Source organism: Malus sylvestris, chromosome 9 (genome assembly GCF_916048215.2).
Source record: "Malus sylvestris chromosome 9, drMalSylv7.2, whole genome shotgun sequence".
NCBI classification, from domain to species: Eukaryota; Viridiplantae; Streptophyta; class Magnoliopsida; order Rosales; family Rosaceae; genus Malus; species Malus sylvestris.
In genome coordinates, this window is record NC_062268.1 from 17,627,999 (window position 1) to 17,696,119 (window position 68,121).

The window sequence follows — 68,121 nt, forward strand, 5'->3', positions numbered from 1 at the left end:
CGTTTACTTCAGAGATCCTTCCTGAAATATTTTTCAAATATAAAAGTTCAGTAACTTCCCCTGAATTAGTGAATTAGGCAGGATCATTTTGTACAGAATAACAAAGCAAATAGAGAGTCAACTTTCATAGATTTCATCGTAAATGTGAAATACTTATACAAATAAAATACAAATCAAAATGTGGGAGAGATAAAAAAGATGCAAGGTCGTTTATCCGCTTCGTTAGTCAAACATGGGTTAGTTCATAGATCTTTGGGCTTCGACTACCAATGAATATAAACTTCACAAATAAAACCTGAGGATTGGTATTCAATTGCTATCATTTTATATGTTTACAATTATCTACATTCCCAATGTGCTTATGATGTAGCACCAGGTGGACAGAGTTGAGACTAAAAGGAATGTATAAACAATGCTTCCATGGATTCTATCGTGGTTTACAATTATAGCTTCCACACTTGTTTATTTAGGATCGTCTCCCGGATAAATAAAGAACAAGAGTCAAAGAAAAGGCAGTGATTCAAATCAATATTTATCTAGTACCCCATCTAAAAATTACAAAAAGAAAATAAAAATGAAAAGTAAGAGGTAACAGGTATGCATAAAAGTATTTGCCCCAGGGAGAATCCTAGAATTCTGTCTTTTCTGGGTTTAAAAAAGTGTGGATTTTCAAGAAAGGAAATCCTAGGTCTGTCCTGTAAAGGTACTCAAATTGGATCAGTAATCGATTTCTAGGTTTCGTCGTCAACCTAATTGGTTACTTCCAATTACGTAAATCAATAGTTCAAACCGCACTCAAAGGTAGGGCATTTTCCATTTTTATAGGAACTTTTGTACCATAAACAATGATATCTCCAATTATAGCCCCTCTGGGATGTAAAATATATCTTTTCTCACCATCGAGTGTATGAGACAAATGTATGCATTTCGATTAGGGTCGTATTCTATAGTTATGATTCTACCATATATGTCTCTTTCATTATGTTGAAAATTGATTTTACGGTATAGACGCTTATGACCTCCCCCTCTATGCCATGCGGTAGTGATTCCTCCAGCATTACGACCTTTACCAAAGGCTTATATAAAGTATGAAATAAATATGAAATCTAGTACAAAAAATTAATATTTTTTAGGAATTTAAGGCGGAAATGGACGTATTTTTTCTTTTAATAAATATCTATTTTGTACATTTCAATTTGAATTAGGAATTCCGCGTACAAGTGGTAAGTCATTAACTACATATACACATCAGGTCATATAAATGTATTACCATTATGTATTACAAATTACAATAAAATTACAATAACAAATACAAAAAGAGGAGTTTTTAAAATGCGAGATCTGAAAACATATCTCTCTGTGGCATCGGTAGTAAGTACTCTATGGCTCAGGTCTTTAAGCAGGTTTATTGATAGAGATTAGTCGTTTTTTTCCAGATGCATTGATATGCTCCTTTTTTTTTTTTTTTCATTCTAGCTATTGATATGGGAAGAGGGAAGAAGATAGAGATGCAATCAAATATCTGTGACTAATCCCTATCCATCTCTTTTTTTTTTTCTTTGGTTTTTTTTTTCACTTATTCTTTCAAAAAAAAAAAACTAAACAAAAAGCGGTTTCACCCTCAGTGAAAAAAACCTGTCTGTATTTTCTTTTGTGTGTTGCACTATGTTTGGATGAAGAAATTTAAAATTATCAAAAAATTTTAAAATAATAGAAATTGAATTGACGGGATTTTATTTTCTAGAATGTGTGAATTTTCTTGTTTGGTTAGCCTAAAAGAACAATGGAATTGAATACGAAATTTGTTATTTTTAAGCTCTTAATCATAGAAATTGGGAAATGACATTTATGTATATGAAATTTAAACTTGGGAATTGGAGGCCCCAAATTCCAAGTTTTTTATTGCACACAAAAATTCTAAATTTCTGTATTTATGAATTCAAACAAGAAAATCTGTACGTATCAATTTACAAATTATTACTTTTATTCAAATTACAAGTTTATTTTCGTCGTCAAACATAGCGTTACTGTCGTACCATACAACCTCTCGTCTCCTCTTCTCACTCAAGAATCAGATCGAACGACTATCCAGACCCGTTGATCTCACTCTCTGCGTCCTCCTCTTCGACAATTCCCGCGACCCTTTGCAGAAAGGTTCCAGCTTTGGTGAAGAATAACTGCTCAAAGACCCCACTTCGAAACTGCAACTTGAAACTTGAAACTTTTCGAGTTCATCCTTTTGATCCTCTGCTCTCACGGTACTCCACGACTTTTTTGTTCTGGATTCTGGTTTTGTTTAAAATTGAGAATTAAGGGTGGGTATTGTTGAATTTTGAGAAATGAGTTTTGGGATGTTTGGAAATGGAATTCTGTTACATTTTTGGTTTGTGGGGTTCCTTGATTCTTATCTGAGAAATTCAAAGTTCATGTTTTTTGTACGTAATTTTGGATTTGTCTGTGTTTTCAGCGTAATTGAATGATTAGTTTCATTTTTTTTTAAAGTAATTTTGGATTTCTGGTGTATGGCTGTGTTTTCGGCGTAATTGAATGATTAGTTACTTTATTTGGGGTTGATAGAGTTTCTAAGGATAACTGAGAAGATGATGTTGTGAATTGGTGCTTTGGTTCTTGTTGTTTTGGCTTCTAGGAAGTCAGAACTCTTATCTAGTATGCTTTTTTAGGCTCAGTGTACCGGAGTTTTTCGTTTCTTTAGGGGGCAATGAATCCTAACTATGAAGTCTCGAGGGTTTCATAATACCACGTGCACTGGATTTTATGTGCCTTTGTACACTCTTATATTGGTTATAATATAGTTAGGATAAGTGAAAAATATAAATAGAAGATTTCATGCTATATGTTCATTCATACCTTATGATACATAAACCTCAACTAGGCTACTAGTGTTGTAAGGTTTGATACGTTCTAGGTTCTGAATGAATGGAGTTTGTTAGATTTTTCTGATTTTTTGGTTATATTATTATAGTGAAATTATTTAGTTTTCTAATTGGTTCATTTAGACAATTGTAAAAGGAGTTAATGAATCTCCCCATGACAAACGGATGCTGCAGGATTTTGGGTTTCGGTTAAGTCTGTCATGCTGAATGTTGCTACCAGGAGGTGGAATAAGGATGAACTCCATGATGGATGATATGAACTTGATTCAGCAGGCACAGAGGCATCACTTAGTGGTTCGGGAGCTTGGAGAAGAGATTGATTTAGAAATTGGAACTGGGGATGATGATCCTTCATTTGCTAACACCCCCCTTATTGGTGGTCCACCACGGGAGCCTTCTGTTGAGGATCATGACGAGAGTAAGAATATGTTAATGGCTTCTCACCTCCCTAGTGATGATCAAGACATGTCAAAGGGACAGCCAGTAAAAAGGAAGAAAAAGGTTGTGAAAAGATGGAGAGAGGAATGGGCTGATACCTACAAATGGGCTTATGTTGATGTCAAGGAAGGGACAGCGAGGATTTTTTGCTCTGTTTGTAGAGAGTATGGTAGGAAGCATAGAAGAAACCCCTATGGAAATGAGGGTAGCCGGAATATGCAGATGAGTGCACTCGAGGAACACAACAATAGTTTGCTTCACAAAGAGGCACTTCGCCTTCAAATGGCCTCCAAGGATAAGGTCGTTGCTGACAAACCCATTTATGTTAAAGGTTAGCACGTTCTGCTCAATTTTCTTTGGTTTGCTTTGGAAGTTTCAAATAACCACCGTCTGAATTCTGCACAAATTTTTTGCGGAGTGTCTCTCAGGAAATTCTTTTCGCAAAGTTACGTTATTGTTAGTTTTCATGTTTATGAAAGTATCCCTTGCGGTTAAGTTTGCATTTAGGATTTTTAATTTTTTAGCTCGTTGCTGAATGAAAACTTTGGTTTGGTTGAATGCTATATTCAGCAGTTCACTATGCCCACACCTAAATGCTTCTTCCAGCATTATATGGAGTTTGTTGACATTAGTTTGTTGATATTTGCACATATTTCACACCATCATATGATTGAAAGAAATGAATTTTGAGTTTAATTTTTTAATTGTTTTCCCGTTTGGTTGATTTGTCTTTGGAATTACTCTTAAATGTAGCTCTTATGTCAAAAACGGCTGGATCAATTGTTGAAGCTGCACTGAAAAGGGATCCTCATGAGGTTGAGTTCATACAATCGGTGCAAGAAGTTGTTCATGCTTTAGAAAGAGTGATTGCAAAAAATTCTCAGTGAGTTTCCTTGGGATGGAGTATTGTTTTAGTCATGCTGGTTAAGGGAAACAAAGTCTTATTTCTGATTTCTGTAAAATCTTATCAAGTGAATTTTCTTTTTTCAGTTATGCAAGCATCATGGAGCGCTTGCTAGAACCTGAGCGCATGCTTGTTTTTCGAGTTCCATGGATGGATGATAGAGGTGAGACACATGTTAACCGAGGCTTTCGAGTACAATTTAACCAGGCCTTGGGTCCATGTAGGGGTGGTTTCCGGTTTCATCCTTCTATGAACTTGAGCATTGCCAAGTTTCTTGGATTTGAACAGGTATTAGTTGTTTTCTTGAGTTCTTTTGAGTTGACTTGTCTTCTTTAGGTTGGGTCGAGCTTTTGCCAAATCTTTTTCTTCCTGTGCCTCTGTTGATTGTGTATTCTAGTGATTGGTGCTCATAAGAACACCAAGCTAAATACTAGTGATGAGGTTAATCCCTTCAGATTGGAAGTGACTGTCTTGTGACGGATTTGCATTGTGCTATTTACCTTCTCTGCAGACTTTAAAGAATGCCTTGTCACCGTACAAAATTGGAGGGGCAGCGGGAGGTAGTGATTTTGATCCAAAGGGAAAAAGTGATAATGAGGTAAAAGTCTTCAATTTGTTATATGTGGTTCATCATTTTTAACCTCCTCAGAAGTTGTGAATGACTATTTTCTAAGCTGGCAGGTTATGCGTTTTTGCCAAAGTTTTATGAATGAAATCTATCGTTATTTGGGTGTTGACAAGGTAACTTCAGCAAGATTCCATTCCATGAATATTTTTTTTCCTCTATATGGAATTTCGATGCTGTATCCTGCATGTCTGGTTTAATGCTGTGTACACTTTAGGACCTTCCTTCAGAGGAGATGGGTGTTGGTACTCGAGAAATGGGATATCTTTTCGGACAATATAGACGTCTAGCTGGTCACTTTCAGGTACCAGAAACACCGGTAACAAACTATTTCTGAATTTAACTTCTTACCTTTTGTGATGTAATTTAGTATCTAGATGCCATTTATGACATTGCTTTTTCTAAATCTGATGTAGGACCACAGGATTATGAAAATTTGGAAAATAGTAATTAAACAAGCAATTCTATTGTTCTTTTCTATCCTGACAAAGAGTGTTACTCTTTTCTATCCTGACAAGGCCATTGTTCTTTCTATCCCGACAAAGTCTATCGTTCTTTTCTTTCCCTACAAAGTCTTGTTTTTTATCCTGACAAATTCTATTGTTCTTTTTTTATTTCTGTCCATCTGAAGTCTACTGTTATTTTCTATCGGTACAAAAGTTAAGTTTATGCTTATCTGTTTATCATGGAAGATAATTAAGTGATAAGTCTTTTTCTTTCGTTGTTTTTTTGGTCGAAAGTGGTACATCTTCATCTATTCAGTGTTCATTTCTGTCCGTACAAAAGTAAAGTTTCTGCTTATGTGTTTCTCATGGAAAGAAAGTTAAGTAATGTCTTTATGTTTTCATATGTATGCCTTACTTATGCAGGGAAGTTTTACAGGGCCAAGGATATTTTGGTCTGGCTCTAGTCTTCGAACTGAAGCTACCGGATATGGACTGGTAACTAATATCGCAACTCTCCCATGCTCGTGTTCGGGCTTCCTCTTTTTCTATTTATTTTTTGCTTTTTGGTGAGAACTTAATAGATGTGTCTGTATTTGTTGCGGGTATTATAAGCTCCCTATGTAATTTTCATTTTCATTTCCGATGATGTGAACAAAGTTCCCATGCTTCTGCAGGTTTTCTTTGCACAACTCCTACTTGCAGACCTCAATAAAGATTTCAAAGGATTAAGGTACCTTTTACCTGACATTCAAAACTTTTAAAATTTTCACAAAACATCATAGGATATTGACATAGAACAGCACATGGGAGTTCTTTCTGTTTACGTAGCGTTTTGAAGAATCCAATCCTGTTTAACATATCTTTTAACTTTTGTGTGCTTATATGTATCTATGTATGTTTATCCATGAGAGCGTATAATTTGTGATTGCTTATAGGTTGTTTTGCAAATTTATTATTTTGAAGATATTATAGTTTCCCTCCAGGTGTGTTGTAAGTGGTTCTGGAAAGATTGCATTGCATGTCCTGGAGAAGCTTATCGCATATGGCGCGATTCCCATTACAGTTTCAGGTATTTTCTTACAAGAAGTATTTATGGGACTACTTGAATTAGGTCTTGTGATGGAAAGGTTTAGTAATATACATATCTGGTTTGAATGTTTCACATGAAAAAAAATTCCAGATGTCATACTAGTGTAGGAACTGCTTGAATTATGACATAATTTACTTGCTAAGAATGTTAAAAATTTATATGTTTGACGTGATCATATCTATTAGATACTTGAGTGATGATTGATCTAGAGAACAATCATGCTGTCAACAATGCTCCGAGCACTTCATCCAAAAGATTATAAAAACAATGAACATAGCACTTACGTAAAAACCAGAGGTTGCTAGTAGTCAATTTGATTGTATCTTCTGTGGCCTTGATTGGTTTGTATCTTAGGTTGTAAAGATCATATGTTAACATCTGTGACCGTATTTGGATCTAAATAACAAAATAAATTATTTTTCCTGATTGCATCTGAAGAAAGAAAGACGATATGAAGAGCTAGAGTACTTGTGCTGTGAATGTGGTGTTAATTTTTTTTCCTCCACATGGCTATTTCATTTTCTAGTTCCATGCTCTTATTTAGATTCTCTAGTGCTTTGTGTCAGGAAGTTACGATTTCCGAGTCGTAAACATTTAGAGTGAATAAGACTTGTTATCAGCATTTAATGAATCACATGCCTTGTATCTTCAAATCATTGCATATAGACTCGAAGGGTTATTTGGTGGATGATGAAGGATTTGATTACATGAAAATATCATTTTTGAGGGAGATCAAAGCTCAACAAAGAAGTTTGAGGTCTGCTACTTGCTGTCTATTTTGCATCTGTTGATTAAATAGCTTGGTATAGTTACCTTCAGGATTCATTGTTTACATCTCATCTGCAGAGACTATTCAAAGACTTATGCTCGCTCTAAGTATTATGATGAAGCAAAACCTTGGACTGAAAGGTGTGATGTTGCGTTTCCTTGTGCTACCCAAAATGAAATTGATCAGACTGATGCCATTAATCTGGTTAATTCAGGTTGTCGTATGCTAGTAGAAGGTAATAATTACTGGTAACAACATGCATGGTTGATTTTAAATTTTGGCGTTTGTTTTCATATTCACTAATGTTAGCTCTGTAAAGCCTCTTATTTGTTCTTCTTTTGTATCTAGGTTCAAACATGCCATGTACACCTGATGCTGTTGATATTCTGAGAAAAGCTAATGTTCTAATTGCTCCTGCAGTGGCTGCTGGTTCTGGTGGAGTATGATTCTTATCTTTACAGTACATGCTTGATAGATATGCTTTTCAACATGTGCTGGGACAATGCTATCACGAAGTTTATACGTATCATGTTTTTATTGGCACAAATTTAGGCTAAGTTCAAGCTAAGCTTGTTTGTTTATGAAAATAAATGGATCTATTTGGTCTAAAGAAAAATGGAATTCATGTGCTCATGAGATTATTGTTCAAAATCAGTTTCTGTTAAGAATCTAAGAATCTTACATAAAGTTTTCTAATCCATCTATCTCGATAATGAAATCATGAACCTCTCAGTTATGCTTTGATTATAACACGGATTTGAGGGGTCTGCTGATCTATGCGTTAGGTCTAATTTAGCTATGCATGCTCAGCGTCACCAGGGGTGTATTGAATACAAAAATTTCACATCAGGTATTCTAAGCTTGCTTCTAATATATGAAATCACGGGCCCTCCAGTTATTGCCAATTGATTTTGGGTTGAATACTTCAATGTTAACATGTTCGAGATCTAACATCGGGTATTCTAAAGAAGTGACATTTGGGAGTTAAAATTTAATTATTTTTGTCTGGCATTTGATGGACCAGCATGAGTTAATATATTTGTATCATTTATATCAGTATGACTTCCGATTATCTTCTTTTTCCTTAAATTTATGTTATCCCTTTGTTGTTTAATGATAGCAGGTGGTTGCTGGAGAATTTGAATTGAACCACGAGTGTAATTCAGTGAATTGGTCTCCCGAGGACTTTGAATCCAAATTACAGGTGACACTGTGTTTATTTTATCTCGCTGGTATAAATTCTTTAACTTACTTCTACGAAGTGTCTTAATGACTTCTGGTAGTGTAAGAAACAATATCTTTTAGAAAAGCTAAGTAGCCAACACCCCTTCAATGTCCGTCTTAAAGTTTGCTCAAGGTCTTGAGCTGGTTTGTTGTTTTTCTCTATGATATCTGATTTGCATTGTAACTCTTAGGAATCAATGAAACAGACTTACCAGAGAACCCTTAAAGCTGCAGCTGACTTTGGTTACCAGAAAGAAAGTCCTGAGTAAGTGTGTTATCGTATTGACGCTTGCCTTCTCTTTTCCTCTTGAATCTTTGAAGAAACTAGATAACCTCTGGTTGTGACTTGTGTTTGGCTATGTAAAATTGCGTACCATTAACGTTAAACACTTGAAGAATCAAACTTTCTTTTACGTGCTTGACAGATCTTTGGTTCACGGAGCCATCATTTCTGCTTTTCTGACTATTGCGCAAGCCATGACGGATCAGGGATGTGTATAGAGTGGAAGAATATTGTACAATTATTCGCACGCTCCTCAAAGCTGATCGGTGTCATCAACAATGAACAATTATCGGAGGTGCGCATACTGACGTTGGCAGTAAATTGTAGATCTTTACCGGCTTGACTGTGCCGGTTTCGAGATCAATGTGGTATGACAGATATACAAGGTTCGATTGTAACATAAAAATGTGTAATGTTGTAATAGCCGTGACTCGGAAAGAGTGAGGAAACGTTGTAATAGGAAGAGTGCAAGTGAAAATTGTGTAGTAGGTGAGTAGGGTTAGGGTTAGGATAGGAAGCACTTGTGAGTTGACTCAGTTGAAATTTCATAAACTACTTGTTACTTGTGGAATATTTGGATGCTGAGCGGACTTTGGAAATAAAATTTATTAATTTGCTATTTTCACGTCGCGACTGATGAAAAATGATGTTATTTTCATGTGTTTATTATTATTTTGTTTACCTACTGGCTCTTAGTCTAGCAGCAATTCTCTTTTCGGTGTTTGAGAAATTGGAAGTCCTAAATTTAACTCCCTCCCATCCCCATATCTGATTGTTGTGTCGTTGATATTTGATTTTAACCAATTAAGCAATAAAAATTTAATTTTTGATCATTTTAACCAATTTCTCCTCTTTTCGGCTGATTTTCTCGACACCGGTGTCTAAAAAATATTGATTTTTTTGTTTTAAAAAAAAATATATATATATATATTGATTATTGACAGACATCAAAAGCACAAGTTTACCTACCAAGATGCGGTTATTTTCCATATTGCAATACCATATCTTCTCCTTTGCTCTCTACAAAAGCTAGCATGTCTCTGTGAGTCTTAATAACCCCCGAAATGTGAACTGTCATGGCAAAGCCACCAATTGGTTCCCTTTAAAAAAAAATAATAATATAAAAAAAATAAAACCTACAATCTCCTCTTTGTCCTCGAGGCCTAAAGTAAATATAAGGCACGAAATACATATGAAGACAGAGCCAAGACTAGGCACATTGTTCATCAGATGGTGCTCCCGTTCGGTTGTTTCTAGACTCTAGTTAGTGACCCTCTTCGAAGAGTGGGTTGATGAGTCGGACTTCTCGGCCAAATAGTGTTCCAACATATCATCTTCGTCATCTGCCATTAACCACAAGACAAGATGGTTTCTTCATCAGATCGTGAACACAACCTTCCTTCGTATTTACAAAATTATGCAATTCGACTAATTTTGGTCTCATCAACATAAGACTATATGCGCTATAAGAAGAGAATCACCTTCAAAATCATCAGAATCGAAGTCAATCTCATCCTCATCCTCTTCATCGGACCCTTCAGTGGCTGGAGCTGCACCTTTCTAAGGAGGGGAAAAAGTCACTCATATTATTGTTTATTCTTTGAAACTGAGAAATTATACGTTCCAACAATAAAATCCTCACTTGTAATAACCCCAAACTTCCCCTCGTATTACCCCTCAATAATATACCATGAAACTAACTCAACCATCAAATCAGACCAGTACCAATTAGTTTAGTTTTCACTGTATTTACTTGTTTTGGGCAAAACTGAACAATGTAAAATGAATTAATTACCGCAGCATGCCTTCCGGTTTCAAACCACTGTCTACCTGTGAGCCTCTTTTCCTTGGGTGCTGAGAGTGCAGACTCGGGCATTAACCTTGAAAATTGATCACTACCCATCAGACATGAAAATAAAGACTGCAAGCAGAAATATATAATGATCTACTATTGGGAAACTATTAAATTTCAAGCAATGTTTTAAAAGGCTCGCCTTGGGGCGCGCCTAGGCGCCCTGTGAGGCTAGGCTTGAGGGTTGCCGCCTCTGTTTTCAGGGAGTGGGCGGAAGGCGCCGGAAGGCGCCGCCGGAGCCGCCTAGGCGCGCCTCAGGGGATTTTATTTTATTTTATTTTATTTTTTTCTCCCAAACCCAAATTTTGGGTAGAGTTTTAACTACCTCATACCTCATCCTTGCACTATCATCTCTCTGCCTTGTTTTCTGATTTTTATTTTTTATATAATAGATGTGTGCGCCATCTACGTGCATTGTTATATGTATGCTCATTGTGCTTTTCATCCTCTATTTTATATATATAATATAATATATGTATATATATGTGTGTGTATATGTATTTATAATATATGTGTGTGCTTAGGATGATTATTGATTAATAATCTTCTTCTTTTTTTAATATAATATGTGTATGTTCAATGTATATATTAAAAAATTTAGGTCCCGTGAGGCTTCGCCTCACGCTTAGGCTGGGCTATCCCTCGGACACCTCGCCCACGCCTCACGCTTTTAATACATTAATTTCAAGTAAGATTCCTTGGATTTATATATTTCTTGATGACCGGGAAGTCTTGGTTAAAGTGCTAATGAACCGTCACAGCATCTTTTTTCCTTGTTTTCTCATAACAACATTTTAGTAAGATTTGAACCTACAACTAATCCTAACCATCCCACCGCATAACCTGCTAAACAAAGACCATGGTCTGGTAAATGTCTTTTCCCTCTCTAATGTCATGTCTATCGTGTAGCACAACATAATGTCCTAAAGTCCGTGTAGAAATGAATTCCATATCTCACGCCTCTCCAACATAATCAGATTTTTCTTCCCCAAAATGTAGAATTTTTTGGTGAAAATATATCAAAAACCAAAACATTTGTACGAACCAATTGTAGGAATCCCACATTGGTGGGTGCAAAAGAAAATAATGGGTTTAAATATGATTACCCCACTCTAACTAATATTGAGGTCTTTTCTAATAAAACCCCACACCTGACAGATTGGGCAGGTGGTAAAGTTGGGGACAGTATCGGTGTTGTTAAAGTGGGCCCCACAGGCCTGCCGATCCAAAAATCCAACATGGTATCAAAGCCAAAGATCAAAGCCAAGGTTCGGGCCCGTGCAGGCTAACAAGCTTGTCACCAAAGGAAACAAGCCAAGACTCATAATAGAGAGCCGGCCTTTGAGCTCCATTGAAAACAAGTCTGGGCTCTTAACATAGAGTTGACCTTTGAGTTTCAATTGCCGTTGTGTAGATCTCCATGTGTGAACCACTAAAAGGGGTTACACATGAGGGGAGAGTGTTGGAATCCCATATCGGTGGGTGCAAAAGAAAATAATGGGTTTAAATATGATTACCCCACTAATATCGATGCCTTTTGTGATAAAACCCTACACTTGACGGATTGGGCAAGTGGTAAAGTTGGGGACAATATCGGTGTTGTTAGAATGGGCCCCATGGGCCCGCCGATCCAAAAATCCAACACCAATATTATTGATCACCACTTTCACATGCTTTATAGTGAAAAAAAAAAAATCTGAGTTGACGAAGATAACCTTACTGAAATTATAAAACGATAATACTTACTTGGCTCGTTCCAGTGCCATCTCTGCTTCAAACATCTCTCTCCATGCCAGAAATGTTTCAACTGTAACTGGTTCTCCATGTGGTATGATTACCTAAAAGAGGAAGGAGCAGGAAAATAAGAAGCAGCTCCTTCAGACTATCTTTTTCAGGTGAACAATCATTACCAGAGATGCAAACATACAACTTTGAATGAAAAAAGTAAATCCCATGGGAAAGTTTGAAGCTGGTTATGCAGTTTTTTTTCACTAATATTCACTAACAGTTGCATCAGATTCATGCCGAAAATTGCAAGATGCACAAGAGAAAAGATGAACACCCTTAAAATATGATTAATCTTCTAGAAGCTTCACCTTTCCAGATACACAACTCCTGGACCAAGGAGAAAGAAAGAGGGTCTCTTAGAGAGAATAGCTAGCAGTTTTATTGACAACCTCAATGATTTCATAACTTGAACTTCTTCCAGCCATCCTTAGACACGTAAAAACCTCAGCAAGACTTAACTACATTTAAATATGAAGACGTAGGTTTTGGGATCTTGAGTGTATAGTTTTCCAGGAATGCTAGAAGGTAAACTCCCTTTATGCTTCGAGACTAAGAAAGCAAATAGCCACAAGATGATTAGATATGACGACGTAGGACAAAAGGCATACATCATCCTTTGCTGCTTCTTCTGCTTCAGCATCCTCAAGACTAGTGTCTTGACAATATTGTTCAGAAAGCCATTCCTTGGCTGATGTAACTAGTGTGTAGATCATAGCCATACCAAGGTTTTCAGATGCCTGTAAAACATATAGATATTGAATTAAATTCGGTATTTTTTGGATAACTTCACATTATCTAATGAGTTGTATTAGAACAGAAAAAATATGCTCACTAATCTTTAGATGTATTAGGACAGATAAAAAACGACACAAGAAAAAGCTGCATAGAGAAGTAAAGAATGCCCAAAATTACCTCTTGCAGAAGCTTTTCTTTCAAAATTCTTAGATGTTCTCCTTGTATACCACGTAAACTGAAGGAAAAAAAATCAACCATTAGAATAGTTCCTCATAAACCATACTGCATCCACACTTGTGACTTTCCCGCAGCCTTGCTTAACAACACAATACTGACGGAACTATTATAGCTGAACAATACAGTATTAATCGCAGAGACTCAAGGATATTTTTTCTCGAACTTCTTTCTTTTCTTTGTAGCAGTATTTTATATATGCAGTTGCAAGAAGGTTCAAGTAGAAGTTATATTTGTTTTGTCCAAAAGAAAAAGGCAATGAAAATGATCAAGTTCTTTTCCATCATTACTAACAATGAAAAGTGGAGAATAGCAATATTTTGCACCATACCTATTCAGATTCAAAAGTGGAGGCTCATCTGGGTATCTTTCTGTGTGCGAGAAAATCAAAGCCAGCTGAACTGAAACAGAAGTTTCCAAAACAGCTTATCTCCAAATGAAATGTAAAAGATACAAAAAGTCAAAAAAATAAAAAGAATAACTCCTGAAAATTTCTAGATAAAAAACAAATCAAGTTATCCAATTAAGAAAGTAACACTAAGGCATTATTCAAAACATCGTACAATGCAAAAAGAAAATACCTGGAGTGGTTGTAAATTCATCTGATTCATCATCCTGTTGAAAAGAAAGCAAAGAAATGCACATAAGGAAAACCTGAACATATGTCTAGTTAAGACGTATACATCCTCAGCTTGACATGAGGTTGTTATAACAATTATGCCAGTTAGAACGTAAACCTACCACTGGAGATACTTTTATTTGAAAACACCTCTTGGAAGTATTTAACCCACTCTCACCCGAGTGTATTTCTGGCACATCAAAGACAACAGAAAAGAACATTCCTATTAGTTTCAGTACTCGTGAAATAAAAACGATAACATATAACAAATTTTATAACAAATGTTGGTCTGCAGAAGCACCACATAGCAGATACCTTTGAAGTCATCCGCAAGTATTGCTTCCAACGCTTCGATTTCCATCTCCTGCTCTTGTATATAGTCTGTAAACATAGTTGTAAAACACACGGTTAAGTAAATTTCATTGCTTGGAACATATTTAAGTAAAATTTAACAGCCTTCTGATAAACTTCATACATTTCGACAAATCCCATGTCCCGAAAACCTCAACAACAAAAAAGTATGCCATTGAAGCTTCTGGATTACTTTAAATTCCCCCAAAAAGCAATCTAAGATACCAAAAACAATGACAAACTCCAAAATCAACATAAAAAATCGAAAATTGCAAAATTTTAATTAAAAATACATATCACAATAGAAATTCAATCCTACAACCCCAATATTAACAAAAATTAAGAATATATAGCTTAATCACGCTGCTAAAAGTTATACAATTAACTTAAATCGCGACCCTTTTAGTTCATAAAATCGATAAGAAACAAAATTTACTAGAAAAAATAGAGTAATTAGCATCAATTACCCGTCATGATTTCGAAGTTCTTCTCTGATTTCGTCTCTTCTCGCTACTCAGAGGTATCTCCGAACCAAATCAGCTACACTCAAAGAGCGGAAGAAAACCTAAGCTATGCTGAAACGCCGCGTTTTGTGCTTCTTATTTCCTTATCTATTATTTCAATTTATACAGTCTTTTTATTCATTTATTTATTTATTTAAAGTAAATGGTTCTATCAAAACGGGAAGGGGAATCAGTTAATCGTGGCCGTCAAATGTGGTGGGCCCTCGGCATGCATGTGGGACAAGTGTAGGGATTTTAAAATATACCTGTCCGTGTAGAATCTAACCACTTCTTCTCAACGAGTTGTGTCTTACATGCTGCTCAAACCAAAACGGTCGGTGATTAGGGTTGTGTTTCTATAATATAATTTGAGATATTTCACTACAAAACATTTACTTTCAAAATGTAATTTATGGATTAGACTAGAGCAGTTAAGATTATATATTTCATCATTCTCGCCAAAAGTGAATTTGAACCATATTATCCCTCCCTTTAACGCAGATAATATTGTCTGTTAAAAAAAAAGAAAAAAGATTATGAAACTCACCCGACCCAAAAACTATTCCACTACACTACTTCCATTTTTACAGAGGAACCGAATCTGAGTGCGGCCGACCATTTTGCTGACCATGACTATTATTTTGCATTCGTATAACTTTGATGAAATAGGCATGCAAATACAATTCCTTTTTGTAAAAATGGAAAGATATATAAAAAGATTAGTCACCGGTGAGCGCAAGCGATTTGTGATATTTGATGAAAAGTGGGGTTCAATTTATGGGCTTCATATGCATTTACAATTCAAAGCTCAAACAATTGACCTCAACGGGGACTTAAGACTAAAAAGGTCGTAGTAATAATCAAACGGCAACGATTTTTTGTTCATGTTGTTTGGTAACACCTTATCAATTACTTACAACCTAGATAAATCTTGATATCATTCATCTGTGTAGATGAATCTTGAACAAGAATTTGAAAATTGAGGTTTTGTATTGTGAAATCGTGGGCTATAAATTACTAACAACTTAGAACTTTAACGCTTCTATTATTATTCATCATTATAAATGAATTTTTAACGAGAACTTGAAAATTAATGTTTCGTATCATGTGATCGCAAAAGTCAGTAATGCCCTATTAATTGCTAACAACTTTAAGCTTTCACGCTCCTAATGTCATTTATCATTGTAGATTTAAATAGAATCTTATGTGCTATATTGTCAGATTATCCAAATACTCTATGATCTTGAATTCATAAAATAAAGCTTTTGCTACACGTGTTATGCTATTATTAGAAACATACTAGAAAATAAGCCCGCGCTATGCTGCGGGAAATCAGTGTACTAATCGTAATTGGATGAATAAGAAACATTTATCTAAATAAATTCAACATAATAATGAATGACAAAGGGATATATAAGGTGAGTAGAGAGTGTGCACCACCAATTTGTTTCGGTTTGGGCCCTTACCATAAACACGCAAACCGAACCTTGTTTTTTTCTATTTTCACTGATTTCTTTGTACTGGGTCCTGGGGCAGTATCGAAATATTTCACTATCGTTCCTTCATTCTTTTCATCGTTTCGAGCCTTAATCAGTTCCCTTAAATTTTTTACCAAATCGCCTTCTAGAATTTGTTGTTCGCTTAGATCAATCTCTTTCACCATTTTATTAACCCTGAATAACAAATTAAATACAACATTAATATTTATGTATTTAGAAAGAAAAATGTGTTTAGCTTGTAGATCTTAAAATAACTGTGTCCAAAAATTTTAAAACTCAAATATAGAAGTTGTGAGTTTTTTGGAAATAACTTAGGTTTGTTCGGAGAGCGTAGTTATTAACAACACTTATTAATGTACTTTGGGAGGGATGAGATGGTTGACTCTTAGGAAAACCTAACGAAAACACCAACCACACCAACCAAGCAAAGTAACTAACGTCTGAAGAATGGTTTGGAAATTGAAAACGCAACAAAGAAAGAAAGCAATTGACAAAAAAAAAAATGACTAACAACATTCGACTAAGAATTAGGAACAGCTAGTTAAAGCAAAATCATAGATGACACCAATGCACCTTTGAACAATAATAGAATGGTTGAGACCAAGTTAAAACCAACAAAAACAAAGAAACCAATGAACTTGTGAAGTATCAAAAGATTACAGAGATAACCAAGAATGAGAAACAAAGCAGGTAGCAAACGAATGACATAAGCTGATAAAACCAAACAATCGACTGAAACATGATAAATTTGCATTAACTCAAACGGAAAGCACAGGGAAACAATGTATATTAGTTTAGGTGACATACCAAAGCCTTGATTCAAATGCAATAGGTGCGGATTCCTAGATAAAGGCAGCAAGAAGAGCAGATCACAACGTTGCAATAAGACCTTGATCTAAACTACAACAAATCAATGAGATTTAGAGTTAGAATTCGAAGCGCAAACAAATGGATACAGGAATAGTAACACAATTTGCGACAGTGCAATGGACTTAATGTACGACAAATTTATATTTAACGAAAGAAAAGCTGCTAACAACGGGAATGCATCTTTTGTCACCATATTAATTTAAAGGCCTAAAGTAAGGATGAGGTATCGCAGGCGGTTCTTAATTAGTACAGGGGTTAGAGTGTGAGAACGTTGGTTTTAGAAGGAATAGGCTAAATAGAGTAAATAATGGTTTACTGTGGAGTACGTTTAGTGAAAATCAGTGAGATTGTTCATTTTTGGAAGAGGATGGTTTTGAGTTAGAATAGAACATTTGGACTGCATTTAACAACCAGCATTTATGGTTCTATGAAAATAAGTATAAACTAAGTTGGAATGACAATAGCAAACAGCAAAAAAAATGAAGGAATGTAGAACTAAGATTTGTCAAATGGCTCAACATTTAACAACCACCATTCATGGTTCTATAAAAATGGGTATATACTAAGTTGGAATCACTACAGCAAATAGCAAAAGAAAAACAGAGAATGCAGCATTTTCTCATATTTTCGAATCAATTATAAACCCTGAAATCGTTACGCCTAGTCCTTTTATTCACACCTCAGTTGTTGTTGTATCCCTACATCTATGAATCCAATTTCATTCAAGAAACAATGCAAAGGAGAAAATCGAAAAATAAGTATGTCCCCATGATTAGTTTTCTCGTCTATTCTTCACAAACTAATCACATATCTAAAATCTAAGTACAAAAGCTTTGCAAAGGTAATAAAAAAAATGGTGTATAACTAATTAGGCTTTGAACATAAAATCAGTGTGTAGAATTGTATACCTAAAGAAGGCAATGAAGCGTATTGTTCCTCCCAGAATCAAGGTTCCTGAAATTTCCAAAGAATGTAAATCCGTTAGGAAATCCGAGAAATTGGAGGACCAAATCTCATTAAATTTGAGTTAAATGAGTTAACGTACACGAATTAAATGAGAGAGTAAACAGATTTCAAATCTATGAAATGTAATGGTTGAAATCCAACCAAACCTAATCCTTCAACCTAATGCTTTTAATCCCAAATCTAATGGTTGAAATCCAACCAAACCTAATCCTTAAACCTATTTTCTCGGATACCCCATACTAAAGAGAATGCATGTGAAGTTTAGTTTATAAAATTGCATGCTGTTTTCTCTCTTTGTACCGTTTAACAATTCACCAGTAAGATCATGTAAAAAATACTTATATTAGGAAATCTAATGGCGAACAATGTGAAACCGAAGATGGTTACATCCTTGGTCTTCCCAAATTTTCTTTAGAACTATAATGTTGTTTCAAGTTTTAAAAATTGATCACTGCAAGCAACAGAGCAGATAGTATTAAGATCGAAAATGCATTCCGGAAACTGTAAAAGTAAAAAAAACTGTGATGGTGGAACGGATTAAATTTGCAAAAGTGCAACAAACAAAGGGTAAATCTCATAAGGGTTTAACCGACGACCAGTCATTTATACTTGATAATGTTCTGAATTATCAGCCGGATAAAGCTGTTAAAATGTGTTTTGGAATCAGTTGTCTAACATCATGTTTATCCACGCTGTTGGGATCAAAATATTGGATGTTGGGGTCAAAATTGTGTCCGCCTAAGGATATTTGAGGCTAAAAACTTAACTCTACTCAGTTTAGCTTCTAAGTTATTTTATTTTTCAGTCTTCAGATTTCAACTAAATATTTAACATTCCATAGTGTAGCTTCAACTTAAACTTTACCGTGAGAGCTTGTATACTGGATTTACTTCTTTAGCCCTTTGTATGCAATTTAAATTACATGACTCAAATTACAACCCAAATAGAACACAAATGGCCCATAGAAAAAAATGCGAAATATTTGCCAATCACTATTCACAGTTTCTTCTGTCACACACTTTAGTTCAATCATACGTACCAGACCCCACCAAACCACATGCTAATTAAACTAATTAACAAAGTAAAACCATCTTTCGTCTTTAATATCCAAAGCCCGAAAAATGTTGCCCTCCCTTTGCAAACCAAATACAGAGAGAATATAACACATTTTCTATCAAAATATTATACAAATATGTACTGACTAAACCAAATTTCGAGAGGATTTAGCCGACGCTAGCCAAATGAATACCTTAGAACCATAATGTTGTTTGAAATTTAAAAAAGGAAAACTAATGAAAAGTCCAAAAAAACTTCTCTTTTAATGAAAAGTCATTTTTAAAGGTATAGTGAATAGTGTCAGCAAAAGGTAAAAAAGTGGTTTTTCGTTAAAAATGAACAGTGCCGGGAGTGTTTTGTTAAAACTCCCGTTTTAAAAACTGTTAACTGATTGAAAAACCACACCATTTAAAGAACCAGTGGAGATCAGAATAAGTATGAAATACTACAGAGGTAAATGAACAGCCATTAATATAATTTTTTTTCTCAGCATGGCAACAACAATCATAAAAAGAAAAGGAGAAATTCTATGGGATAAATTTAAAGTCTATTTGAAATATTCAATATATATTTGTTTGTCAAACTCTGATAAAACTTCACACTCATGCTTTCCAAAAAGAAAAGAAAACAAAAAACTTAAATCATTGACAATTGCAAGCAATATAGCAGCTATTATTAAGATCCAAAACGAATTGTGGAAAGTATGGGGACCAAACACTATTAGAAGTTGGAAAGATATGCCGATGCAGCAGTTTGAGAACACAGTTTGGGAAACTTTGGGTAGGAAATATGCTCACAAGGAAAACCGACGATGGGAGTATGACTCTCAAAGATGGTTTATGTTTACTTTACTAAATTACCATAATCGTTGTTGGTTCGTTTTCACTTATGGTCTACTTTGTATTCAAGTTTTTGTAAAGAAAATTGGTCTTTAACATGCTCTTTTCTAAATTTTAAAAAGGATCGTAATTTTGTAAATAAATTCAATTCCCAAATTGAAATTGCAAAGAAAGTAGATCCGTTGGATGCTCATGTCTTTCTTGGTACAGATACTCATATTGTGCTTAATTAGCATCACACATCATGATATTAAAGTTCTAATCATGTTAGACCTATGCCATGTAGCATATGCATTCAACTAAATACCCTAACATTACAGCCAAAATTAATTGATATAATCAAGAAGTTGAGACTTTACCAAAGCAGCAAAGTAGCGGTTGCAAAATTCAGTCAAAAGCTTTCACTTTGTTTTGATCTGCAAAATACCAAAAAGACATTTACGATCGAGGAAAGAAAACACATTTGATTAAAGAATGCACTTCAGCCATTATCAAATTGTCAACCGAGCGAAATGTATAAAACTACACACATTTACACAGCCAAACTCTATACTTTTTATCAGCGAAAAAAAAAACAGCAATTTACCTAACAATTAACATAAAATTACCTACTCAAATTGATTCGACAGTTTTTAAAGATTCAAAAAATGAACAGACATTTTTTCGAATATCTAACTCATTGTGTCATCTAAATTCACTTGTATACATAAGCTACAAACGCAATCACTCTGCTACCACATGTGGTAAGCTATTAATAGCAGAGGAAAAAAAAATTACAGAATAAACCCGCAACCAAAATGAGTTAAGATCTGAAATAAGGGCATAACGATCAAACTATCCGATAAGAAACGATGAATCAAAGCGATTTTCTATCAAACAACTAAAGACCTAAATTGTAACGGCTATAGGGTAACCTACACTTAAAAGAATAAACCATGCCAAAAGCACGGTATAAATGAACTAAATTACGAACTCGACAAATAAAAAGCATAAACGTTAAACAATTTAAAAGAAAAGAAAACAGCCCTTACTTCGGCTCTTGTTTCCTTCCCTTTTTGTTTTCCCAGATACTTCCTAGTGGGAAATATAAACCTTTAATTACGTGAAATGTCAGCCAAAAATTTGACAAGATTAGAGCAAAATAAAGCAACTAAAAAGTCTAACTTATGTGGTTGAGCACTATGGGTTAACAAATACCCATCTAACCACAAACCTTTTTCCCCCATCCAAATTTTAATGTTAACCAAGAGATATAAGACAAAATCGCAATAGAGAAAATAGGTGAATTAGATCATCAAACAATGTATCAATAACTGAGATTGAATAGAATGGGGTGTCATTGTTGTGCTCAACTTGGACATCGGTATATACATGCTTTGACAGTTGGTACGTACATATTTCCAAAGATATAAGCAAGTTTATTGGAATACACATACACATACGCATACGCACACACATACGTATACATATACATATACATACATATATATATATATATATATATATATACACGATGGTTACTAAATAAGAAAACAATTCCATCGGTTTCAGATCTTATATGTATATATAAGCATTCGTTAAACTTCAGACATATGCAGAAGTTTTGATAATGTTAAACCAATGAGACCTTAAATAGATATTCCATAGATTGAACAATTACCATATCTGCTTACAACATTAATGTCCATAAGCCAAATTATTCATATGTGAACATTTTTTTTTTTTTGAAAAGAATTCATATGTGAACAAAGGCATCTGTAAAGTTTGAAAAACATTGGCTTGTTCATGACTTACAATCAAATACTGCACGAAAGTAATAAGAAATGTTAATCTACACTAACAACATGCCTGAGTCCTCTTCTACACGAACCTCAATTAAATGACAGAAGTAATATTTAGCAAATAGTAATTGTACAGCTTCAGTCTTATGACAATGCAATCATGATGATCTCTAATTGAAGGTCTAATAGCCATGCATCTTTGCAAATATACAATTATAAACCATCAGAAAAGAACATGAAAGGTTGTTCAAACTTGAAACAGCAAAAAAAAATCAAGGAATGCAGAACTAAGGATTGTCAAATGGCTCAACATTTAACAACCACCATTCATGGTTCTATAAAAATGGGTATATACTAATTTGGAATCACTACAGCAAACAGCAAAAAAGAACAGAGAATGCAGCATTTTCTCGTATTTTCGAATCAATTCTAAACCCTGAAATCGTTACGCCTAGACCTTTTATTCACACCTCAGTCATTGCTGTATCCCTACATCCATGTAATCAGTGTGCATGATTGTATACCTAAAGATGGCAATGAAGCGTATTCTTCCTCCCATAATCAGGGTTCCTGAAATTTCTAAAGAAAGTAAATCCGTTAGGAAATCAGACAAATTGGAGGACCAAATCTCATTAAATTTGAGTTAAATGAGCTAACGTACACCAATTAATGAGATAGTAAACAGATTTCAAATGTATGAAATGTAATGGTTGAAACAGAGCCACAGTGAAAAGGGGAGCAACCAAAATTGTTTAACCATCTTTCTAATAAAACAAACTCCAATTGTTTAACAATCTTCAATGAAAGGCCAACTTTAATTTTTCATTCCCCCAATTAAACCGATAAACTCACAGAACCTGGGTTTTAAACCAACCTAAGCACATATTGAAACCATTATGCAAAAACAGCATGCAATGCAAACCATTAAGCGTATATGCAATACCTACTTGCACATTATTATGAATGTCCATTGCGTGGTTTAGTTCAAATCCTCTAGCCTCATACACAACCCATAAGAGGCATTCGGAAACCAAACCCCCCCCCCCCCCCCATTTTGAAATTTAGCTCACTAACCCAATTGAATCAAAACAAATTCAATCAGGAAACAGAAAGTTAAGAACAGCCTTAACTCACTAACCCATTGAATCAAAACAAATTAAGTTAGAGAAAAACTACAGTCCAAAATCATATATATACATATATATATTATCTAAATGTAAACCACTACTTAGCTAATTAATTGAGTATACCAAAGAATCAAATTAAACACAAATTCTTAAAGTTTGGCATCCCAATAATCAAATAAGGAAAAACAACAATGTGTGTACTGTGTGTGTGAGTGCTTGTGCTGCATAAGTGTGTGAGTGTATATTGTATTGCTGAGGAAAAACAGCAAAATCTTCCAAGTGATAAAAAAAGGCATAAGCGTGTGAGTATATATTGTATGTGTTGTGTGTGTATAAGTACATGACAGTGTTTGTGTGACATTGCATGTGCGTGTACCGTGTATGCATATAAAATGTGTGTGTACTCTGTGTGGATAAGTGTGTGATGTGTGTGAGTGTATATTGTATGCGTATGCAGTCTGTGTGTGCATATAAAAAAAGGTAAGTGTATTCAGCGTGTATAAAAAGTTACAGTAGGGCTGCATATACCAAAATCCAAACATCATCCTCTCTCTCTCAAACAGTTCCACTCAGTTTCCAACTCACTGAAATGCAAAGGAAAACTGAATCTACATGCAGTAGCTAAAGGTTCATCCATATTCATTTTTTACACCTTAATTCACACAACCTGAGTTTCAAACCAACCTAAGCACAGATTCAAACCATTATGCAACAACAGCAACCAATGCAAACCATTAAGCACATTTCCATGATTTCCTTACAATAGGTTTTCCAGTCACTACTGCAGGTGAATAGCCATGAAACTTTGAGTATTCGTCTAGTATCCATGCCATGGTCTGTTTAAACATAAAAAAAACCGAAAATATCGAGAGAGAAAACTGTTAAAATACAGTTCAAAGTTTTTCGGACATTCAAGCTGATCTACTTGATAACCAAATTCTGTTGTAATCAAATCTCTTGAACAAAATTAATGGAAAATGTGGCATGCTCAACCTGTGGACCTATCCCCATATCTGGTGCTGGAACATCGGTGTGGATTCCGATAAGATCGTGCATCTTTTGTGTGAAAACTCTGGTGAGTTGCTCTAGTTTGGAAAGACTCAACTCCCCTGGATTACATCCTATACCCCTTTTGGCACCCCTGTATGGGATGTTGGCTACCGCCGTCCTCCATGTCATCAGCTGCGCCAAAGCATTCACCTCATCTGGATCAACCTACATTTTCCATAAAAGGATCGATAACAATTAAAGACAATTTCACGGCAGCGAGTCTTGATATATGACAACCATTCACATTTGTCATAGAAGTGGAACTTAACAAAGTATGCATATACCCCTGGGTGATATCTGATTCCTCCCTTCATGGGGCCTCTAGCATTGTCATGTTGAACCCTGAAACACCATATTACCCTTTCCTCCATATGGTTGACTCATGAAACACCATATATTCATGTTTAAGGTTTTAGAAAATCCAAACTATACTACCCATTCCTCCAGTGTGTTCCAAATTATGCATGCACACAGACACATCGAGTCTCCCTCCATCAATAATTTGGAAAAAGAGATGGAAGTCAAAATGTATAACCGAATATTAATATTTGAAAAATAATCCAAATTATGAGACCATAATATGCACTGAAACATCTAGAAAAGAGTTAACTTCAAATCATTTGATTCCATTCATTTTAGGCCAGGCCATTAAAACAACATGATTTCTTTCAATCAATTCCAACTATCTCTGAATCACACACATCACAGAGCACACCACTTCATTCCAACTAAAATATTGAGCATTCAAGGAATCTGAACTCATAAATGATTACTAATTTTTTTTCCACTCAGTCAAATATGTGGTAAGCCGCTTAAAAAAAAAAAATCCAAAACATAAAAGCTGTATTGAAAAGCTGAAACATGCAAGGAGGGCTTTTGAGATTAGATGAAGAGAAGTTAAGGAAGGCTTTTGAGACCGAAGATGAAGACAACCCAGTAGGATAAAAAAAAGGTATCATGCACATTCAATGTTGATCATCTCATGCTTCTGAAAGTTAACATGCCAACTAAACCTTTCATATTACATCTTGCAATTAATTTTCAGCATAAATTGTAAAGGAAAGGATATTGATGGAATGAAGACTCTTCTAATTAACTTCTAACCAAAACAGTGGGAGTGTAATTAAGCTGTTGGATGAGGTAGAAAACATCAGAATAAATGTTCTGATAACTATAACTATTTGCATGTATAACATAGGAGGCCATTCATAAAATGCAAACACATTCCGAAAGTGTCGAAAGTGCCAATGCTAATTAAGGTTAGGGGAATTTTTGGAAATAATTGCCAACATGACCTCTACAGCAAGAACGGACTTTCCCACCTTTTCTTTTCTTCGATCACCGACGAATAGGTCTGCAACCAATGAGTCTGTAAAACCATAAAAAAAATAAAACATGAATTGTATGTGTTTTAATAACTTGAATCGCATTTATAAAAATTGAAAGAGCCCGAAAAAAAGAAAACATGACGACACAGTAAGTTGTAGGATAAAAAAGAGGGGGAGGACTGAGGTGCCAACTGCAACATGCAGTATTGGTACCAAAACACAAAACAACTTGAAAGTCAAAATATAAAGTCTCCATAACAATATTTACTTTATCACACATAAAGTCTACATAGTGACTATTTCATTTTAATGGTACAGAGAGTTTATACATTTGAAGTAAATCAGTTAAGTTATTTTCATGTTTCCTGCAAAAGATTGTAAGCACCTAACCAACTGCAGCTGTATAATACCATGACTTCAATAATAAGGAAACATATAACATTGAGAAGGTAATTTTAGACACAAATTCCCCCCATCTGTTCGGAATGCAACCATCTTTTTGTTCATCACCTTTTGTCTAGTATGATAAGGAAGAAAGGCATACCAACTAACGCAAAAAATTCACAGAAATGTGAAGGTCAAGTCAATCTATCCAAAAACTTAAAAAGTAAACTGTGAAAGGAAAACATGCAGTTATTCCAATTTTATTTCAAGATGATTAAATTAAAAGAAAGATCAACCCAAAAAAAAAAAACACAAACCAATGTAATTAGACAGATCCTTTAGCAAAAATCAAATCTTGGTAACATCGAAAGGTTCAAAAAACAATTAATCAAATTTGCAGCAATGAGAATGTTCATGAATAAAACCTATTACCAGAAAAAAGCCAGTAAATGAAAAATCTAATTTGCGGATATTAATTCATTTCTGATGCAATCAGAAGATTTGAAACACTGCAGAAAGCAAATAAAATTCAGAAAAAAATTTACAGATACATTTTTAAATTAAAAAGTACCAGAGAGAGGTGGAAAGGAAGTGGAAGAACAGAGATGGAGATTGATATTGGTGGGTGGAGATATAAGGTTCAATGTTTACCCCCAAATCATTTATAAAAAATTAAGAAAAAAGAAAAAGAAATACATACTGCTCGTGCTCCTCCTTTTTAAACTCTTTGAGAGTTAGCTTGCTGAAGTTTTCAATCAAGATCAACAATCAATCAAGGTTTTCTTCAAGCGATTATCTCACAAAATTTTCAACTTTGAAAGTGTAGCATTACCGAGAGAAATAGGTTTTAGTGTAAAAGAAATCTCTATTAGGTAGGCCCTCTCTAAATCCAGTTCCTTATAGCCTGCAAATGAGTTGTGGAGCTAATTTTAGTGATAATTGGAAAGATTATGTAGTATGCTCGGCAGAGAAGGAAGGAAGAGGACTTACTTTTCCATCATATCGTCACCTCCATCTTTGTTCCACACAACGTCCCAGTACCTGTATTATAGGTTTGACATATAACAAAGTTCAAACCAACCACATATTATGCATGTATTTAGTTCACAAAAGAAATCAGTGCTGATATTGTATACCGAAGATATAAAACTGTGTACTTGCTCTCTATCAGATAAAGGCACTCAAAATCAAAAGATGATGGTGAATTGGTGAAGCAGATGCTAAGATTAGCAATTGGATTAGCTTTTGTTCTACAATTGGTGATGCAGATGCTAAGATGGCTTTGGAAAACAAAGTGATTGGAGTCATACCCTTCCAAATCAAGAGAAGCAAGTTGGCAAAATTATCATACATTAGAGGCATACCTTTCTGAAGTGTGGAATCAGAGTCGGCATTAAACTGGTAGTACCCTGAAATTAATAATAAAAAAATATATATCAAAACAGAGTCGGCATTAAACAGAGATGCAGGATAAAAAAAAAATATCATGTACAAAGAGGACATATTCGTTCATCTCTAAATACTGGTGGTATGCAGTTGGGTAGTGTTGAACCTCCCACCAAAAACTTGAAATCCCTCGAGAACTTGAACAAACCCCCCAAAAACCAAGGAAAATACAAAAAATCTAAGACAGTATCACATAAAAAGAAAATGCTTACCAGATTGTCTTTGATTGAGTGCGTGTTTTGCCTCAGTGCAATCTTTGAGAGAGCAAGAGTGATGGAAGCTACTAAGGACACAGAAGGAAATATAGAAAAAAAAAAGTGTGAAGATGATGGGACCAAATAAAAAAACTAAAAAAACTGCATTTGGAAAAAATCTTGAATCAAAAGTTGAAATCGAAAGCTAAATGGTAAGGAAAGTTGGGGTTAGGGATTTGCACAAAATGGAAAACTTACTTAAATATGGCGATCGGAAGAGAGAAGGGAAGATGAGCAACAGCCAGGAGATTGGGCTCCTGAAAGTGAAAAAATTTGGGATCGAAACACAACAATATCGTAGAAAAACAAACAATTCGAGAAAAACAGTGAGAATAAGGCACGAATCAGAGAAAGAACTGAGATTTAATTACCTCTTGAAGGCTAGAGAAATTGGGTGCAGGATGAGGGGGCGAGAAGATACGTGAAGCAGAGATCGAAAAGATGAGGAAGCAGGGATCGAAGGGATCACGAAGCAGAGATGGAAGAGATCGATGCGGACTGTAGGGCGCATGATCGAAGTCGCCAACCCGTTGCAGAGCAGCTGAGAACGTTTTAGGTTTCTAGCGTTTTCGGAAGACCCAAAGAATACACACACCCATGCTTTCCGCTCTGTATCTCTCCCTGTCCATCTCTCTCTCTAAAATGGGAGAAAATGGCAATCTTGTAAATAAACTGAAATCAGGTACAATGAACAGTAAAAAACAGTGCCAATTGCAATGCTTTCTTTAGACTAAAGTAATACAGTCTAGCAATTTTGTTGGCAAAATATCAACTTCCAGGATTAATGATTCAAATTAACAACCTGAAAAGGTAGCTTGCGGGATTTTATAAGATAAATTTATATTTCTATATTGAAACAAAAACAATGAAGGTAAACTAGGGGTGGGTTCAAATAACCGAAAACCGAAAAAAACCGAAAACCAAACCGAACCGAGGCCGAAAAAAACCGAACCGAAAAAAAACCGAACCGAAACTGCCAAACCGAACCGAACCGAATCTGGCTGGTTCGGTTTCGGTTTTTAAGGTTCGGAAACCGAACCAAACCGAACCAAACCGAAAAGATATATATATTTAATTTTGTTTCAATATTATAAATAATTTAGTAATACAATCATAACAAGACATAACCAGTTACCAAGTTGGTTTGCTTGAAACTCTTCAAGCCCCTGCGCATGGGTTCGAATCCTCATGCCTCCAGGGTTTCAGAAAAGTTTTTTAGTTTTTTTGAGCTATACAAACCTTTTAAGTTTTAACCTAGCCGCACCTTTTATTTTTTTCATTCCTCTCTTCTCTCTCTCATTCCCTGCCTCATCTCTCTCACTCTCTCTGTCTCTCTGTGAAGAGCTTCATCGAAGCCGAACGCGAGGCTCGCGAGAAGGACGAGAAGGACGAGCAAGTTTGTCGCGCCAATCAAAGTCGGCGGGAAGATCACCAGTGGGAAGTATCGGGGCCTTGTTAGCGTCGGCCGGAAGCCAGAGGCGACGTTTGAGTCCGAGAAAGTTCCGGCGAAACTCCTTGGGAGTGAGATCGGAGAACTTGGTGACGCCGTGGACCGCGGTAGGGTCGAGCGCCTGGTGCCGCTTGGCGCGACAGAGGTTGGCCTTGAAGACGCCGAATCTGTAGTCGTGCTCCTCCTGAGTCGCGTAGGTCTTTCCGAAGGTGGCTTTGAAGCTGGAGAAATGGCGCTCGGCGTGGAGGAGCTGATCGTCGTCGGATTCCAAAACGACTTGTTGGATGATAGGGTCGACGTCGTTGGGAACTGCGACGGAGGCGAGTGCGGAGGATAGGAGAAAGAGAAGGATGAGGAGGGAGGCGAGATGATCCATTGTTCGTGGTGAGTTTGAGGAAGTGAATGGAAGGGAATTTAACTGGAGTGGGAGATAAGCAGATCTTTCTGGTTTGGTTGGGGTTTTGCTTGGGTGGGCTTCCGAGAAGATGGTGAATTTGGGCTGAAAAAAACCGAAAAAAAAACCGAAACCGAACCGAAAAAAAAACCGAACCGAAAAAAAAACCGAAAAAATTGGGGCCGAACCGAACCGAACCAAAATTTCGGTTTGGTTTCGGTTTTGGCAAAAAACCGAACCGATAAGAACCGAACCCAGCCCTAAGGTAAACTGTCAGATATCCAATCCAAATAAGCTCATGTTATCAAACATATTATGATGTCAGACTTGACCATATATCATACGAATTCTCTTTTTTAAATGCACAATCCAAATCACATTATAATTAGTTGATAGTAAGTATATTTGAGCTCAAATTTAAAAAATCCAAATGATATTTGATGACTTATGTGGTAATTTGACATTTGTATAATTTTTTGGTCCACCCGATACATTAAAATAATAATGTCATTCTATATTTTTTTTAATCTCTTTGAAGGGTCCAATTATTGAAACAATTAATCAAATACTTGAAACACAGAACAACATTTATTATACATTGCATAACATCTGTTAAAAAATTATTTAGTCAAATCTAACAGCAGAAGGCTTTGGTTTCAATTGAATCAGTGCCACGTAAGAAAATAAAAAATCCGGTGGAGAGAATTTCCTACTGTTTACGGTTGTATGTTTATGGGACAATTTTTCAAGAAAATACGAATAAATTAACATTACCCTGCACCTCTATCTGGTGTAGGTGTTATATTGAAACCCTATACGGGAAACCGTATATAACCCAATACACCCCCTTCCTTTTTTTTTTATTTTTTTTATATATTTTCTCTCTCTGTATTTCCTTCTACCTCACTCGCACTCTCTCTCTCTCTCTCTCTCTCTCTCCTCTTTCTCTCTCTGTATCTGAAATCCTCTCTATCTGTTGGGAAAGGAGATACAAAAAGGTACGGTTTTGATCCAAGCACAAAGCTTTTTTGGTATTTCTCTATCTCCTCCCTCCCCCACCCTCCTCTGGGCCTCCGTACACTGTGAGCCGCACACGAGCGAGCTCGAACAAAAGATTTCAGAGCTAAATCCAGTAGTGGAAGATCAGAAAATCAAAACCCAGAAAACATATAAAATTATGAAAATAAATTTGTAATATTTAAAAAAAAAAAAAAGGAGCCATTTTTCAGATCCTTCTGTATGTTCTTCTCCCCATAAACCCTTCAAATCTGGTCCTTCTCTACCTCCTCCTCTTTATCTCTTGGCTTTTAATTAGCATTTTTTCTCTTCTGGGTTTTGTTGTTTTTAGTGATTTGGGTTGAAGAGTTTGTGCATTCTCCGGGAAACTGAGCCTCTGGGCGATTTCCGAAAGCTCGAATTTGGTTGAGAATGGAGGGCTGAGATTGAAATCTTTATTTTTTGAGATTAGAGATTTATTGGGTTTTAATTGTTTTTTGTTCTCTCTCTCTACCGCTCTCTGGGGGGGGTTTGGTTGAGATGGGGAGTTCTGGTGAGATCAGTGAGAAGAGCATTGATGCGTCGGTGGGTACTTTGGTATGGGTCCGCCGCAGAAACGGGTCCTGGTGGCCGGGTCGGATAATGGGTCTGGACGAGTTGCCGGACAGTTGTGTAGTTTCGCCAAAATCGGGCACTCCGGTGAAGCTTCTCGGCCGTGATGATGCAAGCGTGTGAGTTCTTTTCTTTCCCCCTTTTAAGCTTATCATAATTTCTGTGTAATTGATGTAGCTTGGATGAACATTTTGGCTTACTGATTTGCAATTGTCTTAACAATCCGTGTTTTTCAGCTTCTAGGTTATCTACATTTACCTTTGAGTAGAATCGGAATTAGAATACGCATTTGGCTTGAGATTTTCATAGGTGATTTTGGGTAAAATTTTGGCCTTGTGGGTTGGTGGATTTAGTGTTGCTTTCTTATTACCTTGTTTCACTTTATCTTGATCGGTTTTTTATCATTTGGTTGATTGATCGTTGTTTACTTTGGTGTTTCCGGGGCCTTTGAGCTCAACTGGATCATCACTTCCCTTAATCATGTTTTTTCTTGTTCTATAGCTTGAAAGTATTATCTCAATGATATTGATTAGCTTACACTTAATGAACTTGTTACTTGAGACAATAGTTTTCTCTGCCACCTCCTATGTGGCTCTCGTGTATTATAACACTACGCAGTGATTGGAGATGCATTCTCTAAAAAAGAAATTCTTAGATGGTACGTTGCTTTATAAAAACGAAAGGATGGTAAGCTTGAAGCTTGAGAATACATTCATGTATAAAAATTTCTGATGAATGAATAATTACTGCTTGTGTTATATGGAAGGAAGAAGAAAATGCTCATACTTGAGGGACAGTTCTTTTTGGTCAATATAATTAAGGAATAGTTGGTGTGCAGTCCTAATGCATAGAAGATACATATTAAGTAGGTGCCTAGTGGTTTGTGGCAACAGACAAAGGTCGTACCCAGTGCACAAGGCTCCCGCTTTACGCAGGGTCTGGGAGAGGTGAGTGTCGGCTAGCCTTACCCCTATTTATGGAGAGGTTGCTCCCAAGTCTTGAACCCGAGACCTACCGCTTATGGGCGAAGGCACTTGCCATCGCACCAAGTGCGACGGATACATCATAAAAATGTCTTATGGTTTTCTTCAGGCATTTTTGAACATCTTTATTTTTTATTCGATTGGACCCTCGCTTTAAGGGCCTGAGTGGAGCATGAGAGTTAGTCTGTGGTCTAATTCTCAAATCTGATTATACTCATGTAAATGACGAAATTTAGGTTGAAGTTAATTGCCACCCTGTTTAAAAATTCAAATCTTTTAACGGCATTATATGTGAGGTAGCCTTACATGAATCCTTTATTACGTTGGGGAATTCAAACAGTGAGAACTGTGTCACTGGATGAGTATTTTCTTTATGTGGCACGGCAGCGATGTATAGAGATTGGCCTTGAAGAGTAGAGCATTAGATTTTGAGGTATTCGTGAAGCACATTGCTTAAGCTGGATGCTTTTTAAACGGGTTAGATGGGTGCAACATTAGAGACCTAGGAAAGAACCCTTGTTATCTCTGGAGTATTTTACATGAAAAATAGTACCTTCCTGTCTGTGTTAGTCATTGGTCCAGGGTTTACTTTACCATTAATTTTCAGGGCCCATCATACACTGTCTGAGAATATTTTTTCGTTTTTATTTTCAGCATATTTCGTCATTGTGGTTCAGGATTATGGCATTTTCTTTAAGATTCTTTTTAGTACAGATTAAAAACTCCGTATAGGTGTTTAGCTTTCTATTGATATATGAACACTGTCTGATCTTGATCCTATTGATTTAGGGACTGGTATAACCTTGAAAGATCCAAGAGGGTGAAAGCTTTTCGTTGTGGGGAGTATGATGAATGTATTGAAAAAGCAAAGGCCCATGCAGCCAGCGGGAATAAGAAAAAAGTTAAATATGCACGGAGGGAAGATGCTATTATCCATGCTCTTGAGATTGAGAATGCTCACCTAGGCAAGGATGATTTGAACTTCAGTGCCCGAATGAGTAATTCAGGTGGTGACCATGGTTGCTCAGCCAGAGAATCACCTGCCATGTCTCTTTGCAGCGCGGAGAATGAAGATATGGCTGACGATGTGAGTGATTCTGAAGACAATTCACACTCAGGGCCAGAATTATCTCAATCTGGTATATCTTTTGAAGAGCCAAATCATATCAGTTCTTCTAAGTTGCAATCTCTGCAGGGAAGGAGAAGAAAAACGCCAAATGATTCAGAGGATGATGGAACAGAAGGAGTGAAGCGCATGAGAGGACTTGAAGACCTGGGAATGGGTGTATTGTCAAAAAGGTCAGGCCACATTGGAGGGCTCCTTGAACAAGTTCAACAGGATGGTGCTTCACTCTTAGATTCAAACAATCGGAATGGAATGCCTAATGGAAGTCCTGCAAATGGAAGCAAAGGTACTTCGTCGCTGAAAAGAAAGAGATCTCAAGTGGCAAATGTTAATGAACTCTTGAAAAGAAAGAACCGCAGTCGACCATTGACCAAGGTGCTGGAGAGTACTGCAATGGTGTCTATTCCAGCTATGCCTGACCAATTGCCAAATTCATGTGGTTCACCTCTTCAAGGGTTATCTAATGGCAGGGTTTCTGGATTAGAATCCAATGAATCAAAAGGGAGTTTATCTGCAGACCACACTGGAATTTCGTGTGAGAATGGAACCTCTATAAATGTTCCTGAACTGGCTTCTGGGGCTTCCTGTATTAATGACAAATTGAAAGAGCATGAGATTCCCAGCATATCTGGCTTAGCGGAATATGATTCTTCTGATGATAGGCTATTTGATGTGCCATTTGTTGGAGAGGAAAAAGACCCTTCAGGTAATGGTCATTCAAACATTTTAAAGTTATAGTGTTTTGGGGCTGTATCTTTGTGTTCCTGTAGTTATTAACTTATCGAGTATAGTCCTATGGGGTATCTCTGCACCATTTGTTTCTTCTGTCATTTAATTATGTGCTTTATTTACATTGAGGTTCCCCTGTGACTCTGTCACTGTCCGTTCTGTTTAGCCTTTTTCATGTTTTTAGTTATGTCTTTTATCACTTGATTATGCCTGCATTGTTTGCATTTAGATACCCTGTAACTCTGTCACTCTCACCATTGTCTTTAGCTCTTTCTCGATCTTAATTATTTCTTGTATTACTCAAATATTCGTGCATTATTTACATTTGGGCATTCCTGCAACTGTCTATTATGGATCCCCCTGGGATCTATAAGCCTTTTGGATCTTATTAACGTTCTCTCCTTTCTCTTTATTTTATTGCAGAAAATAAATTAGCTTAGTCTTTCTTTACTGCTGATTTTGTCATCATTTTTCTACCAGGTTCATCTCCTATACGTGCAGCTTGTTCATCTGGTAAACCTCAGATTGGTGCGTTGGGAAGGCAATCTAGTCAAAGTCGTCAACCTGAAGCTGTATCTTTGAAAAACGAGAGAATTAATGAATCTGGTTGTACGAGTTCAGCAGCCTTGCATGATATCGGCATAAGCATAGAGAAAGGTAGTTCAAAGTGGCAGTTAAAAGGAAAGAGGAATTCTAGACAAACAAGTAAAGATAGAAAACATGACTCCAGAAGATTTATGGACATGGATGATGAATACAATGGTTATTCGACAGGCATCGAGCATTCCAATGGATTGTCTCAAGGTTCTTATCAGAAAGTAAATTGCAATGGCATTAGTGGTTCCCGTGCATATAATGGCACCTTACGATCAAAGTCCAAACAGGTTACTGAATTGCCTGATGGTCCAACTCAGAGATCACTTCCCTATCGGCAGTCCCGCTTCACAGTGCCTGCAAGATATCAGACGGCAGATTCTACTGCCCGCAATTCATGCTCCGATGGTTCGTTGTATGATGTCAAGCTTGAGGTGAAATCCAATTACCGGCCACAACATGTTCCCCTGGTTTCCCTTATGAGTAAATTGAACGGCAAAGCCATTGTTGGTCACCCACTAACAGTTGAGGTCTTGGGTGATGGCTGTTCTGATTGGGAAGTTGATAAAACAGGCTATGCAGTAAAGCCAGAAAAAGAAATTGGAAGAATCCCAGCCAAGGGATTGGCAGTGCAACCACGAAATTCACCAAGTAGATCTCCCAAAACAAAGAAATCTGGGCTACAGCCAAAAAAGATCAGGAAACTATCTTCACTGACCGGTCATAAGCAATCTGAAGAGAGAAAACCACTGGTTCCGAAGCAGAAGGGTCCTGTAATAGCCTGTATCCCCCTTAAAGTAGTGTTTAGTAGGATAAATGAAGCAGTGGCGCGACCATCGCATCGTGTTCTAAGATCAAGCAACGCTTGAATATGGCTTCTTGGGGGGAGAAAAAGATGTTGCAGTGGATGGATTCTTCCGGGGGTATGCTTCCCTTTTGCATCCTAGTTGCTGCTTCTCATTTATTTGGCCATGTTAAGTTAGCAGCAGCGTTATATCTGCTGCCGTTTTTAAGGCTGAATCCGTCTGTACAATTCGAGAAACTGTGTTGTTGTAGAAGGAGCGTTTAGTCTGTGAATGTAGGCTGCTTTGTGCTCTGTATATAAATGTGTCATTAACTTTAACATTTGGTAACCTGATATTTTGTTATTTTATTTTATGAATTCAGGTTCTTTTAGAGGCTTAACTTTTGAGTCAGAGACCTTTTCTTGGTGCTGAAAATCGATGCATTGAACTTTCTTGTGCTATTAAATCTTCTTTTGTTTCTGTTGCTTTGAATCATGATGCATTCAGCTTCTTCTGCTATTCAATCTTCGGAACTGAAACCGTAACGTTGCAGTTCTTGTGTGTGCCTTCATGAATCATTTTAGGCTGCTCTTTGTTGCGTTTCTGTTTGCTGTAGCTTTGAAGGTCAGAGGGCCATGGTTGCCGTGCCAAGGTATTTCTCCACCAATTCTCTAAATGGATGCATTTGAAGTTTGAACCATTTTTTGAGGTCGAGGGTGATTATGTCATTTAATTCCATCAGATTCCTTCCTCCCTTCACTTCTCCCTCAATCCCTTTTGAAAATAAGAGCATTGGTCGTTAGATTTTTCAGTTTGCCCAGAACCTAGAACAATACGCCATATGTTATTTGTTGATGCACAAAACCGGAGGGTCTTGGAACAACGTAAATCCTATCGTGAATCTGCAAGAAAGTAAAGAACACAAAATGTATCGTGGTTTACCCCAATGTTTGAGCTACGTCCACACTGAAGTTGATATTGTTTCACTCTGAATGGTGAATATACAAGAAGGCTAGAGGCAGTGTGTTCTCTAGCCTATTTTCTATGTTTGCCCTCTCTGAGATGTTTTTTCTCTTCCCATGGCCTAAACCTTGACCTCTCTAATGAGGAAAGTGAGAAGTCCTTTTATAGAATAAGGGCTCCTCACTTATTACATATTTGCCCCTTCATTTATTACATAATTACATTTGAGTCATCCGAGTATTTATACGAGGTCTAAATACGGGGCCCTAAATATGGTACAAACAGTAGTTCCCCAAGTCTTCAGTCAAGAGAGTCTTTTGGCTGGAGACTTAAAATTCAGTCCATGTGTGGGCCGAAGTAACTAGATGTCGTTTAGAACTGATACTCGATATGAGGTGGTGCTCAATGTGAAATGATGCTCAACTAGAAGTAGCACATGTTGCGAGGCTGCTCGGCTTGTGGCTTATGTTGCCTTGGTTGGCTCGGCTTATGGCGTTGAAGGTGAGGGAGTCCCTTTTATAGAATAAGGGCTCACTTCTTAATACATAAATGATGGGCTAAAGTTGATGCTCGCGACGAGGCAGTTGCTCAGCAGGCGGCGATGCTCTCTAATGATGGTGAGGGAGTCCTTTTTATAGAATAAGGGCTCGCTCCTCAATACATAAGTGATGGGCTAAGAGTGATGCTCGCGGCGAGGCAGTTGCTCAGCAGGTGGCGATGCTTTCTAATGATGGTGAGGGAGTCCCTTTTATAGAATAAGGGCTCGCTCCTCAATACATAAGTGATGGGTGCTCTCTAATGAAAGTGAGGGAGTCCCTTTTATAGAATAAGGGTTCGCTCCTCAGTACATAAATAATGGGCTAAGTCCCCCAAATATTTTTCATGAGGCCCAGTAGCAGAAGCCCAATATATGGTACATAGTGTAGTCCCCCAAGTCTTCAGTCAACAGAGTTTGTTGGCTGGATACTTCAAATTTAATCCATGTATGGGCCGAAGTGGCGGTTGTTCAAAGGCGGTCTTTGTATACCATGCACTGATGCTTTGTAGGTGAAGCTTTTGAAAATGAAGTTTTGAAGTTGGAGCTTTTGTAAATGAAGCTTTGAAGTCAGAGCTTTGTAAATGAAGCTTTGAAGTCGGAGCTTTGTAAATAAAGCTTTCGAAGTTGGATCTCTATGAATGAAGCTTTCGAAGCTGGAACTCTATAAATGAAGCTTTGGAAGCTAGAGCTCTGTAAATGAAGCTTTCGAAGCTGGATTGACATGAGTGATGCTCATGAATGTTTATGTTGATTGACATGAGTGATGCTCATAGATGTTTGACATGAGTGATGCTCATGGATGTTTGACATGAGTGATGCTCATGGATGTTTGACATGAGTGATGCTCATGAATGTTGACATGAGTGATACTCATGAATGTTTATGTATGATTCACGTGAGTGATGCTCATGAATGTTTATGTATGATTGACGTGAGTGATGCTCATGTATGATGGTGATTGTCATGAGTGATGCTCATGTATGATTTTTTGGAGGACGGGTTGTACTTTTGATCACTTGGTTGGTGATAATAACGGCAGGCTGCTGAATAATTTTGGAGTACCAGACGTACTTTTGATCAGCTAGTTGGTGATAATAGAGGCAGGCTGCCGAATAATTTTGAAGTACTGGACGTACTTTTGATCACTTGGTTGCTGATAATAGCGGTAGACTACTGAATAATTTTGGAGTACTGGACGTACTTTTGATCACCTGATTGGTGATAATAGAAGGTGAACCTTAAGTGGAGGGATGGAGGTTGAAGTTTGAAGTCATAGGGCCTGGCTCTTTTAGGCATATGGGCCTTCGCCCTACACATAACATTCCAGCCCACTATTTTGGGCTTGCCGACTTTTTTTTTTCTTTTTTCTTTATTTATGATTACCCTCTGGTGGGTTTATACATATATATCCAAAAGATAAGAAAAGTAAATCACATCATTCAAAAAAGATGCTGGGACTTTGGCAATAGCGAGATTTCACCCTTCACATTAACCTCAGCGGTCCAGCTGTTGGAGGAAACTTTCACCTTCATAAGTCTTTTTTCGATGGTATTGTAGAAGGTGGGCATGGCAGATGGTTGGATAGCGGGATAGCATGTGCAGCTGGCAGTTGCAGAGGGCAGGGCGCTTGAATATTTGAGCCAAAGTGGAAACCTTTCCGTCATTACCCATTTGCTTTTTTTCATCTCCCCGCTCCAATAAGACTCACTTCATTTCACTCCTCCCCAATACATAAAAGATTCCACAATGATAAAAATATTCGGAAAGCACTTTGGCATCAGCTGTTGCAGACATTATAATAAGTCGTAAACTAGATCGTCGACCAAGTAAATCTTTTAATAATGCCAACAGGAGATCAGTATTCAAGCTCCTTTCGTGAGCCTCATAGACTATTATGCAAGAAATACCATATATCTTTTTCCTTTTTTTTTTATTCTTTGCCTCCCTTTATTCCTTGTTTTTGCTTTCTGTTTTTTCTCGGTTTTTGTTCTGCTTTGCTTTTGCTTTCAGCCTGGTTGCTGCTGGGACCTTGTAGTGGGATGGCATGTGCTATTGTAGAGGAAAGCCTCCATTTTCTTTTCCCAGCACTCCATGGTCCACGAGTCCACAACTTGTCACAACTTTTCCATCCACCTGCACTCTTGATTCAAAAGTTGTTGCACCAGATGCTAATTTCTCCCTAAAGGTGGATAACAAGTTGCTTTCAGTCCTTCAACACGCCCCATAATGCAAGTGCCACTGTAGGTGAAGCACATATTGCGACGTAGAGCTTCCCATCTGCAGCCATTGGAGCTTGAACTCTGAAGCCCATCTGAGCATTGGAAGACTGTTCAGTGTTCTGGTCCATCTGCGAATCACAAGCTCATAGAAAAATGGTTGAGAGGAAGCTTGGATCGAGAAGCCACTTCAGAGTTGGAACTTCAATTTCTTGAATTCAATTCAGCAGATAGCATAAATGAATTGGAAGCCTTTTGATTTCTTCTGGGGAGGTTTGTTTTTCCTTTTTATCATTGCAAATGCAAACAAAAAATGCAGAAAAAAAAAATAAAAGTCTGCCTCCACCAACTGAGAAGTTAGACTTAGAACAACATCAAAATATAAGGGCACATCTTCTCTCTCTTTCAATCTCTCTATCTAGAAGAGAAGACTTACTTGCAGTCTCTTGTTTCTTTATCTTTCTAGATCAAAGAGTACAGCTGGACCATGGGCTCACCAACTTCTGATTTTTTCCGACACCCTTTTCAGCTGCAAGTCCGCTGTGAAACAGAAAAATGTGTGGAGGTGCTATTATTTCCGATTTCATAGCGCCGGTGCGGTCCCGCTGGCTCACTGCCGACTACCTCTAGCCCGATCTCAAAAAAAAAAAAAACCAGTTCCGGGAAGCAGCTCTCAAAGCCATTGAGGTCCGAAATCGTTGACTTGGACGACGACTTCGGGCTGATTTCCAGGAGTTCAACGACGAGTCCGATATGGACGAGGACGATGAAATGGTTAATTCCAAGCCCTCTGCTTTCTCTGCCGGAAACCCCTTTTCTGCTCGTGGTTCTACCGCTGTGAAATCTATGGAGTTTAATGGGCAAGCTGAGAAATCTGCATAGAGAAAAAGGAAGAACTAGTACAAGGGAATTCGCCAGCGCCCATGGGGTAAGTGGTCTACAGAGATCCGAGACCCAAGGAAAGGGGTTCGGGTTTGGCTTGGAACATTCAACACTGTAGAAGAAGCTACAAGGGCATATAATGCTGAGGCACGTAGAATTCGCGGCAAGAAAGCGGAGGTTCTTGGGCCAATGTTGTGACTTATGCCTGAGTTTCTCTTTCTCTCTGTAGATTGAATAGGTGTGTCTTTAGGTGTGGGTGTTGGATTTTTCGTTTCTTAGGTTTCTGTAGATTCACGGTAGAGGTATGAAAAATTAAGAGAGAACCAACATAAATTTTCGTGTCGATTCCCATAGACGGTGCCAAATGTTGATGCACAAAACTGGAGGGTCTTGGAACAATGTAAATCCGACGGTGAATCTGCAAGAAAATAAAGAACACAAGATGTATCGTGGTTCACCCCAATGTTTGGGCTACGTTCACACTGATGTTGATATTGGTTCACTCTGAATGGTGAATATACAAGAAGGCTAGAGGCAGTGTGCTCTCTAGCCTATTTTCTGTGTTTGCCCTCTCTGAGATGTTTTCTCTCTTCCCATGGCCTAAACCTTGACCTCTCTAATGAGAAGAGTGGGGAGTTCTTTTATAGAATAAGGGCTCCTCACTTATTATATATTTGCCCCTTTATTTATTACATAATTATATTTGAATCCTCCAAATATTTATACAATGTCTAAATACGGATGCTCTAAATATGGTAAAAACTAATATAATTGGTGGAAATTCTTTTTTTCTTTACAGTGCTTCTTTAATTGTATAATTACATATGTTGTACAATCTTGTGTTTCAGGCACACTGATAAATACCCCCTTTTGAACAACTACTAATTTTCCATTTGACTTATCAAAATTCAGATATAATTTTTCTCTCATTACTTGGTGGCGTGTTGGAGAAAGTATGAATAACAATCGTATTCTTTCGTTGGCAAAACAAAGAAAAACCAAAAGTGTTTATGGTCATGAACAATGATTAGGGACATGCCATCTTTTGTCTTTCAACACAAAAATTAAAAAGACGTACGTGTACTAACGTTAACGTAGTAAGGTTTGATTTGAGATTTTGAGAGATTTTAGTGGATTTATAAATCTATTAATTTTGATAGAGTTTAATTAATTTTTAAAGATTTCATGTAAAATTTTGAGTGAATTATCTTGAATTCTCTCAAATTCTTCAATTGGTTTTTATTTTTTATGTATACGTAGGTATGTAGATAAGCAGCAGTAAGTAACAGAAGAATAATAACTTTGATTTCAAGGGTTTGTAGCACCAATAATCCCCAAGATTTCATAAGCAGGAATTGATTATTTTGAAGATGGTTTTGCACTATAGTATAAGAACTTAATAAACACATAGAATAACTAACATCATTCATTTGACTGACCTCTTGTTCCAACCACCAGATTTAAGATTGAATGAGTAGTAGAACATTCATGAATACTGATTTTAGGTATTTATTTACTAGATGGGTGTAAAAATAAATTTACATGTTTAATTGAGTTTGTGAGAACAGTTTTAGGTAGTAAATTTGGGCTTAAAGAGATAATAATAGTTTAATTAAAAACAACACGGGTACAGAGAATAAATTGAGTGCAGAAAGAGATTCTATAGAAAATATTTTTGGCTCAGCACCTTCAAGTGATGGTAATGTTCACCATCCTATTTATCATTGTTAGATGAGTTTATATTTCAAGATATGTATAGTGGATAAACACAAATATCAAAATATAAACTCATCTATCGGTAATAAATAGGATGTTGAGTATTACCATCACCTAGTGAACAAAATACACCTAATTACACGGATTCAAATCAATTTATCATCTCAAAATCCGAATTGAATATATAGAAAAACTCTTTTCAGAAAAATTGACAAGTCCTCTCCTCTCATGCCACTTCCAATGGAAAGTACCAAAGGTCTAAAAGCCAAAATATGACTTGATTTGCCCAAAAATCCATCTTTAATGGATGGCTGAGCTATAATTCTAAGAGACGTCATGTTGGCCAGGTATAGCCCCCTCTTAGCCCATTTTTTTGGAGCCCAGCTCCCCTACTGCAATAATTAATTCAAAGTCAATGGCTATATTTGAAACATCCAAGGTAGTTTAATTAAATTAAACAAAATTTAAAGTATAACCTTAAAATTAATAAATTATTGAGGTGCTTAGCCCCTTTAATTAGATATAGTATATGAGCATAGTTTAACATTATTTATTTAAAATGGTAAATCTCAGTTTACTACCCTCAAGTTTTGTGGTTTTCAACATTTAGTACATGAAGTTTTTTTCATCACAGAGTCATACATAAAGTGTTAATTTTAGGACAGTCTCATACTTCCGTTAGCCTGACTGTTAAGTTTTCCGTTAATTGATAACGTGACGCCCATGTGGACAATGAATGGGTGCCACGTGTCATTAAAAATATTAAAATATTAAAATAATTAATTAAAAAAACTATATATATATAATTGTCATGCCCCAGACCCGCGAATAAAGTGTCATAGCCCGTCTCGAGGATTAATTGTCGTGGTTGTGAAAAGACGGATTTACCCTTGAGCGTTGGATGTGTTTTGTGTTTTGGACTTAGAAATTGGGTCAATTGGTTCTATTCCTAACTAATTGGACCCAATTAGAATTAAAAGATTAAAGAATTGTGATTGGTGTGCTTGTTTGGACCACACACATCCATACTTTTCTCTCTCTCACTCCCCCGTGTTCTCTCTCTTCTCTCTCTCAGTTTCACTCTCTCTCTCTCTCGGCATTGTGTACGGACAACACCAAAACCTTTGCAAACGCGATGGAACGAAGTGGATAATGGCACCATTGTGTTCGTGAAGCTCAGATGAACACATCCATACCATTTTTAGGTAAGGACAGCTTCGTTTTCACGTGAAAACCCTAACCCCGAATGAGGTATTGTTTTTGCAAAAACTTATGGCTTGTTTTTATGGAATTTGAAGCTTATAGGAAGCTTTGTGAGGTCCCTAGGAGGCTAGGGATAGTTCGTTTGAGGATTTTGGACGTCGGAAAGTGGAGATCAACACATTTTAAATTTGGCCGGAAAGTCGAGGCAATTTTCAACGTGTTCTCGTGAATTTCAAGGACCCAAATTGTTATATTGTGTTTCGACTTGTCCTTAGCTTCATTTTGGTACCAATTTTATGAAAAATGGTTAAGAAACGAGTGAGAATAGTGGATTTAAAGTTTTACCCAGTTTTCCGACGACCAGCGACTCGCTGGAGAAGATGACGACATATTCCGTCAGTTTGGACAGAATATGCTGACGTCGTCAGTCAAATGTAATGGAATCTGTTAGGTTTAACGGAATATTCCCTAACGGTGGTTAGGGAATCCGTCAGGTTTGGGCCGCAAGTGGGGGCACGTTTTGCCGTGCCCTTGCCGGTGCGTGGCGGCGCGTGGGAGGTCCAAAAATAATTCTAAAAATATGGGGATGATCCTGAGGTTGTGTAGATCACTATGGTATATTCATATACGTATTTTGAGCAATGTATGAGAAGTTATTGGCTAGTTTTGCCTATGTGCTTTAAAATAACGTTTTTATAGTTAATTCGCATATAAGTGAGACTTATCCTGAGGACGAGCGTATCCACGAGCGACTCAGGGGCTACGACCCTTCGACATATCAGTGAGTGGGCTTTTGTTTTCTGTATATATTTATATACTTGATATATTTCCCAGAAATGCATTTTTAAGGAAATTATGCTTTGAAATAATATGCCAAATGCTTCTATATTCTGAATATGCATTGCATGGTTGCATATATATATAAATGTGGTGTTGTGGAGGCACAGGTGGGTTCAGGTAAGTTATGTTTGGTTGTGTGAATCATCGATGATGTGATATGTGATATGTGATTAAGTAATGTTGAACTCATAAAGCTGCACCTAGGGTGATTGTGAATTAGCCAGAGATATGAGATACACGCCTGTTTATTTACGTCACCTCTCACACTATATGCTCATATTGGATCCAAATTAAGTGCACAGTCTTGTCGTACATACCTTATTCATGGTTCCGACTTGTAGGTGACTAGCGATTCATTGCCCGGCTATTATGAGAGAATAGAATTGAGCATAATTATATTTCACCCAATCTTGTCGTACAGACCCTCTTTAGTGGTTCTGACTTATGTGCAATATATTGCCGTATAGGTCATTGTAGTGACTCCGGCTAGATTGACTTTTGAGCTATGAATTCAGCCTTACAGACTACTTCAGGGGTTCTGGCTAACATATCACATTTCTATGAAATCATTCTTGCCTGGATTGTTTACTTTGTTATATTTTGGCATGACATACATATGAATACGATTATGTGAAGCATGAACTGAATTGATATGATTTCAAATATATTCATTTATGTATATGCTTATATGCTGATTATGGGAAAAATTATACATGTTTTACAGCGAGGGGTTAGTATATTGATAAATGAAATGAATTTGTAAAACATTTGTTTTTACCCACTCACGTTTTCTGTTTTGCGCTCCTCCAGGTTTTAAGTAAGCTTGATGTCGGTGGCTCGGGATCGTCGGCAGTTCTGACCTATTTGAATAATAGTAGGACATTCCTGGTACTGTATAACTAGTACTTGTCTTACTGGACTGCACCTAGACTTTATGCTCTGATTAGGAGAGTTCACTGTTGTAACTAACTCCTATCACTTTCGTTTAGTAGTGCACTCTAGTAATATGGTTTTTAATTATTCGTATATTTGCTATCTTTATCCCTTCCGCACTGTGCACATGGCTACGTCACTCTCACGTGACGGCCAGCATGCTTTGACCTCGGTCGGGGTGTGTCATAAAGACTATCCATGAGTTAGGGTGTGAGTCATATCTTAGCTATAGAAATAAATTCTACAACCAAGATATGGGGAAAATAAAATAAAATTATAACAATTACACAATACATCATATAACAAATCTTACATAATAAAAACTTGAGTTTACCACATATAATCTATTGAATAAGCAGCGGAAATAAAATATTAGTATACAAAATTAATTCATAACAAAAGTACCAACTAAAAATAATAATTGAAATGAGTAGCTCTTGCAAATACATAAAACTAGCCTCTCTGCACGCACTAACGTGCGTGCGAGAGGCATTTTGCATCACGGGCGTTACGCGCCCCAAAGATGTGTTGTTTTAGATATTATTACATTTCTTAAGTGACTATTTTATAAATTGTGGGTGTGTGTCCATCACAACAATTTCTTATTATTTTCAATCATCTAACTTAGTATTTTTTGCACACGCCCATTGTATAGAAAAAATGAAATTTATGAATTGCACACTAACCATTCCACTTTTTTTTTTTTTTGCTTGCTGATTATTACAGTATGAACAACATGAAGGTTGGACCCAATAAGTGAAATAAAAGGAAAAACACAAAATGGAGAACATAATAAATCTCTCCCTCTCTCTCTCATGCAAAATGTCAAATATCTACCCAAGTCCTTAAATTAAAAATTTCAGATTCATAAGTTTTCAATCAAAGTTATAGGCTAGCTAGGGATAAACTCCTAATATATGAAGCAAATCAAAATATGGACAACATGTACATATGTAAACATAGTGTCTACGTGCGAAATCAAAGCCATGCTTGCTACCCATTTGCTTGCACTTGATGCTTTAGATTTTCATGGTTAATCTGCAAGAAATGATGATAAAATAAGAAGTCTAACTATAATGCACAATCCCAAATATAAAGGTTGTAAGCAATTCAACCTAAATACCTTTAACTTTGACAATTTTCTCACGGAAATACTTTTACTCCAGTTACTTTTAAAATACTGAAAGATAAATAATTTGTCAAGTTTGAGGTAACAAATTGTAATCATGTTTACAAAATTAAATAGTAAGAAATGTAACCTTAATCTTGTACTTCAACCTTTGTATTTTGAGACGGGTGGGATGCTTGTAAAACTGACAAAAAAATGCAATTTTATTTATATTTGAAAATTGAATGCAATTTGAATTTACAGTATACTTCCGTATGAAAATAAGAGAATACTTACTGTATTTAGAAAAGTTGTTTGACAAAAAAATGCAATTTTATTTATATTTGAAAATTGAATGCAATTTGAATTTACAGTATACTTTCGTATGAAAATAAGAGAATACTTACTGTATTTAGAAAAGTTGTTTGGTCACTATTAATCTTTTTCCTGCACCCATAAATTGTTTTTTTTTATAATTCGAGATAATTAATTTGTAGATTTTCTTTTAATTTTATAATTTGAGATAATTAATTTGTAGAATGATATAGAGAATGCCATTAAAAATAAATAGGTAAAAAATGGTGTTGTACCTAATTTGTTGGACTTTATTCCAAATTTGTATGATGCGAGGAGTTGTTGAAGATTTTAATTCTTCTACAGCATTTTTCATGCGCCACCTATATATTGAAGGTATATATAATGTTAGAATTTCTTGTAACAAATTTAATAAAGAATTTAGAATACATACTGCTCATGCTTCTTCTTTTTCCACTCTTTGAAAATCAGTTGGCTTAGATCAGTAGCTTTTACTCAGACAGATATCTCCCAACTAGGTGTAAAAATAGAGACACGTCTGTTTGGGATCATATCAATAGGTAGTTCCTTTTCCATTTTTTGTGGGTATTCTTGTAAATATCCTGAGAATGAAAACAAATATATTTTTTTTAATTTCCATAGCACATGTCTAGCACATTAAGATAATCAAAATTGAAACTCATAATCTGACCAAAATTTAAAAAACGCACAATGAAAATTTCAAAGAAAGAAGTTTAAAAAACTAAAATTGACTTAGAAATACTAAATACAAACTCATATATACATCCTGAAAGATGCAGTAGAGCGCATCAAATTCATCACCTAAAAGATGGATGGAAAAAAAAACTTAAAAACTGAAAGGGTAAATTTAGATTTATATTTACCCAAAGAGAAAGAAAACATTTGTGATTGGAGAGATTGGGATGCAAGCATGTGATATAGTTGTCCCACTGCAATAAAAATTCAATCACAAAATTGTTAAAGGTGTGTCCTTTTTACCCCATAATTCATAGAGTAAAACAACATATAATCCAAAATTCGAAAGCCTGCAGAAGACCTGCAGATGTTGCTATAAAAAAAAACAAAAAAGACGGACATACATACAGAGAGAGAGAGAGAGAGAGAGAGACTGCATAAAAAGAAAATTGAAGGACTTGAATTAAGGACTCGAATTTTTTTTATTAGCAATCATCACAAACCCCGACAGAAAAAGGAAACTGAAGGACTTCTGCTCTTCCACCGCAACATATAAATTGGGGAAAAAAACAAAGGAACAAATATAAGTTGGAAAGAGTACAAAGCAAGAAATAATGAAGAGAAAATATCTGGAAGGCAGTGGAAGAGCGGAAGTAGGATTGCAGTGCCTTGCCAAAACTGGAAGAATTTCACAACAATTTTTTCTACTTGAAAGAATTTCAAACGCCTTCCTGCAGATACATGGGTTGTTACATTTAGGATTTAATCATGAGATTAGTGAAGAGGCCGAAGTGGAAATGGAGAAGGAGGAGGAGCTCCAGATTGCAAGCTGGAGACTTCCATACCTCAAACCGAAGGTGGCGTGTTGTCTAGTAGTCCAAACCTTGATTCACAAACACCTAATAGGCAAGATCCGGCGAAAATGTAGGCCTTAGCCTTTAACGTCATTGTTTGTTCTTTAAATTTTATTATTACTTGTCTAATTATTGGCATCATAAAATGCGGGAAAATTGAAAAAAAATGCAAGAAAATGTAAGAAAAATATCAAAAATCTTCATAGAATTGTGCTAATATACTTCCATGTATGTGTGCGAGTGATTTTCTTACCGATTTGTGTAGATTCTTAGCATGCAAATGGGTGAAACTGAAACATGTAGAGAAATAGTAGGGAAAGAAGAACAGAGAATATGGAGTGGTAGGAAGTGGTCAGAAAACAGAAAGAAAAGAGTTGTACATGGAATTGTGGGAGGGTGCAAGTGATTTTCTTACCGATTTGTGTAGATTCTTAGCATTCAAATGGGTGAAACTGAAACCTGTAGAGAAAGAGTAGGGAAAGAAGAACAGAGAATACGAAGTGGTAGGCAGCGGTCAGAAAACAGAAAGAAAAGAGTTGGACGTGGAATTGTGGCAGGTTACAGAGGTTTGTGTGAGGAAGAAGTTTGATCAGAAAATAGGGGAATAGAAGATAGACGTGGGTGGGTGGGTTGGTTTTCGCTGCGAATTAGTGAGTTTGAAAACTGTACGGAAACTGCTATGCAGTTTGAAAACTGAACGTGCTAATCCAGCGACGACTCCGAGAAAGCCGCGGCGCGGGCGCAAGAGCGAAGCGGCGGCGGTTGAAGATTATGTATCCAACACCATGGCAAACTCTAATTATTCTCCAGCCTTTCCCCACGTTGAAATTCTTTTTTTTTTCCTTGTTTTTGTCAAATTTTTATTCTGTTTTATTTACACAAATGCCCATGAGACATTTAGTTTCATAATTTACTTCAGTTTTAATTTTTTTTGTTTCAAGGGCTTTTGTGTCCAGCTTTTTTTGGTGAAGCCTTAGGACACCAAAACAGACTTCTGGCATTCTATTAGTAGAGATGTATGCTATGAGATGCATGAATGTACTCACTCCCTTCTAATCCTGTCAACACATACCTAAGGCACCCAAGCCTGCACGTCCCATACGATGCTTATACCACTTGGCTTCGAGTACGTTAGATTATGAGTTAACTCCCGTTCATCCCTTAACTCATTTTTTGTAATTAAACTCTCAGTTTCCACTTTATTAAACATGCACTTCCCCTGACGCCCAAATATATATTCAAGCCATGCACCCTACGCCTGACATATACAAGATTCATTATTATTCAAAGCAAACTTCAGCCCTTGAATATCCTCACAACGCAAACACTTTACAAACTCAACACAACTATTTTTCTTGCTTTGCAATGCATATGTATATGTCATGTGCACATAGATATCAATACTCACACTTTATCTTACAAGCCTGCAAGCTTCAACATGAAACAAATTGATTAGTAACAAGAGTAATATAATCATAATATTAATAACAAATTAATAATTTATAATCCATCATATAGAGTCTTGCTCGCTGAGCACTCCATATATGTTTTTCCAACGTCTCATCCATCTTGGTCGGGCAACCTGTTTTTATTAGAAAAGAATAGACATCCATGTTTGAGAAAATAATTTTTAGAGTGAAATATATGTCTCAAAGGCCACAAGGCATGGAATCATGTTTCTAGCTTTTCCCTTTCCAAACATCATCTTTCATTTTTATTTTAGCCCACCACTTCTACTTCTTCTTCTTTTATATAGCTGAAACTATCAGCTGTTCGACCTGGGATATAAGTCAGCACATAGGTTAGATTGTCATGGTTTTTGGATATGTTATAGAGGAGATGATAAGGAACAACTTTTGTGAAGGAAGTGCTTCGATCGGAGCTCTTAAAAATGGGGTTTTTGTGCTCATAACATGGCTGTCCAGTTTTCTGCGGGATTAGAGACATGAGTTGGTATTTCAGACGTATTGGACGATCACAGCGTTGTATGTTTCTGAAATTTTGATATATCATGGTAGAGAGATAGACGAACAACTCTTATGAAGGAAGTATTATAATATAATATATGGATGATAGTATTTTGACCTGTTAAATAGGCTGGACAAATTTCTAGTTTTGGATATCTTTCTTTTGATAGATGAAAATGATAGTAGTTTGATGGAGAGATTTGTTGGGTAAGATCTCATGTATTTTTCTGGGATTGTCTCACACTTCTTGCACATCATTCTCAAGGGAAATAAATGAAGATTTTTTATAGTTTGGTAGAAGTGCTTCTCATGGAAAAGATCTCAAAATGTAAATCCATAAACACACAAGATTTAAGTGGTTCACCAAATCGACTACATCCACGGGGGTTTGCTTTCATTGTATTTCACTATATATATGAGGAACTTACAAACACAATGAAAGATGGCTTAAAGCCTTCAAGAAAGATAAAGAGATAATATTAAAGAAGGATGACTTTTTGTTGGAGTTGCTCTCTTCTTCTTTTTTCTTCTTTTTTCTTCTCTCTTCTCTCCATTCTTCCTCTATTTTCTTCCGTTGTTTCTTTTCTCCTTCCATTATGTAGATTGCATGACATCTTCTTCTCCAAAGAATCTCCACAAGTGTGCCAATGGAAAGAAAGCAAGTGTAGTGCCAATCATTAAACATAAAATGTGTTCTAATAGAAACACACCAAATGTTAACCTAATCATCACCATGAAATGTGTTCCAATCACAAGGCAATATGTGTTGTCCTAATCCTTAGCAATGAAATGTGTTATGTTGATACACAAAACCGGAAGTCTTGGAACAAGGTAAATCCGATCGTGAATCTGCAAGAAATGTAAATAACACAAGATGTATCATGGTTCACCCCAAGGCTTGGGCTACGTCCACACTGATTATGTATTTCTCTGTTTGTGAGGGAGAGAGATTCAGAGCCTCTGAGGGAAAGAGTGAGGTCTCTGATGGCCTATGAATTGGCCTCCCCTAATTGTGAGGGTGATGAGTCCTTTTATAGAATAATGGCTCATCACTTATTACATATTTGCCCCTTCCTTTATTATATAATTACATTTAAGTCCCCCGAGTATCTGTACGAGATCTAAATATGGAGGCTTTAAGTATGGTATAAAAAGTAGTCCCCCAAGTCTTCAGTCAATAGAGTCTTTTGGCTGGAGACTTGAAATTCAGTCCATGTGTGGGCCGAAGTAACTAGATGTCGTCTAGAGCTGAATACTCGATATAAGGTGGCGCTCAATGTGAAATGAGGCTCAATTAGAAGTGGCATATGTTGCGAGGCTGCTCGGCTTGTGACGTTGAAGGTGAGAGAGTCCTTTTTATAGAATAAGGGCTCGCTCCTTAATACATAAATGATGGGTTAGAGTTGATGCTCGAGACGAGGCGGTTGCTCAGCAGGCGGCGATGCTCTCTAATAATGGTAAGGGAGTCCTTTTTATAAACTAAGGGCTCGCTCCTTAATACATAAGTGATGGGTTAGGAGTGATGCTCGCGGCGAGGTGGTTGCTCAGCAGGCGGCGATGCTCTCTAATGAAGGTGAGGGAGTCCCTTTTATAAACTAAGGGCTCGCTCCTCAATACATAAGTGATGAGTGCTCTCTAATGAAAGTGAGGGAGTCTCTTTTATAAACTAAGGGCTCACTCCTCAATACATAAGTGATGGGCTAAGTCCCCCAAGTATTTTTCATGAGGCCCAGTTGAGGCCCAATATATGGTACATAATGTAGTCCCCCAAGTCTTCGGTCAATAGAGTCTGTTGGCTGGAGACTTCAAATTGAATCCATGTATGGGCTGAAGTGGCGGTTGTTTTAAGGCGATATTTGTATACCCTGCACTGAAGCTTTGTAGGTGAAGCTTTGTAAGTGAAGCTTTGAAGCTAGAGCTTTGTAAATGAAGTTTTTTGAAGCTAGAGCTCCGTAAATGAAGTTTTTGAAGCTAGAGCTTTTGTAAATGAAGTTTTTGAAGCTAGAGCTTTGTAAATGAAGCTTTTGAAGCTGATTGGCATGAGTGATGCTGATAAATATTTATGTTGATTGACATGAGTCATGCTCATGGATGTTGTCATGAGTGATGCTCATGAATGTTGACATGAGTGATGCTCATGAATGTTTATATATGATTGACATGAGTAGTGCTCATGTATAATTTTGAAGTACTGGGCGTACTTTTGATCACCTGGTTGGTGGTAATAGCGGCAGGTTGCCGAATAATTTTGGAGTACTGGGCGTACTTTTGATCACCTGGTTGGTGGTAATAGCAGCAGGTCGCCGAATAATTGTGGAGTACTGGGCGTACTTTTGATCGCCTGGTTGGAGCTATTTTGGGCTTATGGGCCTTCGCCCCTCTACACAACATTCCAGCCCATTTATTTTGGGCTTTGCTGTTTTTATTTTTATTTTTTTACTACTACCCTTTGATGGGGTTTATACAAATGTCTCTGAAAGATAAAAATAATAATTTACACCATTTAGAAATAAGAAAAGTAAATCACATCATTCTGGTCGGATGTTTATTCCTTGCTTTTGCTTTCTGCTTTCCGTCGCACTCTCTCTGTCTCTTCCCTTGGTAGACAAAAGGAATCATAATAATAGGAACCTTATAATTTTGCCCTTTTTCTTCTTTTCTCTTTTCCTTTTTCTGCTTTACTTTTGCTTTTACTTTGTAGATTGTAGATTGCAATCACAGAGTCTTCACATGCTCACGGTATCTTTACAGACGAACAGGTGGATCAGAAACTGAGCGGTGGACCACCTCTTGCCAGACTCATTTTGCAAGCAACACTCCATGAAGCTCTGAGACTCCTCAGACCCCCCCTTCCGGCAAGGTGGGTGGCTCTCCAAAACATATGGCACACATGAGAGCACCAGACCGCGAAGTGTAGAGAGATGTGCATTGATTCTCTCTTGTAGGTGAAATGATCGAAAGCCCTTTTCCCGCAAAAGCACTTAGAGAAAAAAACCATTATTCCAAAAGCTGAACCAGCCATGGAACCAGAAGAAGAGAGTTGTGTCGGTTCCATTTGAGCGCCGTAGCTGTTCTGCTTTTGAGCTTCTTCAAGTCTCGGATCCACATGCATGTAGTCCAGATCTAGATACGGATCTATTTCCTGGAACCAGTGCTGCAGCTGTTCTGCTTCTGACGTGACGTGAGCCTTGCAGCTGTTCTGTTCTGCAGCTGTTTGGCATCGTCGACCTTGCAGGTGACGTGAGCTGGAGCTTGCTCACAGATCTCGCAGAGCCAAACATGTGGATCTTGAAGTCGCAGTTGACGTATAGGAAGGAGGAGTCGTGTTCCGAGTTGACTCGGTGAAGGAATCGGACCAAGGCATTGTTATCTCCGATGGCTTTTTTTTTTTTTTTTTACTGAGACACTCAGAGGTATCTTGTGTTGCTGAAAATAGTGCATGGAAATCAGCTCGCATGGAAGGATCAGTACAAGCAGTGGGAGATGCCATTGTGGCTTTTGAAAAAAAAATCACTGGTTTCAGCCTTGACACTTCCCTCCTGAATCAGCTGGATGGCAAGCTTTGATGCCTTACTGAATTTTGCAGGAGTCTTTATATGTGATGCTATCTTCTGCAGCCTCTTTCACCCGTTGCTTTGAGGCATCCATCATGGTTTTAAATATCAACCTTTTCTTTTCCGACAGAGTTTCTTTTGGGATTGATTCGGCAGGCTTCAGCCGTTTGAGGGCAGATTTGAGACTTGGTTTTGGGGCAACTATAGGAGGAGCAGGAGATAGATATACGAAGAAGAAGGGCTGTCAGCTCCAGTGGCGTCGAAGACGGAGAAGTTGAGTTGGGTTGGGGTTTTTTGCTTGAGCTTGAATATCGTGACTGGGGAGGGAGAAAGGGATAAGAGTAGCAGGATCAATCTTATTCATCAAGTTGACATTAGGGAAGGGCGTCGGCTCTTCAAACGAGGGCATATAGAATGGACCCTTAAATTCTAAGGCGCTAGGAGAATAAGGCTGCTGAAGGTTAAACAACAGCGTCAGCTGCTGTTGCTGCTGAAACGTTGACGACGGCGTTCCCAAGGCTGGGGTCGACGATGGCAACCCGAAGGCTGTAGTTGACGAAGACGTCTCGTATGGGGACGACGAAGATTGATCTTCGAACCTCGTCTCTCGCTGTTGAATGTAGAGAGGGAGAGTGGTGTAGCTCAAGTTCTCAGTTGTTTGACGTCTTGGGGTTTTGAAGTAAAAACCTTCGAGGCAGCTGAACAGGTGTATCCTTCTGTGCTCGGAACTTGAGCTTGTGCATGGCGAGGTAGGTGTTGGCAACTGAAAAAGAAGAAGCAGAGCAGGGCGGAGGAGACCTTCAGAGTTTTGGTTCTCATATTTTTTGCTTTTTGGCTTGCTGGGTTTTTGCAGATTCACGACGGAGGTGAAAAAATGAAAGAGAACCGACACAACTTTTCGTATCGATTCCCACAAACGGTGCCAAATGTTGATACACAAAATCGGAGGTCTTGGAACAACGTAAATCCGACCGTGAATCTGCAAGAAATGTAAATAACACTAGATGTATCGTGGTTCACCCCAAGGTTTGGGCTACGTCCACACTGATTATGTATTTCTCTGTTTGTGAGGGAGATAGATTCAGGGCCTCTAAGGGAGAAAATGAGGTCTCTGATGGCCTAGGAATTGGCCTCCCTTAATTGTGAGGGTGAGGAGTCATTTTATAGAATAAGGGCTCCTCACTTATTACATATTTGCCCCTTCCTTTATTACATAATTACATTTAAGTCCCCTGAGTATTTGTACGAGATCTAAATACGGAGGCCCTAAGTATGGTATAAACATGTTCCAATGGAAAAACAACAAGTGTTAGTTTAATCATGAATTAGTGAATATCATGCCCAAAGGCCACGTCCAAACAATTTGGGGAATGAATCCTCACTAATTATCAACCATGATATGTGGTTTAATAGCAAAACAACAAATGTGAAGTTAATCAATATCATGCAAGGTGAACAAACACTCAAAAGCCACGTTCAAAGTCTAAGGGATATGCATCCCACCCGTTCTCACCTCATTGGAAAATTTGGAATGATAGATTGAAGTATTGAAGAGAGAATATAGACAATTAACTGAAATTCCCCTAGGCTAATGAGGAAGCACTCTAAAACAACAACAACATATTGCCACATGCATGCCAATACATACACATACCTAGTCTATGGCTCTATATAGACTCACACCTCTCCAATGTTTAGGGGTGAGTAATCTCTCTACATTAACTCAACTTGCCAACTCACTCCTACTTGGTAAAAATATCAAACCAAACTCAACACTTAGCCACAAATATAAGCCAAAGGCTTCCCACCTCCACACCCTAATTATTAGCTTCTATTAATTACCAACTTCCACCTTAACCTATCTAGAGTGGTGACGACTCCTCTTTATTCTCTAATGGTTGGCAAAACTCTACTTAGCTTTGTGAGAAAACAAAGCCAAACTCATGCACTTGGACACATGCACATATGCTATATAGACTTCCACTCCACATTTAGAGTGGTGAGTAATCACCAAATCATTAACTCCTAATGTTACAAACTCTCCACCTCATCTTTGAGAGAAAATAACAAAACAAAACTACTCATTTAGTCCAACCTCAAACTCTCGGCCTTTTGTGAGGAAAATCAAACCAAACTCATTTAATCTCTCTTCTCCAATTCAAACTAAAAATATCTCTAATTACATATGAACATGAAATAGCTAGTTTTTGAAATACTTTGTAGGAAAAAGGATTTTACATTGAACCTATTTTACATACCGAAAATAGGTTCTTGCATAAAAATAAATCAAATAAAATCATTACATAAAAATAATTACCCAACATACACCCATATATATATATAACCATTTTTTTAAAATACGGGGTATTACAAAAATAAATAAAAAAAAACAAAAACAAGAAAAAAACCCAGAACCCCACCAACCCTCATCTCCTTCACTCCCCCTTCGTCTTCCTCACCCGACATCCCTCCATGCCCTCCACCCCTCTATCATTGTGAAACCCTCATAACCACCACTGTGAACCCCTCACTCCACCGTGAATCTGCACAAAACCCAAGAACCAAAACCTCCATCTTTGTCTTTACCATGAAACCCTTACAGCTGCATCCTCCATTTGAGAAAAAAATATAAAGGTCTTATCTTCTTCGTGGGTTTCTTCCAGGCAGTGGGTGATATGTGGCAGTTTCAAAGAAATGCCTTCGGCCAATTTTCAGTGTCGGCGTCTCTCGGGTTGAGTGGGGATGGCAGTTTGGGTCCCCCGATTCGACTAATGGTAACGACATTTCGAGTAGACGAAGGGAACCCTGTCAATCACGATAGCAGCAACCTCGACCTCGGTCAGATGACGGCGGCTCGCCTTGATTGCAAATTCGAGGCTCCATTGGACTATGTGGACCAGGAATTTAATGAATGGACGCTCAGACGTCTCAGATTTGATGAAAAAGGTAGAGACTCAAAGATGGTTGTGAGATCCAAGATTGAGGGTTTTTGTTGGTTTTGAAGAAATTAGGGAAATCAGAAGAGTTGTTTAGGTTTTCTGCGAAATGGAGGATGCAACTGTTAGGGTTTTCTGGTAAAAGACAAAAAGGGAGGTTTTGGGTTCAAGTAAGTCGCCGTCACCACCGCCCACTCCTTCTCCATTCTCGAGACCTCGTATCCGCCGTCCGTCGATTTTTTCTGTCGAGATCTGACAAACTACATTACGCCGATCCTCAATTTCCACACCAAGGGCTGTTTTGTTGTTTTGATTTGCAGAGAAGAGAGGGAGGGAGGGAATTTTAGGGGAAGGGAAGAGGCTGGGTTTTTGGGGAAGGAGAAAAGGCTTCGTGGTAGGGGTGGGTATCGAGGAAGAGGAAGGATGTCAGTAGGTGAGGGGGTGGAGGGGGGGAAGACAAATGGGATTTTGGGGTTTTTTTTCTTGTTTTTTTATTTTTTTATTTTTTATTATATACATATATATATATATATATAGTTTTTTTAATTAATTAATTTAATATTTTTAATGACACGTGGCACCCATACATTGTCCACATGAGCGCCACGTCATCAGTTAACGGGAAACTTAACAGCCAGACTAACGGATGTACGAGACTGTCCAAAAATTAACACTTTAGGTATGACTCTGAGATGAAAAAACTTCATGTACTAAATATTGAAAACCACGAAACTTGAGAGTAGTAAACTGAAATTTATCCTATTTAAAAATAATTTTTTGCAAGATATAATACTGGATGAGACTACTTTTAACTCATTCGATTAGAGATACAATACTTGACATGTTACCCAAGTCTACCCTGAACAACAAACGGGTCAACAAAATCAGAGGATATAATCGTAATAATGAAAAATGAATGATACCCCTCGGGTCCAAAGAATATAATTGAATTAGGGTTTCACCAACAGATATATATGGGGCAAATGATAAACCCCCAATTCTCCTCTCTCCTGTAAACCCTAAATCCCAATCTGAGCAGCTGAATCAAAATCTCGGAGATGGCGACGGTTCCAGGGCAACTGATATGGGAGATAGTGAAGAAGAACAACTCTTTTCTTGTGAAGGAGTTCGGGAGGAGCCACGCCGGCGTTCGGTTCACCAAGGAGCCCAACAACCTCCTCAATCTCCACTCCTACAAGCACTCTGGTACATTTCATTGCATCCCAATTCCATTTATTTTCTGTTTGGTTCCCAAGAAAATTTTGGGGTTTTTCATTTTTAATTGAGAAATGGTTTCAATTAGGGTTGGCAAACAAGAAAACCGTGACCATTCAGGGTGTGGGCAAAGATCAATCTGTGCTGCTGGCAACAAGTAAGACCAAGAAGCAGAACAAGCCTGCTGCTCTGCTGCATAAGTCTGTGATGAAGCAGGAGTTCCGCAGGATGGCGAAGGCGGTCGGTAATCAGGTAAATTGAAGTTTCAAAATTTGCCTTGCTGAGTATTTGTTTCCTAAGAACTGGATTGCGAGCTTACTATGTAGTGATGAGGCTTAAAATGCTTGAAGGATCATTTCGAATGGATTTTTGGAATGAAATGATATGACTCGTTTATGGAATGAAATGATATGACTCATTACGTTTGCTTCTTAGCATGCATTGTGTTATTGATTAGATCGAATGTGTTTTGTTAAAATCTTATATACATATGTAGGAAAAAAGTCGTATTTCTTTGGGAAAAACCTAAATTGGGTCTTGTTTCAAGGATCCGAGTGATTAAATTATTAAGAAGGTACTTGTAGGTTTATGCTGCAGTGATGAGCCTTAACATGTTAGAGGGATCATTTATGGAATTGTTTCTTCAGTGAAATCCTCTTGTTATGCTTGGCTTATGAGCGTGCATTATCTTTTTAATTCGGTTGGGTTCTCTTCGTTAAGCTTCGTGTATTTTCTAGGAGAAATCCGAAATGGGTTTATCTCTGGGATCTGAATGATTATTTTAGTGAGAAGATACTTGTCGGTTTTTATGCAGTGATGACTGATGAGTCTTAGCATGTAACATGGAACATTTATAATGATTTCTTCTACGAAATATTCTTGTTTCGCTCGTTTTTTGAGCATGCATAGTGTTTTTTATTATGCATCGGTCTGTCTTTGTTAATCTTGTGTTTGAAGATTCAAGGATCATCATGTGTTGTATTGTAATGATTCGAAGAATCTTTAGTAGCCTTGTCTGGATGTCTCTTTTGTTATTCGTCTCTGTTTTTCATTTTGTGCTCCTCGTCGTTGCAGGTGGCGGATAACCATTACAGGCCGGATCTGAAAAAAGCAGCCCTTGCAAGGTTGAGTGCTGTTCACAAGAGCCTCAAGATTGCCAAGTCTGGTGTCAAGAAGAGGAACAGGCAAGCTGTTAGAGTCTATGGCAGGAAATGAGTAATGGGGGGGGGGGGGGGGGTTACTTTTCATGATTTTGGATTGCTCGGGTCGTCTTTCGAAGCTCAGTTGTATTTGGATTTTGTGATTATATTCAGTTTGTTCTGCATAATTTTCGTGGATATCAAAATTATGAGTTTGCTGGATAATTTTTTTTCAACTAAATTGTAGGGATTACAAGATTAATTTTCATATTTTGCAAGCACCCCTATATTATGCATAAACACAACTAGTTTTTTTTTGGAAAAATTGTATCCAATCAAATGAATATATAGATAAACATAAAGTGATCTGTGATAATATGACATTACAATGAACTGCGTAGTTGACGAAATTATTCGAATAATTTCTTGAATTTCTAAACGAACGGATGAAGGCGGAACCAAGTATCACGAACATCAGCTGTACATATTATAAGTTGGCTTGGCTTGCTAAAGGTTCCAATGCACAAACCGCATGTTCTGCAAATCTTTGCGGAACTTCCCACCACCATCAAGAACATACTCGTCCTCGACGACAAATCAGGATGAGCAGCAGGTGGTCTTTTGGGTGACCGGCTGTCCACGCATGTGCACGGTGGATGGTTTGTTGGCACTCATTGGTTGCGTAGCTATCCTGCAAGCCGAAAGGAAAAGGAAATGTTACGGATACTGAATTAAAATGCAGATGTTTCGCTACCAGTCGGAAGTTCTCAGGTTTAATGTATATGAAAAGGTAACATAGAGATGAACTCACCTGTTCTTTATCTCTGCAACCATAGTCATGAATGCCTGCTCTACGTTGGTCGAATTTTTGGCGCTCGTTTCCAAGAATGGAATACCTAGCTCATCGGCAAATGCCTTTAAAACCAGGGGGCGGAGGAGAGAAGAATTTCAACAACAGAGAGTTAGAAGAGAATTAAAGTTGATCAGCGATGCACCGATGCATGCTTATATAACTCACGACGACATGACATCAATGGAAGATTAATTAGTAACTCAAATAACCTTGCTAGCTTCAGAAGAGACCACTTTCTTGTCAGCCAAGTCACTTTTGTTTCCAACCAAGAGCTTGTTCACATTTCCAACTGCAAATTTATTAATTTCTTGCAGCCAGGTCTTGACGTTGTTGAAGCTTTCTTGGTCCGTGACATCATAGACAAGCTAGCAACAGGAGAATCCTATGAAAAGATTGCAGAACCAAAAATCTACTTTACGGGATAGAAAGAGGTGAATCAACGCTTACAATAATGCCATGGGCACCACGGTAGTAGCTACTTGTAATTGTTCTGAAACGTTCTTGACCAGCAGTGTCCCACTACGCAGAAGAAATGGAGATTTCATATTTTCCGGTAATGAACTTTTGATTTCAATCCAATCCGGCGTTAATGATAAATATACTTACGATTTGAAGTTTGACAACCTTCCCGTCCTGCTCCACCGTTCGAATTTTCTAAACAGAGGAAATAAAGAGATGAAATCACTGCCATGGCATCAAAATAACCAGACATCAGAAATGTTATATTATGTGACTTTACTTACAAAGTCAACACCAATGGTACTTATGTAGCTGTCAATGTAAGAATCATCCTACACAAGTGAGAGTAGAATCGTCAATAAATCTTCAACGAAGCTCACACCCGATTTAGATTGCATTATGCAGAAGCAGAAAAAGGCTTTCTTGTGGTCATCAGAAAGTTGTAACAGAAGGCCGAAAAGGTCAGACATCACGACTTTAACAATATGGCTAAGGTGTAAACATGAAGTCTATAGCTCAAGAAACTTAGATGACTAGCGTACGTGTCACGTGTAACACATTATGATTAAACTTTGGGAACAAATGCAGCACATGATAAGTGAGGTGGTACCGGTGCACCTTGGCTAATGGTGGCGAGCGAAATTGCAAACAGAATACATATATAAAGAGAAGAATTTTATACGCATGTATGGTAGAAGGGTGGCAAATATATCTTAAGGAAAACACCACCCTAAGTACAACGTTGTTAAACTTTTACCGCAAATCTCAGTAGAAGGCATGACTTGCCAACGCCGGAATCTCCAATGAGCAAAAGTTTGAAAAGATAGTCACTGCAAAATGCGGGAAGATAACTAATTAGAGCCTCGAACTTTTTGCTTCAGCAATTAAGCAAATAACTAAAAAAAAAAAAAAAAAATCAAAAAATCATCAAATCCTAATAGCAAAAACCTAGTTTGTCACAAATAATGCCACCCTGCACATCTGATTCATATTTCTTCAGCGCCTTTCGTTCAAACAAAACTATTTATACGCGTAGCAACCAGCAGATGTGAATTCCATTGCAGCATATATCATCCAAAACTAAGTAATACACCAATCCACAACAGAAAGAAGCATGATTTCATAAGATCATTAGCAAGTCCTTGGATCTAATATCAAAAGACTAAAAAAGAGGATCCCCAAAAGTTGGAACAGATAATTTCCAACCAAAATGGCAAATCGAGAGCCAACCCACATACCCAAAAGTTAAGAACAAAATAACCCATCATTGATAAACAAAAATAATTAATTTTTTTTCTTCTGGGTTTGACCAAAATCCAAATCCAATCGAATGAACAGGGTTAACATTTACCAGATATCAATCACACAGAAGAATTTTGAGCTATAACAAAAACGTGATAACATGTAGACATGCATGCAATTGGTAATGAGAGAGAGAGAGAGAGAGAGAGAGAGAGAGAGAGAGATTACGTACTATTCAGGAATCATGACTGGGTTGATCGACGAGGAAGATTGAGAAATGAAGCGTAGAAATATTCAACTGGGTCTAAACTTACGTAATTGGGAATGTTAAGGGAGGGAGGGAGAAAAGGAGAAGGAGAAGGAGAAGACTTTGCTGTGTGTTTATAAATATATGGGTGGACGGTGCGTCACATTGAAAGGTTCGTACTGCTTCCTACTCAGCCGCCAGCTTGGAATCTGACCCCACATACAATTTCCTTTTTTTTTGTGTGTCGGAATTTGAGACTACCATACATAGCAAAGGCATGCCTCCACGGTGATATCCCGCACCGATGATATGACGCTAAGTAGAGGGAAACTTGCACGTGTTGTTGTACCATCACCACAACCAAATTATCGTTGCACCGATAATATGGCCACATGGTATTACTGTTAAACTTAAAATATAACATGTTGATACGTTTTTTTTATTAATGTAGCAATTAAATCGTCCAATTTTATTATAACATTTGAAATAGTACAATCATACTCTTAAAGATATATGCGAATCTAGGTATAAAAGATGCAGGAGCACGTAAAGCTCTCAGAACGTATGCAGGAAAACCTTATTTCTTTCTTTATTATTCATTTTTTTGGGTGAAACGATCTAGACAAACTTGGTGAGCAAGTATTGTACGACTTATTTATTTCAAAAAACTGCTGAAATCCAATCGTGCAGAGAAACAATAACACGTTCTCTATCCAATACACACTTCTGTAAAAACTCAAAATCAAAATCATATTTTATGGTCAGTGGTTTAGTTGGGTAATAATATATTAACTAATGAATCTTTTAAACACGTGCAATTTACCTACCTCGTCTCACATGAAGCACAAGTTGTGCATGGGAAGTTTAAGCCAACATATTCATCTTTTAACCATTTCTTTCCTTCTTTTAAAAAGGGGACAGATGGTGTGCACGTTAGTTCATTATTTCGGAAGTCGGGAAGGTTTACAGATGTATTTCAATTTCCTCCTGGCCACAGTCGTTATGTTCCTGGCTGCCAACGTGTGATTCACTAGTGCTAGGAGTCGAATTCAGGATGTGCCTTGTGGAATACGGACCTAGATCCCTTTGTGGTTCCGCTTCTTTTAACCATTTAACTTTATTTGACTATTATCAAATGGAATATTGAAAAGGTCGTAGTCAATGAAGTACCCACACGGATTAAAGAGAATACAAATGTTGATTACTTGCCTTAATACAATTCTCTAACCCCTATAATTGCAACATTTTCAACCACTCATTTCTCAGCCAACAAAACCCGGACGCCATGTCTGTCAAGAAGAGTCTCTCTCTCAACCACGGCGGAGCCGGGAAGGAGGGAGCAGTTACAAAGAAGACAAGGAAGACTTTGTCTCTAAACAATGGTGAAGCCGGGAAGAGCAGCGGAGATGTGGTTGCAGCAAAGCGGACACGCTTCGATCGTTGTTTTTCTTTCATGGAGGTTTCTACAGAACCGGGAAAATCACTTAAAGAAATGGATTCCGAGAAGTTGAAGTCAGGGATCAAGAGGTGGGCTAAGGCTGTTGTTGCATACGCCCGGCAAGTGAGCGACCGCTTCGGAAGCTCTCGCAGCGGAAGCTCTCGTGGCGAATCAAAAGCCTAATTGAAATGTCTGAAGTATATTACTCTGTTTCAAGCGAGTTCAATCGATGCTTTACATCATTGTACATAGGAGTTTCAGAAAAAGGGTAGGACCGATCGATGCACGACATGAACTTGTATGTAAGTACTTGAATTTTCACTCAAAATAATAACAAAATTGCTTCACATTTCTGCTATATCTGTTAATGTGAATTTAAGCAATCCAGGGAAAAGAAATACTAGCCAATACTATACATCTACCTACAAAACAATTTCAGTCCACCACCATGAGAACAAACAAATACTAAAACCGAAATTTCGGTGCCATTTCGGCATCAACTCTGTTAAAGCTCAAGTCTTTAACCGTATTCTGGAAAAGTTCTTTTGAAGAACAATTCCGTCTTACTTTCTAGCTAATGAGAATAAGGCATCTACAAAACCCTTGACTCTCTAACCTCATTGTGACTTCTTAACATCACCAAATGCCGTCCTTGCTCCAGATATACTCTTCAAGAGCTGTTTAGAGCACATGTTCTCAGCATTTGTTGCGTTTTTCACACGGTTGGCTTCTACCCAAGCGGGTTCCTGCAAGAAAAACCAGTTTAGTGTTTATTTGATGATTTGACCTTCCTTAATAACCATTAGTAAGTATAGTTACAAGGAAATATGCAACTGTGTTAAGAAAGGTGAGAAGGAAATCACCTCGGGAACAAAGCGGGAGAAACCAAATTTGATCAACAAGAGGACATGTTCCATAACCAATATTGCAGCCAGGCCAGGCTCTATCTTCCATTTGCCCTCTTCATCATATAACCATACCAGCAGTGCACAGTTGGTGCATATAGACATAACTATGAGAAACTACAAATTGCTGACAACCACACATTAGAATGATGACGATAAACGAGCAAATAGAAAAACCAGTAAGAATGCCTTCTACCATCCAATTCTCCAGCAAGTGTTTATAATTACAGCTAATCAGAAAGAAAATCTAATACACATCCCAACAAACATTTCTCTCTACCTATCAATGAAGACTCAATAATACGAAATTTGTATTTCCTTCACAGGACAGAATATATAGATAAACACGAACCATAAGTACCTGAAATATGTTCAGCCAAGCTCCAATTGTTGTGGAAAATCGAGGAGTTGGTCTTCTCAACATGGCAAGAAGCTTCAACGCATCAGCCCTAATTTCAGTGATATTGTTCTGTGAAAAATGAACAACCACAACAATTAACATTAATTAACAAAATACTACTACCAGCAATATAAAACTTAAACGAATGAACAACCACAAAGCAAAATATACCAAAGTTGCGAAGGCAAAAGCAAGGGGGAATGCACAAGCAAACATCATGATCATTCCAAACTGCAATGCCACCTCCAGAAAGTCTGCAGGTCCAATCACAGTTTAAATCAGCAGGAAATATACAAATATAATGTATTCTCATGACTGCAAAACAATGAGGAAAATCAAATTATAAAGACACCAGAAAAAAGAATAAAATTGGATACACTTGATATCTTACCATCAAACAGCCCGTCTTCAAGTTCCATACCAATGCTTGCAGAATAAGAAGGCTTCAGGTACTCCTTTTCTACCCTGTAAGCAAACTGGATCTTCCCTATTGATGAACCCCTTTCACGTTTTTTCTTGCTTCTTTACACCAGAATGGCAGAACAGGTTAGGTTCATGTAAACTTAAAACTCCGAACACATAAGGGTCCAAAAGATAATACAAAGTATAGACTTACCGAACTCTATATTTCTTATAACTGTACTTCAAATATGGCAAAATGTTCTCCAACAAGTTTTCCAACACCTACAAAACATTGTCCAATACAAGAAATGAGAAAAGTAGGAAAAAGAAATGAATGAAACATGACATATTTTACCTGAGACACAAGGAGGCGTTGAATCAAAACTTTGCGGAGAGTAGAAAAGTTGCGGTGCAAAAGGGCATGGTAGAAAACTCCTATATACGACTGCATGAAATAAAGACCAAACACCTGCCAAATACAAAAAAGTCCTTGAAGTGTAAAAACTCCTACACAAGAGAGCAAAACAGTAGCGGGGGTGGATCAGTCTCCCCTTAACCCACCTTGTAGACCAAGCTGTCAGCTCTTTTTTCTGTGTTTTCATTATTTTCATATTTAATGAGCTTAACGGAGATCTTGCCACCAATCTGTGTCAAGAACTGAATGGCAAAAAGATAAATGGTAGTCAACCCAACCCTGAAAAGAAAAATATTGCGATAAGTGTCATCTTCATTCAGTAATTATAACATGAAAGTATATGCAATTATACGAATGCAAGAGGACTCAGCATCTTACTTCATAATATCAGATTCAATAACCTCATAAATATGAGCATATGCCAGTTCAAATGGTAACTGAAGGCATATAATACTGAAGATAATGAAAGCATCATTTCGGAATCTCATGAGTCGTCCAAACCACTCAATTCTTTGGAACATTTCTTTTTCTTTTGTTTTGTCGGTCCCCCATTTTTTTGCGAGCTCAACAGATGGTGAGGAACTCCACCCCACACCTTGTCTATACCCCAAGTCAGTTCTAACTGGATAACTAATCTGCCATCTAAACCCACAATCCAGAAAGAGGAGGTAAAGTAAGAAAAAAAGAATAAAAGAAGAGTGAAAATGAATAAGAATAGATCTAAGCCACAAGACAATTTCTTGTAAACTAAGTTACCTGGCTAAGAGGGCACTATTTTTACGTTTCCAAAACTGTGAAAACATTATAGCCCATAATATTATGCATACGAAGAAAATGGGAAGCACTAGTAACTGCAATGACCTGCGGAAACATTATGCAAGCACACAGCAGTTTCAATAAGCAAGTTGCACAAATAAAATAAAGTTGACAGCCATCAGGGAAACTGAAAAATGATGTAGCTGACCCACCCAAAATCAAACATGTGCATGATAAGCCCAAATGCAGCTGGAAAGAGCAACCACCTTGTATACATTCCAAGGAAAGCAAAATAGATGGCGATCTACAAGGACAGTAAATTCTTGTTTAATATGTTGGGCAAAATATGGAAAAAGATAATTTTGCTAATGCAACCAGTTCACCTTTGCACCAAAGTATGCATAAATCTCATCTATTGGCTGGTTTGTGAAGTCCCACCAGTGTAGTGCCCACGTGTGAAGGAGCATCTTCCTTTTTATTTCATCTATCGATAAAAAACCATTTTAATATAATGTTTAACAGATATACAAACTGTTTGAAAACTTGTCAGCATACCATGCAAAGGAAACACTTCTTTGACAATCCTCTCTGACTCCAACTTCTGAAGTAAATACTCCCCGACTTCCCAACAAAATTCTTTATCATCAAATCTTAAAGTTACACTTGACCGGCTCTTGTTAATCTGTAAATTTAAAGTTCAATCCTTGTCAAAGACACAAATTTATGGCTAATTTTGCACACATAAATATAGTTAAATTAGACTTATTCACAGGGTTTCAGTTGCTCTCACAACAAAATTAATCAATTGGAATATCAGAGGCCAACTGGTAGTATCTATTCAACCAAAGAGTAATAATAAAGAATAAGATAAACATGAAGTTGTAAAGTAAAACCGAAGTGGAAGTAGAGAAACAAAACATCAGAAAGAAAAAATTGCCATTGGAACATTATTGTTTTATTATATGCCATATACTTACAATTCCATATAATAAGTGCCTATAGCAGCGAAAACGCTCACACCAACTGAAGACCGAACCATCAGGCTGCCTCACAAAAGCATCAACCTCCTCCCATTCAAATTGTAAATCCATCCCTGAAACCAAGTCCAGCATATTAAATCTTCAAGTAAAAGAAATCATATCCCGGATGTCATACTTAATAGATAAGAAGCTTTGAATTTTGAAAGCCAACTTGAACAGAACTGGATCATTACCGATAGCAGTCCGCTTTTTAATCTGCAACTCAGCTGCAGCCCTCCCCAGCGTCTCCAAAGGTGCTGCCAGCTGAAACAAAGAAGGCTAAGCTCTAGAAAGCCAAACTCAAGAAAGAGTATAAACAAAACACAGCCCAATTGTATGTACCATTTGCATTCAGCAAACAACCAAACGAGACACGAATAATGTTGGGTTATCATAAACTGGCAAGAAAAGTTCTGATTTACAATTCAGAATCTAAAAAATTATCAGCAAAAGGAACCCTCTTTTTTTTCACGGTCAGATTAGCAAAAGGCCCCGAAATTTATTCCTTTTTAAGAAATATGATTCTTTCAGTAATAAAGTAACCAACTTTCCTTTCCTATTAAGCAATATCATAAAACTATTTACAGAATCTGCTGTCGAGAGCCAATTGCATACAAGTCAATTCCTAAAAACCCAAATAAAAATCATTGTCGGAGTATATAAGAACAAAGGAATATCGCTCTCATTTGCACCAAAGTTCGAATTTAACAGAGATTAATTAGAATATCGCTCCAACAAAAATGATAACAAATTGAAAGAAAACATGCAAATGTAGAAAAAGCAGACCTTGATGAACTCATCGACAACGCCGTGCACTCTCTCAACAACCAAACCCAAATTCCTGAACTCCTCCACCAAAACCTCCACACAATCAGAAGTTTTATCTTCCTCACTCACATTTCGCTTCGGAACCACCACCCCAATCTCGAAAACAGTTTGTTCCTCCTCGAAGGCGTTCATCTCCTACCCACCACCAAACAACTTCACCACCTCAGAGAAAAGCCAAATGGGTCTCAAATTTCAAGATCAAAACAGTGCCCAAATCACCAAAAGACGCGAACTTTGCAGAAACCGGCTTAAATGGCGAAGTGGGCAATTGCATTTGGAAAAAGTTCGAGCTATTCGGATCCCAAAGACACAAATTTTCTGACGAAACGGGTCGAATTGCGAAACGGGTCGTTAAGTTTTAGGCAAATGTCGGGTTCTGTGTGCTCAGATCAAACATAAAAGTTCAAATGGGAGTCCAATTGGATTGGAATGCTGCAATGTGGGTTTCTAGAGAGAGAGAGAGAGAGAGAGGGGAATGGAGGACTACAGGTGGCTGAGCAGTTGGGCATTCGGGGCGAGGAGTTGGGGAGGGAGAGACACATAGGATGGTGAGGAAGGGGGAGGACACGTGGGTTCTGACATTTGGCGGTTTCTTTTGTTTTTGCGCTTTCCAGATTGGAATGGAAATTGGGAAAGGAAAGACAAACGGTCCGACTTCCCATGTTACCTCGGGTCTTTGCCCTTTGACTAACTATTTTGCGAATATTTAATTTTATTTATTTTTAATTTTAAATAATATCACGCAATTCGTTTCTCGGGTCTTTACCCTTTGACTAATTATTTTAGGAATATTGTGAACTTTAGCTAATTGGAAGTACATAAGATGTTTTTAATTTTTAGGTGTCGATCCAATACTTCGTGAATTTAAATGCATCGTTAAAGAGTTAAAATGAAAGTGATAAAGAAAGGTACGCTAAGGAGATTCTATATTTTCTGTCACCTCATGTTTAATTTTATGTTGCATTAATTAAACATAACGTGTTAATTTAAATTTTTCTCAAACTTTGATGATATTTTATTATTCTAAGTAATACTAGAGATAATAAATTTGTAGATAA

General features: G+C 37.2%; 8 protein-coding genes, 2 long non-coding RNA genes, 2 other non-coding genes and 1 pseudogene across 25 annotated transcripts in view; 6 read left to right on the forward strand and 7 right to left on the reverse strand.

Annotated features, from left to right (window-relative positions):
• Window positions 1-2,013: 2,013 nt before the first annotated feature.
• On the forward strand, window positions 2,014-9,292 carry LOC126582297 (uncharacterized). Of its 7 annotated transcripts, none has more exons than XM_050246394.1 (16): window positions 2,014-2,315; window positions 3,069-3,663; window positions 4,086-4,215; window positions 4,323-4,524; window positions 4,748-4,834; window positions 4,918-4,977; window positions 5,079-5,180; window positions 5,731-5,802; window positions 5,982-6,037; window positions 6,291-6,376; window positions 7,064-7,154; window positions 7,244-7,401; window positions 7,515-7,606; window positions 8,287-8,370; window positions 8,582-8,655; window positions 8,816-9,292. In XM_050246394.1, the coding sequence occupies exons 2-16, from the start codon at window positions 3,102-3,104 to the stop codon at window positions 8,889-8,891; spliced, it is 1,932 nt and encodes a 643-aa protein (XP_050102351.1). In that variant the 5' UTR covers window positions 2,014-2,315; window positions 3,069-3,101; the 3' UTR covers window positions 8,892-9,292. The 7 variants fall into 7 exon arrangements, with proteins under 7 accessions (XP_050102351.1, XP_050102350.1, XP_050102354.1 ...); XM_050246393.1 differs by having other exon boundaries at window positions 2,014-2,258; XM_050246397.1 differs by having other exon boundaries at window positions 2,014-2,258; window positions 8,597-8,655.
• A 341-nt stretch (window positions 9,293-9,633) lies between these two features.
• LOC126582298 (uncharacterized) lies at window positions 9,634-14,883 on the reverse strand. Its single transcript, XM_050246400.1, has 11 exons — window positions 14,720-14,883; window positions 14,217-14,282; window positions 14,024-14,091; window positions 13,864-13,897; window positions 13,614-13,683; window positions 13,226-13,283; window positions 12,922-13,050; window positions 12,272-12,363; window positions 10,469-10,553; window positions 10,155-10,233; window positions 9,634-10,016 (listed from the first exon to the last, which is right to left on the reverse strand). Exons 1-11 carry the CDS (start codon window positions 14,724-14,726, stop codon window positions 9,934-9,936), a joined length of 771 nt encoding a protein of 256 aa, XP_050102357.1. The 5' UTR covers window positions 14,727-14,883; the 3' UTR covers window positions 9,634-9,933.
• Window positions 14,884-15,977: 1,094 nt separating this feature from the next.
• On the reverse strand, window positions 15,978-23,831 carry LOC126583108 (uncharacterized). Of its 4 annotated transcripts, XR_007609671.1 has the most exons (7): window positions 23,655-23,783; window positions 22,291-22,336; window positions 20,345-20,401; window positions 18,033-18,078; window positions 17,062-17,154; window positions 16,222-16,428; window positions 15,978-16,077 (listed from the first exon to the last, which is right to left on the reverse strand). It is a non-coding gene; the product is annotated as an uncharacterized LOC126583108 (long non-coding RNA). The 4 variants fall into 4 exon arrangements; XR_007609669.1 differs by having other exon boundaries at window positions 15,978-16,428; window positions 17,062-17,149; window positions 23,655-23,831; XR_007609670.1 differs by having other exon boundaries at window positions 15,978-16,428; window positions 22,291-22,345; window positions 23,655-23,829.
• A 191-nt stretch (window positions 23,832-24,022) lies between these two features.
• Window positions 24,023-28,028, reverse strand: LOC126583110 (uncharacterized). Of its 2 annotated transcripts, XR_007609672.1 has the most exons (10): window positions 27,727-28,028; window positions 27,554-27,612; window positions 27,314-27,381; window positions 27,020-27,064; window positions 26,646-26,696; window positions 26,488-26,559; window positions 26,356-26,397; window positions 25,266-25,312; window positions 24,228-24,285; window positions 24,023-24,108 (listed from the first exon to the last, which is right to left on the reverse strand). It is a non-coding gene; the product is annotated as an uncharacterized LOC126583110 (long non-coding RNA). The 2 variants fall into 2 exon arrangements; XR_007609673.1 differs by lacking the exon at window positions 26,356-26,397.
• A 673-nt stretch (window positions 28,029-28,701) lies between these two features.
• On the reverse strand, window positions 28,702-29,225 carry LOC126633851 (cysteine proteinase 15A-like). Its single transcript, XM_050304396.1, has one exon. It carries the CDS (start codon window positions 29,179-29,181, stop codon window positions 28,702-28,704), a length of 480 nt encoding a protein of 159 aa, XP_050160353.1. The 5' UTR covers window positions 29,182-29,225.
• An 859-nt stretch (window positions 29,226-30,084) lies between these two features.
• On the forward strand, window positions 30,085-35,424 carry LOC126583094 (uncharacterized protein At1g51745-like). Of its 2 annotated transcripts, XM_050247392.1 has the most exons (4): window positions 30,085-30,926; window positions 32,580-32,877; window positions 32,986-33,622; window positions 34,126-35,424. In XM_050247392.1, the coding sequence occupies exons 1-4, from the start codon at window positions 30,736-30,738 to the stop codon at window positions 35,106-35,108; spliced, it is 2,109 nt and encodes a 702-aa protein (XP_050103349.1). In that variant the 5' UTR covers window positions 30,085-30,735; the 3' UTR covers window positions 35,109-35,424. The 2 variants fall into 2 exon arrangements, with proteins under 2 accessions (XP_050103349.1, XP_050103348.1); XM_050247391.1 differs by having other exon boundaries at window positions 32,580-33,622.
• A 9,869-nt stretch (window positions 35,425-45,293) lies between these two features.
• LOC126583106 (uncharacterized) lies at window positions 45,294-46,385 on the reverse strand (annotated as a pseudogene).
• Window positions 46,386-56,717: 10,332 nt separating this feature from the next.
• LOC126583105 (60S ribosomal protein L28-1-like) lies at window positions 56,718-58,367 on the forward strand. Its single transcript, XM_050247403.1, has 3 exons — window positions 56,718-56,951; window positions 57,049-57,212; window positions 58,035-58,367. Exons 1-3 carry the CDS (start codon window positions 56,804-56,806, stop codon window positions 58,173-58,175), a joined length of 453 nt encoding a protein of 150 aa, XP_050103360.1. The 5' UTR covers window positions 56,718-56,803; the 3' UTR covers window positions 58,176-58,367.
• Window positions 57,551-57,642, forward strand: LOC126584030 (small nucleolar RNA R24). Its single transcript, XR_007609947.1, has one exon. It is a non-coding gene; the product is annotated as a small nucleolar RNA R24 (small nucleolar RNA).
• On the forward strand, window positions 57,768-57,864 carry LOC126584031 (small nucleolar RNA R24). The gene has a single exon (XR_007609948.1). It is a non-coding gene; the product is annotated as a small nucleolar RNA R24 (small nucleolar RNA).
• On the reverse strand, window positions 58,298-61,038 carry LOC126583101 (GTP-binding protein YPTM2-like). The gene is made up of 8 exons (XM_050247400.1): window positions 60,886-61,038; window positions 60,169-60,241; window positions 59,696-59,743; window positions 59,559-59,606; window positions 59,400-59,471; window positions 59,162-59,317; window positions 58,911-59,014; window positions 58,298-58,790 (listed from the first exon to the last, which is right to left on the reverse strand). The coding sequence occupies exons 1-8, from the start codon at window positions 60,897-60,899 to the stop codon at window positions 58,697-58,699; spliced, it is 609 nt and encodes a 202-aa protein (XP_050103357.1). The 5' UTR covers window positions 60,900-61,038; the 3' UTR covers window positions 58,298-58,696.
• Window positions 61,039-62,141: 1,103 nt separating this feature from the next.
• On the forward strand, window positions 62,142-62,696 carry LOC126583107 (uncharacterized). Its single transcript, XM_050247404.1, has one exon. The coding sequence runs from the start codon at window positions 62,186-62,188 to the stop codon at window positions 62,519-62,521; it is 336 nt and encodes a 111-aa protein (XP_050103361.1). The 5' UTR covers window positions 62,142-62,185; the 3' UTR covers window positions 62,522-62,696.
• The window catches only part of LOC126583095 (anoctamin-like protein At1g73020), a 6,928-nt gene continuing 1,441 nt past the window's right edge, over window positions 62,635-68,121 (reverse strand). For 2 of the 3 annotated variants that reach the window (XM_050247394.1, XM_050247393.1), the window contains exons 2-17: window positions 67,022-67,198; window positions 66,430-66,499; window positions 66,194-66,309; window positions 65,772-65,898; window positions 65,600-65,700; window positions 65,429-65,520; window positions 65,217-65,321; window positions 64,839-65,102; window positions 64,607-64,739; window positions 64,401-64,514; window positions 64,260-64,327; window positions 64,035-64,165; window positions 63,815-63,897; window positions 63,605-63,712; window positions 63,202-63,360; window positions 62,635-63,084 (exon numbers count right to left, since the gene is read on the reverse strand). In XM_050247394.1, the coding sequence (XP_050103351.1) occupies window positions 62,956-63,084; window positions 63,202-63,360; window positions 63,605-63,712; window positions 63,815-63,897; window positions 64,035-64,165; window positions 64,260-64,327; window positions 64,401-64,514; window positions 64,607-64,739; window positions 64,839-65,102; window positions 65,217-65,321; window positions 65,429-65,520; window positions 65,600-65,700; window positions 65,772-65,898; window positions 66,194-66,309; window positions 66,430-66,499; window positions 67,022-67,195 (1,974 nt within the window). In that variant the 5' untranslated portion in view covers window positions 67,196-67,198 and the 3' untranslated portion in view covers window positions 62,635-62,955. Of the gene's footprint in view, window positions 63,085-63,201; window positions 63,371-63,604; window positions 63,713-63,814; window positions 63,898-64,034; window positions 64,166-64,259; window positions 64,328-64,400; window positions 64,515-64,606; window positions 64,740-64,838; window positions 65,103-65,216; window positions 65,322-65,428; window positions 65,521-65,599; window positions 65,701-65,771; window positions 65,899-66,193; window positions 66,310-66,429; window positions 66,500-67,021; window positions 67,703-68,121 lie in introns of those variants that run through there. The other variant, XR_007609667.1, reaches the window with a different exon arrangement.

What these genes read in the sequence shown, in the direction of transcription:
- LOC126582297 (XM_050246394.1), top strand. Translation starts at nt 3,102, where the DNA reads ATGTTGCTACCAGGAGGTGGAATAAGGATGAACTCCATGATGGATGAT. An exon ending in AGTTTCTTGGATTTGAACAG is followed by an intron (nt 4,525 to 4,747) that starts GTATTAGTTGTT and finishes CCTTCTCTGCAG; the next exon opens with ACTTTAAAGAATGCCTTGTC. An exon ending in TTCAGGTACCAGAAACACCG is followed by an intron (nt 5,181 to 5,730) that starts GTAACAAACTAT and finishes TTACTTATGCAG; the next exon opens with GGAAGTTTTACAGGGCCAAG.
- LOC126582298 (XM_050246400.1), bottom strand. An exon ending in TGAATTTACAACCACTCCAG is followed by an intron (nt 13,684 to 13,863) that starts GTATTTTCTTTT and finishes CTTCTGTTTCAG; the next exon opens with TTCAGCTGGCTTTGATTTTC. An exon ending in AAGAAAAGCTTCTGCAAGAG is followed by an intron (nt 13,051 to 13,225) that starts GTAATTTTGGGC and finishes TATGTTTTACAG; the next exon opens with GCATCTGAAAACCTTGGTAT.
- LOC126633851 (XM_050304396.1), bottom strand. Translation starts at nt 29,181, where the DNA reads ATGGATCATCTCGCCTCCCTCCTCATCCTTCTCTTTCTCCTATCCTCC.
- LOC126583094 (XM_050247391.1), top strand. Translation starts at nt 30,736, where the DNA reads ATGGGGAGTTCTGGTGAGATCAGTGAGAAGAGCATTGATGCGTCGGTG. An exon ending in GGCCGTGATGATGCAAGCGT is followed by an intron (nt 30,927 to 32,579) that starts GTGAGTTCTTTT and finishes CTATTGATTTAG; the next exon opens with GGACTGGTATAACCTTGAAA. An exon ending in AGAGGAAAAAGACCCTTCAG is followed by an intron (nt 33,623 to 34,125) that starts GTAATGGTCATT and finishes TTTTTCTACCAG; the next exon opens with GTTCATCTCCTATACGTGCA.
- LOC126583105 (XM_050247403.1), top strand. Translation starts at nt 56,804, where the DNA reads ATGGCGACGGTTCCAGGGCAACTGATATGGGAGATAGTGAAGAAGAAC. An exon ending in CCACTCCTACAAGCACTCTG is followed by an intron (nt 56,952 to 57,048) that starts GTACATTTCATT and finishes GGTTTCAATTAG; the next exon opens with GGTTGGCAAACAAGAAAACC. An exon ending in CGAAGGCGGTCGGTAATCAG is followed by an intron (nt 57,213 to 58,034) that starts GTAAATTGAAGT and finishes TCGTCGTTGCAG; the next exon opens with GTGGCGGATAACCATTACAG.
- LOC126583101 (XM_050247400.1), bottom strand. An exon ending in AGGTTGTCAAACTTCAAATC is followed by an intron (nt 59,472 to 59,558) that starts GTAAGTATATTT and finishes TCTTCTGCGTAG; the next exon opens with TGGGACACTGCTGGTCAAGA. An exon ending in GTTGCAGAGATAAAGAACAG is followed by an intron (nt 58,791 to 58,910) that starts GTGAGTTCATCT and finishes TTCGGCTTGCAG; the next exon opens with GATAGCTACGCAACCAATGA.
- LOC126583107 (XM_050247404.1), top strand. Translation starts at nt 62,186, where the DNA reads ATGTCTGTCAAGAAGAGTCTCTCTCTCAACCACGGCGGAGCCGGGAAG.